The sequence below is a fragment of the Styela clava genome, chromosome 5, assembly GCF_964204865.1.
Source record: "Styela clava chromosome 5, kaStyClav1.hap1.2, whole genome shotgun sequence".
Lineage (NCBI taxonomy): Eukaryota > Metazoa > Chordata > Ascidiacea > Stolidobranchia > Styelidae > Styela > Styela clava.
Genome location: NC_135254.1, coordinates 21684559 through 21756647, shown reverse-complemented (window position 1 = coordinate 21756647; position 72089 = coordinate 21684559). Strand labels below are relative to the sequence as shown.

The window sequence follows — 72089 nt, the reverse complement described above, 5'->3', positions numbered from 1 at the left end:
GAGTGAGGACGGTGTTGTGTCCTGCGACTCGTAGTTATGGACCATAACTTTGACAAAAGTCCTTCCTTTTGGTGGTGGATGGAAGGGGGTGCTACCAATCGTCGATGTTGTTTTTAAACGTGGTAACTGCTGGTTTTTCATCCGCGGCGGCGAGGTTCTTATAGGACTGACGTTGTCAATTTCAGAACATTCTGACCAATCATTGGATTGTTTTGACAAGTCAGTAGAGAGTTGCGTGGTTGAGATTTCATAAATGTCTACGTTTAATTTGTTTTGATTGCCTTTATCTAATTGGTCCGTTTTTTCCGCATGATTGATTTTTTCTTTGTTTCCTTCTATTTTTGTATTTTCGGGAACTGTGGATGTGTTTACAGCTTCTTTAGTTACTTCAGCAGCAGTTTGAGATTTTTGTTTGTTGGTGTCGCTCTCTGAAGTTTTCTTCTGAGCAAAAATCTCCCCTGGTTTTTCTGGATTATGTACTGGCTGCTGTCCGTTAAATGGGGGTGGGTTTCCAGCAGGGTTTGGGACAATTAGTTGTTGTGTCTGTACTCCTCTCCACTGTTTTGGTAAGGCCCATCCATTTCCCGAGTTGATTAGGGCAGGATACTCTTTTGCCCGCAAGGTACAGTTATTTTGAACGTGTCCAGATTTTTTACAATGCCTACAAACGGCTTCATTTTCGCATTGTGCAAAGGTGTGCCCCGTTTGTAGGCATCGACCGCACGTTGGTACGTACAGTTCTCGGGGAAGATATGTTTTACACATAATTCCGTCGATTTTAATATAGTCCGGCATGCTTTCTTTTCTGAAGTTTTCCATAAGAAAGGATGTGTAACCATTATACACTTGAGTTCCCCTGTAGTAGTTTCGAACCGCATTCCTGATTTTTCCAAAACCGATGCTGTTGATTTTAGAAGCGGCTTTGGGGTATGGCGTCTCAGGCGGAATATCTCGTATAGATATTCTGATAGGTGCTTTACTTGGAAGAGTCACATCTATCTCTATATCCCTAGATTTAATTTTGCCGCCAGTGTCTCTGAGGAATTCCTCGCGACAGCTGGTATCATTGTTGTCGGTGGCAGCAAAGGTTAAAATCCAGGTCCCCTTCTTGCTTTCGAAGAGTGCCCTTATTTGATCACAATAACCACTTGTAGCCGGGTTATTGTATAATAAGTCCATTAATCCCGTGAAGTCAAAATTGTTATTAGTTTTCAGGAATAGAGTCCGTGGTCTTGTTGTGTTTTGATTTGACTGTTGTTCTGTTGCGGCTGCTGCGGCAGAGTAATCCATAATCCAAGTAAGTGCGTAATCCAATTATAACTCCAGATAGCTGATAAGTCCAAGAAAAATTCCTTTCCTAGCTCAAGTATACAATACTTTCTGCTATACTTTCAACGCTGGTGGAGAGGCCCGTACAAAATCGCGACGGGAAGGGCCTCTCCCAATACCGGTACTTAATCAAATAGCGAACACACACGTAGGTGTATGACGACAGCGACAGGACTGGACTTCTTATTCCACAGTACAGTAACAACATAAATTTGCTCTGCACATAACAAAGATTTTATCATACTAAATCTACATGCGTCAGTCAGCAGACATATACAGACATAAGGTTCGTTCGTGGCAGGAGCTGCCATGAAGTGGTAAGAACTGCGCCTCGAAAATTTTGCAATGGTAAAGTATAGGAAGAATTTTTCGGGGGTCAAAGTTCGGGGAAAAGTCAATTGCGGTTAGAATATTGTACGTTTTTTCGTGGAATTTCTCGAGTTTTTTTTTCGCATGCCAGAAATAAATATCGGTATGTGAATGATAATTAGGTGGGACCACTAACAGGTTATGGGGTCTTTGAGGTATCGTGAAGAATATTCGAGATTTGAAAAACCATGGCAACTTGTTTTTGGAGACTTTGTTGGTAACACTCGGAATAATAATATTAAGCTCGACTATTCTATAGTAAATACCGACATAAAAATCACCCATAAATTGGATTCTCAAAATTAAAGTCGCCAATTAACAATCAGTATTGAATTTGTGAAACGGCAGGGCCCAATTGTAGTGGAATTAGCAGAACAGTGCGGTTAGTCAAATAGTTATATTGGTAACAGGAAAGAAGAGCTGCACTCAGTTTCAGGATGAGGTCGTGTTTAATTATACCATTTCGCCTTTTTGACTCATTCAAGACAACTCTGACCGAAGAAAAGTTTTCTCAACTGTTAGGATTGTCTAAACTCTAAGCCAGGAGTCGGCAACCTTTTGTCGCTCGCGGGCCAAATTTAAGGGTTGCAAGTCATTGGCGGGCCGCACATATTTTTAGAAAGTAGAAAACCAACGGATGATACTTTTTATAATGAAAATAAAGCAGTGATCCTACATCTCTCGTATAGAGTATAGATTTATTTCCTCATTGCAATGCCTCCATCTGAATATTTTCGGCACCATTGAACGCTTTGCACTTGCATCAACTTTTCCGCGTTTTGATGCCATTTGTCTAATTATAAGTAAATTATAGGCTCATTAAACGAGTAATTGTGAATTTTATACTTGTTAGATTATAATATAATTTAGTCTACACTTGTCTCACACTAAATTCTGTTACGTAAAGAATCAAAACAACTATTTTGTAAGTATATTTCAGTGAAGCGTCGCGGGCCGGATTATATTACTTCGCGGGCGGGATCCGGCCCGCGGGTCGTAGGTTGCCGACCCCTGCTTTAAGCATATGTTTAAAAACTGTTTTCAAGCCATCCAAATTTAGAGCGGAGTGCTTTCAGTGTGTTAGATTATTTGGCATAATTTCCAGTGCGGGCACAATAGTATTTTAATAATCAAGAGCAATGTGAGTAGGCGATTCAGAGCCCTCAGTGAAGATGATGTTTAATATTTTGACTTTCTGAATGCGTGTTTGGTTAAGTTACAGTCAATTTTGTATTTTTGTAAAAATAGGATGCTGAATGCTTGTTATTTCAGAATTGACGCTACGTTTACTGCTTTGAAAATCAGATGTGCTGCTGATGTGAAAGGGTAGGCCTACGTGTCCGGATTCATTTAAAAAATTGAGGTATGGTGAAAAGTTTTCAAACTTTTTCAATGAAGATATAAACATATTGATAATGTCTTATTTCTATTATAATAACATTGTAGGCTGCGACCTAGTCATATTTGTGATATATAACCTTGATTTACTTCTAGTTACAATTTTATACGAAGTCTGTGCTACCTGTTACCACCGAGTAGCACACTGTGCATCCAGGGGGCGGTCGCTGCGCTACCCGCGAGGGGAAAAGTCAGGAAAAGATTTTAGTAAAGTAAAAAAGCGAACGTTAGTTCAGGGTTCGATGGATGCACAAATGGCGTCATTCGTCCGTCGCATCACCCCCGACCTCTTTAGTCCATTAAGTAGTTTAAATTCATAATGTATTACTTCTATTATAATAAGATCATTGTAGGCTGCGACCTATACCTTTTATTTGTGATATATATATATATATCCCTCATTTCACAATTTTATAATTGGAAATGGGGAGTCCATAATAAACTCAAGCATTCCAAACAATTGTGTGTTTACCCACAAACAAACAGTCGCTGGTCGGTTACGTCTTCCTCACAATCAAGTTCATGCATCTGAAATAAATACTTACTACTCCCATGCCCGACATGCACTGGTAACCGGGCGAGTGGCCGTGGTTCGCCATGTGATTAAGCCATATTATTATCGGCATTCTTCTCTCCCCGGGATAAATATATTAAATTATATCCTATCTTAATAACAACTTTTATTCACACGTCTTTTCCTATATTTTAGTCGTTCGTAAAATGCTGAAGTGAACTTCACTATCACAAAATACACAAAACAAAAGTGGTCTTTATGTAATAGATTAGAACGCATTCACTTTATAAAGTAATGTTGGCAGTATAAACAAGGCCGTAATCGAATTCAGTTGAAAAGCTTTGAGGGGTAGGTGTGAGGATAGGACAGCACGGAGGATGGCGGTTTTGATGATGACTCTTTTTTGCTGTCGCTGTTTCTGCCAATGGGATTCCAGAATATTGTGGGGAAAAGAGGGACGTGTTATGGAATTTATTTACAATAAAACTGCGTCGTGTCGTGAATAATTCATCACAAAAATCTTGTGTAATCGATTCTTTGAAATTATAGTTATTCGAACTAACTCTAGACCCGAGTCCTTTCGAAAATGAATAGGTTGAATTTCAATCATATAATTGGTGACTTCGATTATGCTCTTCTCAATGAACCTAATCAGCTTCGTTCGTATTAATCACAGCTTGACCTGTTAATCTCTGATAAACTGTTCTACCAGAATGACTCCAAGATATTCTAACAGTAGATAGATCACATATATATGGACAAATGTATACTACAAAAAATATACAGTGCTGTTTTAGTAGAATGTATTTATGATCATCAGCAAATTGTACAATGCTTTTAGGAAAGCAATTTGAAAATAAAATCGAAACACTTCATCGCCAGTTTAACTCATCCTACGTAAATATTTTATGGATAAATTAAATTTCATTGATATCGATGCCTACATCAGCATCCAGGATCCCAGCACATGCTTTGAAAATTTCTTAACCGCTTGAACCCGGCAAGCCGGTTTACCGGCTTGTTTGAGTACGCTCTGTGCCCCGGCAAGCCGGTTTACCGGCTTGTTTTTCGTGTCGGAGGGAATCAACTTTATGATCTCGTATCTCAAGAACCACAATGAGTATTTAAATAAATTTTATATTGCATGAAAGCTTGTTATTGGGACTAATTATATTGTGATGATCGGTGCTCTAATATACGATGTTTCAGTAAAATTGGCAATTTGAAAGTGCGTATGAAATTATTGTATGATAACAAATATTTAATATAAAGAATTTCGATTTCTTGCCTAAATAGCCACATATTCAATCGACAATATATGTGGAGAATTTGAATAGCTTTTTATATACGTATCCAAAACGATTTTACGATGAGCCATTCAAATTTTATGACCAAATATATTAGATTATCTGTAGATTTAACAGCGACGCTGCGTCAAATTGATGTTCTCATTGAAGAGAGGCAACGTCTCGTCACGCACAACTTTACGCATATTACGCAAATGCAACTAAACGTGACGATATCCGCAATAACGTTACGTCGAGATGTTATTATTTAAATGTCCGCAGGAAGTAATTAATTAACCCGATGCTACGCATTCAAAATTCGCACTACGATTTGACTTTGACTACCGCTCAAGCCCCATTAAGTTGTGGTTACGTATACGCAATATGAACAAGATTGTGATTTTATTAGCGGATAACGGAACAATAAAGACCATGAAAAATGTATGTACATAAAAGACTGCTTGCTAAAAATTTTAAATTGAATATTGCACTTCGTTGTGCCCGGAACAATGAAGAACATGAAAATATTAGGCAGACTAAATCCAATATTGCACTTTGTTGTGCCAGTTATACCAATGGTTGTTGGTTTCGTTACCTATACATAGGTACTCATTACAATATTTGTACTTATATACTGTCTCGCATCGTTTCAGCAACGCTTTGTCTTTAGCAGCTGGATTGGTTTTTTGGCAATAATGTAAATTTTGCTGCATACGACGCATCTATTATTAGAACTGGCGTTTTGCGGTAGGGTATCTAGTTCTGGCGACGCATATGATCTTGTTGGAATAAGAGTTGCTCTTTCTGCATTATTAGTTCTCTCAGATATTGATCCATCCACTTGCTTCGCCTAACATTCGTAAAATCAGATATTTTGATCTGCAGAGCAGGCAAGTACTTATTTTGGTTGATATTTGAACAAATACTCATGGGCGAATAAAACATTTTCCACGTGAAATTTTATATGACGATATTAACTTCACTTCGCTATTACTGCACGCAGTACTCGACGTCGCTACTTCAATCCATACAGGGTTAATATCATATCGAAACTCGGCGACCGATGTTCCGCTGAGAACGTCGTCGTGAAAGTTATCTTGCGCATTTTGCCACGCAATACGTTTCGAACGTACTTATCAACATCTTCATGACGGTAGTCACGTGATCGGCTTTTGCGTAGCTGCGTAATCAGTGCGTCATGGCCGCTTATCGATGTTGTTCACCCGACACAATGATACACAATTAAATATTTAAATATAAAATTGGTTATATGGCAGCCACAATAGTAATTCGAATATCAACAAAAAGCTTATAAAAAACTCTTTATGAACATCAAATATTGGCAGTATATTTTGTACCAAACTAACAAAATTTAAAGCCAAAACTCACATACATGCAGAAAAATGACTGTTAGATTAGGGTCAATTTTATTAATTTTGACAAAATGTATTTCAAAATGGAAAATACATTCTGAATGCACGATAAAATTTCCTTTCGATTGAAATGTCTCACAACGTGCTACCTATAATTGGTAAAAAGTTACAAGCGTGCCAAATAGCCAGTATTTAGACTTATTTTATTGTTCTACAAATACGGCGCCGCGAACCTTCAGGGTGAGCGAGTAACTTCGCTCAGAGCCGTCAGAGTTCAAAGAGTTAACAAGTTTTCTGCCGCCTACCCTCAATCTATTCCGTACAGCAGCGTTCCCCAAACATTTTGTACTTGTGGCGCCAAATTATCAGAAAAAATACTCACGGCGCACTTGCACGAAAAATTTGCTGTATTTTTTATAAATGAAACTCAGTTTTGTGACGGTTATTGTGTATTTCATGCTTATTAAGGTTAGATAAAATAAACTGCACCTCGCGAAATTGCAGCAAGTAGTGTTTACCTATATTGTTACATAACATTTACGTAATAATAGAAGCATAGATTACGCAACAGAAAGTAAACTACATAAAAAAAAGTAAAATGAATTTATTGAGTCATATACATAGCATTTAAAAATAGAAAAATAAAACATTTACAATAAATAGAAGATATAAAATATTCAATCATATGTTAGTCATGCCGTTTAATACAATTCAGTTAATTTGGGGGTAACTGACTCGTTGATAACCGAAAGAAACCGAAACAAAAACTATATAAGCAACTAATGAACAATAAAAAAAATGACAAGCATAAATCACAGTTTTATTAAAGCAGGAACATCGATCTTCGACTACTCCAATAAAAAAGCAAAATATTCTATGTCTAAATTTATATCTCAAACGCAACATCAGAGCAGTATGGAAATTAAATTAAAAAATTAATGGACTAATTGGTGAAAATAAGGCCACTTCTTGTCCTTTGACTGCACTCTAATGCAATAATATAAAAATTGGAAATCTTTTTAATAACCACTTTCTCAAGTGACATAAAGCTTGTTTGGCAATATGCCACAGGCCACAACCAGCAACTTGTGACAAAAACCACTTTTCACATATTGGGAAGCAAACATTCTCATCCATGTTTTTAAGCCCACTATATATCATTAGGAAGTAAAACATTGTACGCGAATTGAAGCCAAAATCGTGATTTGGAATGGATAGGATTCGAAACATGCTTCGGAATATACGGTTGATATCTTTGCATATACACCAAACCTCTCACTATCTCTATAAGAATGTTTATCGAAAGCTTTATGTTCATCAAAGTCTGCTACCGTCGTTTTTCAAAATTCTTGAAAAAATAATGTTTTGCAAGATGTCAAACTATTTTGAGAACAATAATACCTCTACTCGCATCAGTTCGGTTTCCACAAGCGAAACTCCACTGATATTACTGCTCATATTTTTGGTACATAATATAACCAAGGTATTTGAAGGTGAGAAACCTGCTATTGCTATAAATAGGTTAAATCCTATGCTATCTTTATATCACTTTCAATTCACACGTCTTGTCCTATACTTCAGCCGTCCCTAAAATACTTGAGTGAACTTCACTATCACAAAGTACGCAATACCAATAAGACCTAATTTTTGTTATTTCATCTAAGCAAAAATAAAAATGCGACTTTCTCAAAACCTTTGCTGCTCAGGGGCAAAAAAAAATGAAAGAGGAAGAGGAAGGGAAATAAATTTTCAGGAGTTATCTTCCATGAAAATAATTCCTCGAAATTGGAAATTACGCATGTTATTAGTAAACTAAATAGAAACTTTGTTGTTGCTTTCAAAATTTCTCATTGTGTCAATCAATGAGCTCATATACTTATTTTTTTCATGAATGCTTCAGTTTTATAAACCAATATCAAAACATTCGAGTTTTCTTCCTGCAAAATAATTTTCTAATATAGCTGATAAATAACAAAGTTTACACATCTAGTTACTTTCTGACAGAAATTGAATTACTTCATCCTTTCACTCGATCAGTCTTTCAAAGCTCTTCCTCCTGACAACTATCTCACTTCTGTATGGAACAAATGGGATCTAAACTCTGGGAGTCCATTTTTTTACATAACTTGGAAACAAGACGGCTGTTGAGAGCACGCTTTTAATGTGGTCTAATTAATAATTTTTACAACATCTCGAAATAGTACACTTGTTGTTCTTGTTTTTCTTCTCCTTCATCATGATAAAATCGATAAACTGATTTTTTTGCCAGAAGGCTATTACTAGATTTACTAGACTATTACTTTTACTTATTTCAAAAATTTCTGTGGCTTCAAGAGATTCGTTTTTTATGTGTCAGAATAAAATATAGCGACACCTTGTGAAGTTTCCTTATATTTGAGCATAGCTCTCTTGTTTTCTCTGTTATCATTTTTATCGGTGCCGCTGCTCAATAACCAGTATTGGTTTTCCGCGTTTCCCTTCAGCCTGAAACCTGTTTTTTATATATAATTTATTGTAATTTGTATGTCTAGTGTGTATTTTCAACATGATGAAAAGGTAAACCACAATACTGATCAATGATCACGAAAGATTCCTGTACTTCCGTATTCGATTCTCTGACCTGCAAATGAGACCCGACTTTTGTCTTCAAATTTTAGAGTCATTCCCATCCCAACGCATAGCAATTGATAGGACTTAAACTTACGCCATTCGATGTGGTGATCACGAATAGTATTATGTTGGAAAAGGGGTATTCGTCGTGTCAATTTCAGTTTTTGCTACAGTAAGAAACGTTCTAACATTATTTGTGCCATTAACATTATTTTATCCCTTTTATGTACTTTAGTTCTGATTTTTTAATTAGCTTGTATATTCACGGTTTGTTTCATTATTGTATAAGTGAACGCCCTGATTGCTGGGTTACTAATCTGAGTTTTAATCTTTTTGTTTGGGCTTTGGCCGTGGTCTTTCACTTTTTAGTTTTGTTGTTTTACAGGTATTTGGGTAAACTTTTTTGGAACAAAATGAACTTATATATCGTCACGCTAATAACCGAATTGCGTAGGTCATTTTTAGCAGTTTTGAGAAAAACGTAAAAAACTTCCTAATGATATTGTTATGCCATTGAGAGTCAACAATTTGCCATGGTTAAATTTTTTGATCGTAGCCGGATTTAAGTTAATTTGTATGACGCAGATAAGTGGCGTCATAATGGCGCACTGTGACTTAGGCAGAAATATGTCTATGACTTGGGGACATACGCAATTTCGCAACTTTACTATATGCACCAGTCCTGGAAACTAAACATTCCAAAAACGAATGTAATTATCCGTATCTACAATGTCTCAGTGGCGGCGCGTCAATAGGGCCAACCGGGGCAATGCCCCGGTTGTTTTTTCGGTATAATAAAAAATATTCGAAAAATACCTCAATATCGGTTGCACAGACTGTCTACACTAGCCATATTCTCCCGACATGGTTCATTTTTTGCTCGCAAAGCCTTCGCCGAACGTCGACGGGGCGACGCCGATTTTGCCCCGGTTGCTCATTGTATATCGTATTCTCTCTTTTATCTTCCACTCGCCGCGTTTGTCTCGTTTGTTTTCTGTTTCTTTTACTAAATCATCGGGGCTAGCCCCGAAATTATGACGACACAATGCCGACGTTTCTTACAACAACGTGTTGACATATACACGCATTCCTTCTCGTTCGTTGGTTGCTTGAAGAGTTGATAGTTTCCTCGCCTTCGTTTTTGTCGCTTGTTTCGCTATTTGAATCAGTTAGAGTGTCGTTTTTGCCGATTGGTTGTTACCGATGGAATGGTTTTTATACTCATAAAATGATGGGAGAACTTACAGCGCTCATCCTGTCCCCGTAGATGGGGGTGACTTGGTCCCGCAGTAGCTTGCCCCGGTTGTCAAAATGACCACGCGCCGCCATTACAATGTCTAATCCCCAAAATAGCTAATCAGTTTCAATTACATTATTTTTTATGTTTTAAAATATACATTCATCAATATAACACGTTCTGCACACCCACCGAAATAAGACTAAGATTAAATATAAAGAATAAAACAGCAATGCATCCCATTTAAAAGCCAACCACGGTGAATTGGACTCGGACAGTAAATATCACAAGTGCACGCTTTCCTATACTGTAGTATAAATTCGAATTAATACGCGCTAAGCTTGAATCCGAGATACAAAAACTCGAAAATACTTCGCCGAGGTTATTTTGCTTTTGTGACGTCACAATAGCCCTTCGTAACAATGATAATTATTATGACGAACAATTGCACAAATGTGCATGTCATACTACATCTCCATTTTTAAGGGTTTCGGAATTCTTAAAATAAAATTTGAGTTAACAGACAGGTGCGCAGCATTACACAAATATCTATTTCATAAAAAACTCAAAATCGCCAAAAATGACTTACGCAATTCGGTTATTAGCGTGACGATATGCAAATTATAAAAGGTATCTCTGAACCCGATCTTCAATGTTGACCGGTTGAAGAATCTTGATTCGTCGAGTAATTAAGGATACATAATATCCCTTTCCTTACACTCAGCATAATTGCATCCTATTTTTACCGATCACGGTCTCGAATCTTCTGGTACCTTCACTATAATTTAATCCCGAAAATGATGGAATAAGCATGATGAGAATCATTGACATGGGAAAGATATAGTTTTGAAATGTTATGCAATAATTTTCATACCCCGTCGATGTGGGCTTAACCGCTTGAACCCGGCAAGCCGGTTTACCGGCTTGTTTGAGTACGCTCTGTGCCCCGGCAAGCCGGTTTACCGGCTTGTTTTTCGTGTCGGAGGGAATCAACTTTATGATCTCTTATCTCAAGAACCACAAAGAGTATTTAAATAAATTTTATATTGCATGAAAGCTTGTTATTGGGACTAATTATGTTGTAAATATCGGTGCTCTAATATACGATGTTTCAGTAAAATTGGCAATTTGAAAGTGCGTATGAAGTTATTGTATGATAACAAATATTTAATATAAAGAATTTCGACTTCTTGCCTAAATAGCCACATATTCAATCGGCAATATATGTGGAGAATTTGAATAGCTTTTTATATACGTATCCAAAACCATTTTACGATGATCCATTCAAATTTTATGGCCAAATATATTAGATTATCTGTAGATTTAACAGCGACGCTGCGTCAAATTGATGTTCTCATTGAAGAGAGGCAACGTCTCGTCACGCACAACTTTACGTATATTACGCAAATGCAACTAAACGTGACGATATCCGCAATAACGTTACGTCAAGATGTTATTATTTAAATGTCCACAGGAAGTAATTAATTAACCCGATGCTACGCATTCAAAATTCGCACTACGCTTTGACTTTGACTGCCCGCGCAAGCCCCATTAAGTTGTGGTTACGTATACGCAATATGAACAATATTGTGATTTTATTAGCAAATAACGGAACAATAAAGACCATGAAAAATGTATGTACATAAAAGACTGCTTGCTAAAATTTTTAAATTGAATATTGCACTTTGTTGTGCCCGGAACAATGAAGAACATGAAAATATTATGCAGACTAAATCCAATATTGCACTTTGTTGTGCCAGTTATACCAATGGTTGTTGGTTTCGTTACCTATACATAGGTACTCATTACAGTATTTATACTTATATACTGTCTCGCATCGTTTCAGCAACGCTTTGTCTTTAGCAGCTGGATTGGTTTTTTGGCAATAATGTAAATTTTGCTGCATACGACGCATCTATTATTAGAACTGGCGTTTTGCGGTGGGGTATCTAGTTCTGGCGACGCATATGATCTTGTTAGAATAAGAGTTGCTCTTTCTGCATTATTAGTGCTTTCAGATATTGATCCATCCACTTGCTTCGCCTAACATTCGTACAATCAGATATTTTGATCTGCAGAGCAGGCAAGTACTTATTTTGGTTGATATTTGAACAAATACTTATGGGCGAATAAAACATTTTCCACGTGAAATTTTATATGACGATATTAACTTCCCTTCACTTCGCTATTACTGCACGCATTACTCGACTTCGGTACTTCAATCCATACAGGGTTAATATCATATCGAAACTCGGCGACCGATGTCTCGCTGAGAACGTCGTCGTGAAAGTTATCTTGCGCATTTTGCCACGCAATATGTTTCGAACGTACTTATCAACATCTTCATGACGGTAGTCACGTGATCGGCTTTTGCGTAGCTGCGTAATCAGTGCGTCATGGCCGCTTATCGAAGTTGTTCACCCGACACAATGATACACAATTAAATATTTAAATATAAAATTGGTTATATGGCAGCCACAATAGTAATTCGAATATCAACAAAAAGCTTATAAAAAACTCTTTATGAACATCAAATATTGGCAGTATATTTTGCACCAAACTAACAAAATTTCAAGCCAAAACTCACATACATGCAGAAAAATGACTGTTAGATTAGAGTCAATTTTATTAATTTTGACAAAATGTATTTCAATATGGAAATTACATTCTGAATGCACGATAAAATTTCCTTTCGATTGAAATGTCACACAACGTGCCACCTATAATTGGTAAAAAGTTATAAGCGTGCCAAATAGCCAGTATTTAGACTTATTTTATTGTTCTACCAATACCGCGCCGCGAACCTTCAGGGTGAGCGAGTAACTTCGCTCAGAGCCGTCAGAGTTCAAAGAGTTAATGAATCGAAACGACGCTGAAAGACCAAAACGCTATGATGTGTTTGCGAAGAGATTGGCATATGATTGCAAAGGAAATGCATATATTCATTGACGTAATTGACTAAGTGCGATAAGCTTGTGTGTTTATCGTCGCTATGAATAATGCATTTTAGTCCGTGTACACTCCTATTCTCACAGTAAACGACTACGAAAACTGAGGTACACAGAGTTCAGTCGATTATTTGCAAACAACTGGCTTTTCGCTACGGTATAGTGATTTAGCTACTCTAATGCTTCTCTTCGTCAAATGAAAGATTATTATTTTATCAACATTGGACAAACTTAGATTTCGAAACGAATTTTGATTAATGCATCTTAGTTACGTAGTTAAACGAAAGAAGCCCGAGGGAATAATATCTGCTTGTCTTAAAAACGTTTGAACGACGCGTGATTCGGGTAAGTTGATAATATATAATAACAACTCTTGTTCGGGAATACTCATATTGTTGTGGCACGATGAAGTTATCAATATGCCGTTAGGTAGTTATATGAATCCGAATTTTGTTCGAAATGAGTTGCACGTTTATTTAATTACATTCGTTTGCACAGGGTTTTATCTGTGTAACGAGCAAGCGTGGCTAGATGTCAACTGAACTTGTAATAGCAGCTGGATTTTATGCGATATATCAACTGTTATTCAGAGCAATCTCTCCGGGTTTTTGCCGTCGTTTCGTGAATGGGTACGAACATTTTTCTAAAGAACAAAAAATCAAAATTGATTCTGGGTGAGTTGACCGCTGTAGAACTTTTTTATAGCGTATTATTAAAGATTTTTGCGAATAAATATTGTCTTAAAAATATATAGCTTATAACGGTTATCAGATTTGAATTAGTAGGCGTAATCTTAAACGCAATATTTCTTTAAAACTTTTGGTGTATTACTACCCAAATTAGTTGTGATATGAATTCTGGTGATTGACATCCTTATTACCCCTGTTTAATACGGAGATATATATTTTTTTTCTTTGGGGCTCTGCTCATTATGTATTTATTCTTTTTCGAAGCAGTACGTTCATTTATGCCGTTTGGCGGTGAAAGCTTTGGATCAAAATACCCAGCCAACCACCAAAAGCAACCAACTTGCTTTTCAAATAGCCGTTGTCACTAATCAAACGTCCATTATAATATATGGACAAATCCAAACAAGATATATTAGTCTGAATTTAGAGAGAATATGAACTCCAGTGAAAAGTATTTCATTATACTTAACGTAAAAGACACCGCAAAACGAAAATGGAGCACGTTATGTCGTGTACAAATTTTTAAGCCATGATATTTTAGGCTTTTTGCATCAATACAATGAAAATTACTCCACAATAATCGTCATTGCTATTATTTTTTATGCAGAAATTCTTCTTTGTGTAATACAGTAGTAGTTTACATACTCAGTTTTGTCATTGTGTTTGGAAGTTCATCTGTACAACAGTGGCAATGGTAAGATAACAAATTATTTTATCTTGTGTAATTTAGTTTATATTCATCTATTTACTTATTTTACATTTTATTTCACAGGGGTGATCTAACTCTCACGAGCATTTATATTTGTAACTCAATCTCTTACTTCATCTCAGGTTATTGATAAGTATAATACGAATACATCTATTTCTCAAATGATTGGTATACATTTTTTGTTAAAGTTCTCAGGTTTTATTAAGAGGTTTGATTCTGGATAAGACAGCTAAGAATAGTTTTATTTTTTCTTAGATTTGCACGTAATGACTGAATATCGAAAAGAAATTAACACATTACCCAGTGTGTATGTTCATCACATGATCTGCATTATTGCATGTTATTATGTTTTGGTAAGTTTTTAAAGTTGCTTTTTATTATGTTTTCACCTAAATTTAAGTGGACCAAACTTTGCTTTAGAAAATCTAGAGATATTAGTAAAAACAAAACTTAACTTATAATAGAATTTTCATTTCAGAGACACGAAATATTTTTATATTACTTGATATTTCGCAACTTGTCGGAAATAGTTCAACCATTTTTCCATGTAAGGTAAGTCAGTATAATAAATCCAATTCATCACATTTCATTGTCTCGATGTGCGGACCATAATAACAGATATTCAAATATACTTCATACAGCCTACTCGATTATAAGACATGAGGTGTACATATGGATTGTTTTGCTAAGTTTTTATGGTTGTTGGGTGTTAAAAAAAAACGCTTTTCTTCGCAGCCAACAAACCAATTTCAAATTTAATCAATTTTACATTTTTAGTACTTGAAGACGGAGTAAGTTGCTGGACGTATTCGGTCACGCTTCTCCGCTCATCATTTTAGCGAACTGAATGCTCAGCCAGTAACTCACTGTTATCGTTGTACGATCTTCTTAGTCATGTATTTGAGCATTTCTCCCTAGTAATTTTGACATTTAAACATATCGAAGCGTCAAGTTATTCAAATAGTAAATGATGATGGGTGGTTCACAACTTCACTAAAAATACCTGCAATTTTACAGATATTATTTTCGTTGCCTTGAACTCAGCAACACGAAAGTTGACCAGCTCGCTGGCGTTGGATTAACAATATCTTTCTTCATCAGTCGAATAATTCTGGTGCCGTTGTTCTGGATTCAGTTTACATCAGATGAAAACGTTGATGAATTTTATAAGTAAGTTTTTACGGCGACAAAATTTTCTTCTTTTGTATACGCATGGACTCGTTCGATGCCATGTGAAATAAAATGGGCCGAATAACACAGAGATTAAGTCTTCATTGAGAGGTTCTTTGTTTCGTATTCATCTTCTATTTCCATAAACTATGAATACTAACCATAAGCTAAAACGTTATGAAAACACGGGGTACTAACAAACGATTTTGTTATTATGGTAGTGAGCACCGCCTCAGATAAACAGGTGAGGAACTTACTCATATTCTTTTTCAGCAACAACAGTAAATTGGGACCGGTTCTTCTTAGCGTTAGTTGCATCGGGCTCGACTTGTTGAACGTGTATTGGTTCGGAAGAATAGCTGCGGCCTGGCTAAGATTTTTTCGATTGTCAAAATTCGATTGAATTAAACTATGTTTAGAACATTTTTTACTCAATTTTATTTACAAATATTTATTGATTGTTTTTAATCTGCATAATGATCCATAATTCTTTGATTTCACAACACCCAATTAATCATCAGGCTTCAGCGCAATTTCACTGCTTTAAAATACTGCCGTGTTTACTACGACGGGTGGCAATGGCAATGCATACCCAGAAGTGCATCTCAAATATTGCTGTGCATCAGATTATTCCATTGGCGTGATTATTTAAGATAAAATGTCGTTTAAATTTTGTAATTGCAATTGTCTTTATTGTAACAAAGTTATCCAATAATTATTTATCGTGCTTATATAACTAATTTGTAATGTATTTCAATCATCTTTGAAAAATTTTCATAGTTACTTCATAAAAAATACTACTAGTTTCAGGCAACTGTATTGATTATATTTTTCTATCCTGTTCCACTTCTCCAAGCACACTAGATTTAATCTATTTAATTTACTAAAATGGAGTTATCCATTACAAATTTATGCAGTTATCCATATACATTTTACAATAAAAGCATATAAACCACATTTTGTTTTGCAATATAGGGGGTGGGTAACTCAAAAGATACGTTATATTGACCTTTGCAGGTCGTATTGTCAGTTGAACGTTATATCTCTTAATTTTATTTTGTATTTTGTGTTGTCTGAAAATAAGCTTTCATGCAGATAAGATTGGTGTTTCCCTCAAGTATTATGAGGGGAACACATTTGATGAGCGCAGTCGTAACCAATCTGTTTCATATTCAGTTTATCTATAAATAAACTACAAATATATATATTTGACTATAAATGTATATTATCGTACCATAAAATAAGCCAAAATCAAGAAAACGTTTTAATTCAGTTCAATATTTCGATTGGCGCCTGAATGATTAAACTTTACATGACTTCAACTAACCATATTTGTCATTTTTAATTAAACTATGAGGAATTTCGATAGATTCGCACCGGCCCAAGTATGACACCAGTCAAAAGCGAGTCAGTGACTTAATTATTTTCGTATGTATACCTAGAATAAGCTTTCCATGGTATTGTAATTTATTTGAAATTGAAGTTTTACATTAGGGTTGTTTGACTTTGTTACTGTACATATCGCATTCCACGCAATTTTTGTATATCAAATCATAATGTGAGTAAAAAAGTAATAACTGCGATCCCTTTTTGTTTATTAGGCACGAAGTGTACCTATAGGTATAGATGGCCTTCGTATCCATATATTTGAGCATTGCTCTCTTGTTATAAAATAATAGGACCAGACCCTTTCATTGAGTAACAATAACGAGATTGTGAATGCGAATATCAGTCAACACCGTGTTAGTGGAGCCTGAGTTATAAATAAACTTGAATACAAGAAATAAGTGGACAATCCATTTCAAATAAGTGAATCTCATCTGTATTAGGTTTAAGTTAAAAATAAAACTGAAACTTAATAATAATATATCACACAATCAATCCTTTGTTTTTTTATTCTCCCACTTTGTACGATAATCGTTCACTGGTTTCGTATGTCGATTATGATGAACAATTTCCCATCTATGCATCCAGGGGCCAATTACTGTAGGACTCAGTTTATCTTCTTCCTGTACCAATGGCAATTGTTAATAAATTTCATGAATATGATGAGGTCAGAGTAAAACGAAAAATTTCCTCCAATTCCCGATTTTGCCACATCGAGAATACCATTTTGACAAAAACTTAGAGAAATTTGTTTGAGTTTAAAATATTTTATTTTTATTAATTTCGATGATTATAAACATTTTATCCCAATATGCGCATATATGGTTCTAAATGTTGCCCATTAGTAATGGGTAAAGGAAATTGATTAGTTACAGATAATCATGCTATATAATATATTTTACATTATTTTACTCACGGCCTCGTCTGGCTGCCACTTGTATGCAGCTGGCGCATCCATGTTCTCCCAGTTAATTTTGTGGTTCGGATCTTTATCAGTTCTCATAAGCACGTTTTCCCTCATTCCATAAAAACCATTAGGAAGGTCCGGTCTTTGCCAGCGTAAATCCAGACTATATCTGATTTTGTCAGAGTGATTCTGCAAACTGAATATGTATTGATTCCAATTAGAGTAAGGACGATATAGTTTTATATCCTTTAATATGTTCCAAAGTCACGGTTCGTGACATATTAAATGAGTAAATTATTGCGGATATTTCCCTATATGGAGAAGAGCTAGAACTTCTCGCCGAGCACATTAAATTTAATCTCGTATTTATTTGAGATTGCCATATATGAATGATTGATTACTTGTCCCATCACCCAACTGCAATTAGGCAATAATTTCAAATAAAAAACAAACACCAATACTCGAAACTCGACAACCAACTAAAAGCGGAAACCGTTAAGGCGTGATGACGATGGGCATATGTCGCAGGCTCATAGCAAACAGGGCAATCAATTAATATCGAAGGAGGAAATTTTTATGCATTTGATCTTTCACTTACTTTAATCAATCAATCAATCATTTATTCGTCGTCACAAAAACATCGAATGCACAAAAAATTGGTACAATAAATAAATATAATAATAATGATATTTGTGCGACAGGAGTCGCGAGGGACCATATTAGGTCTTCAAGCAGCGACACCTAAAGCGCTGTTACTGGTTCAGTGTAAAAAAATAACTACATTTGCTACAAACATTGACTATGCAATAGTCGTTATGATGAACATATTTTGAATCATTGAAAAAATTCGCAGCAAACGCAACTTTACTAAAATCATATAATAGAGAAAAAAAAAGAAAAACAACTCAACTATAAATTTATAAAAAAGGCATATTTGAATAAATGTATATAAGTTACATAAAAGACAAACGACAAGCGAGGGGAAAATGGTTAGACCAAAGACAAAATTGTAAGTGATTAATTGAATAGAAGTTGGTAAGCTCTAATAAATCATAAAACGTTGATATGTATATATATATATATATATACAATACGCTCCACAGTAAGTGGGCATAAAATTTACGAAAGAATGGTAGGCATATGCTTGCTCAATAAATTAAAATATAACAAATTTTGGCATTTTAGTGTAGAGGTTGCACCAAGGTTGGTAAAGTTAAAGTACCGGGTACTTTAGAAATAGACTCCTTGCACCTATAGTTCCTCCGGCTTTTTGGGCAGCCATAGCGACCAAAGCCCATATATACCATGATGGCGACAGTCTACAAATGCGACTACTGGGCTATGGACAGCAGATGGCGAATCATACTGAATACTCCAATCAATGGCTGATGGAAGAGAGATAATAACTAATATATTTACTTTTTAGATATAATTTGAAACCGTAATAGCCTAAAGATTTAATGGTACTTGGTAAGGCATTCCACAGTTTCACACCCGTGTATTTTATGGATTTCTGTGTCCTGCTTGATGAATATCTTGGGACATAATATGAACTTGACGAAGCTGATCTAGTAGAGTATGAATGGATATTACTCTGCATTCTGAGAATTCCCGCGAATGCCATGGGAAGCTTGTTATCGAAGTACCGGTACTGGTGCATGAGTTTCAGTATCTCAAATTCATGGATATGACCAAGCTTAATAATTCGACACCTGTGGTACAAAGGATCTAGTCTAGATCGGAAAGGTGCACTACATATGGCTCTAATTGCTTTGTTTTGCAAAACTTCTAATCTGTGGAGTAGAGTCGATGACGCACTACCGGTACCCCAAGTTATAATGCCATACTGCAGATACGACTGGAAAAGAGAAAAATAAACCAATCGGAGAGCTGGCATGGTGAGGAATTTTCTTAGTTTCAATAATAAACCTGTTGCACTTGACAACTTTCCAGCAATGTAATTAATGTGTGATGTCCATTTCAATTGGTCATCAATGTGGATACCTAGGTATTTGTATGAGTTGACATTTTCAAGTGGAACCTTGTCAATATTAATTTGAAGTCGAATTTTATTTTTTTCATTTATCCTGGGACTAATTAATAAGCATTTTGATTTTTCAATATTTATGGTGAGTGTATTTATGGTCATCCAGGTTGCAATTTTTTGCATTTCAGAATTCATCCGCAATTCCAAGTCGTTTGGCGAAGCTGAACTTCCAAACAAACCGGTATCGTCAGCGAAGAGTTTGACAAGTAATTTAGTGGCATGAGGAAGGTCATTGACAAATAGAATAAACATTATCGGTCCAATGATCGATCCTTGTGGAATTCCGCATTGTACAGTAGAGAGTTTGGAGCAATTCGAACCAAATTTAACACATTGCTGACGTGAACTCAAATAGCTCCTGAAAAAGTCAACGCGTGACCGCGAATACCATAGTGGCTCATCTTTCTTATTAGAATGTTATGGTCGACAGTGTCGAACGCCTTTTTGAGGTCAAGGAAAATAGCACTAATGTATTCCTTTCTCTCTATCTTGTCATAAATATGAGTCACCATATCAAGCATTGCATGGTTAGTAGAATGCTTTTTTTGAAATCCAAACTGTGATTTGTTTATGATGCTATGTTGGTCTATAAATTGGATTAGCCTACTATGTATAATTTTTTCAAAAACTATAGTCATCGTAGAAAGAACCGATATTGGGCGATAATTCGATGCACATTCTTTATCTCCTGTCTTGTACACAGGTGAGACTTTGGCAATTTTTAAACAATTTGGGAATATACCATAGTCTATGGAAGCATTAAATAGTTTACACATCATGGGAGAAACTATATCAGCAGCATATTTTAAGAATTTTGCTGGTATGTTATCATAACCAACTGCTTTATTATCAGATAAGCTCGCTATAGTGGTATATATTTCATTAACAGTTGTCGGTCTAAGAAAACGAGATTTTTTTTATAGGGTTCTTAAGATTACTCAAAAAAGATCCCTCAATGTGGGGGATTTTTTCAAAGAGATTCGGGCCTATAGAAGTGAAGTAATCATTAAAATAGTTGGCGATTAATAATGGATCATTTACCCTCGATCCATTATCAGTTATTATTGTTTTTATCGCAGTCAGTGGCGTTCTCTCTTTTTTGATGTTAACTATTCGACCAATTAGGTCCCAAGTGGATCTAATATCACCACTGACCTGTTTAATTCTATTGAAGTAGTACATTTTTTTGGCCTTGTTTATGAGAACTGCCAGTAAATTGCTATAAGTTTTATACGTTCTATATTGCGTGTTAGTACCATTTTTGAAGTGAGTTTTATACATTTTATGTTTCCTTTTAACTGAAACACGAATTCCCTTGGTTATCCAAGGTTTGGCTAGAAGTCTAGTTTTATGCCGACTCAATGGTTTTATTGGTGCGTGAGCATCAATGCTCGATTTAATAATTGCTACAAATGAGTCAAATAAAATATTTAAATTATCACATGTAATTTGGCAATTTGATATTGGGAGGATAGATGATTCTATGTCAGATCTATACAAATCAATTGAGAAATTTCTCATATCACGCCTGAAAATTTGATTTTGTCTTCTTGTAAATATCGAAGTAGAGACGGTGCAAAATTGTGGGTAATGGTCACTTATATCAGTTAAAATAACAAAGCTCGATAAATCATAGTTTATGGCGTTGGTGAAAATATTATCGATTAGTGTGCTGGAGGTGCGAGTCACTCTTGTTGGTTTTGTAATTAAGGGCAATGACAAATTGGCAAGATGCGTATCTATATATTTCATAGTGGCCAAATCTGTCGATTGTCCCAATAAATCAATGTTCCAGTCTCCTAGCAAAATGAATAATCTTTTGTCCCGGTTCAACCTATCTAATACATTAGAAATGGTACTTGTAAATTGAATAATATCTTTTCTTGGGTGCTTATAAATTACTCCTATTATGAATGAGATATTGAGATTAATTTTCAAGTTTATCCATAAATCTTCACAGTCGGGGTGCTCTAGGTCATATTCATGGATTTGACAAAAAAATAGGTCCCGACTAACATATAAGCCAACCCCTCCAGCAATTGTTATGGAAGGTTTATGAATGAAATCATAATTATTTAAGGATATATTTGAATTAGGGGTCACGCCCAGCCATGTTTCAGAAATAGCAATGAGATGTGGGGGGGTAGCAAATTCAGACAATAAGTTAACAAGCTCGTCATAATTCTTTTGGAGAGATCCAGTGTTCAAGTGGAAAGCAATAAAACAGTTTTTTGACATGGACCTACTAATAATATTCAAATCTGACACTTCTATGTTTTGGCATCGACATCTACTCAGTTCATTAAGCACTTTAAAATTATTAGCAAAAGCACCATGAAACTTTTGATACGATCGAGTTTCCTTTAGACATGCTTGGCAAAAATAAGGCTGAGCTAGTGGTGCATCTGAGGGTGCGAAAATAAGAGCACATTCGAGGTGTAATTGTTTGCCACATATTTCACAATTTAATTTTGTTTGGCCTAATATTATTGATCTGTTACATAAGTAACATGTTAAAAAATCACTACTAGTCATTTTAGAATAAATAAGAAATTACACTCACATAAATAGTTATTTGATTTTAGAAAGATCTTCTTCACATCTAATATATAGAGAATTCTTGACATCACTGTTCTTTTTCACAAATACCTTTCCATTTGAAGTCCAAGTATATCTGTATCCGCAATTATTTTTTGCTGATCTAGCTCTGAAGTATAGGTCTTTATTTATGGCAGTTAGATTTTCAGCGATGAATATTTTTGATGGATGTTTGAAGTCGGTGCTCGATTTTACTGAACGCAAGAGTTTCCTTTTTTCAAAAATCTTGATTTTGTTTTTGCGATGGACAAATTTGGCAGTAATAGCAGGGGTTCTAGTTTTTTCTATCCCTGTTGGCATTCTATGTGATGTCGAGATATCGCTTGCTTGGATTTCAACACCAACCATCTTTGCGATGTTGCAGACTATTTGGTCAGTGTTCTCATTTTCAGAAATAGGGACACCATGGGACTCCAGGTTCTCTAGCCGCCCTCGTCTTTCTTGGTCTTCTACTTTTTCGGATACATAAAATAAATCTTCTTCTAGATCATGTATTCGATCAAGGAGACTTTCAATAGTTTTCTTATTATCAGATGCTTGCTTTTCCAAAAATTTATTCTTTTTCGCAAGATCATCATACAATCTAGTATGAAACGCTCGACTTTCTTTTATTTCAGTCAATTCAGATCTAATATCTCGCATAGATTGATTTAAGTCATTGAGTATTTCCCCAATGTTTGGTGTTAACTGGGTCAAAATGTCTGAGTTGTCTGATAGGTCGTAGTTGTCAGTAAGACACTGGCCTATCATGGCAGGGAGTTGCAGGGTTATGCCATTTATTATGTTCCTCGTTATTAGAGGAAGGATTCCGCTAACTAACTCACTGTGCTGCGACAAGTCAGACGTGGTTGAAACGTTGAGTAGCTCCATTGCTTCCGTTTCTCCAGCTTGTAGTTTTTCCTCATTGGTAGTACTTTTTGTTGTCTTTATAAACACCTTTTTGATCTTGGAAGGTGTTTTTTCTCTCGGAGGTGGTCTTGGAGGATTCATGTTAGATTAGTTTTATTTTAAATTACACTAAACCTTAATTATACAGCGAATAACATTCCAATTAAGGGTCAGTATAAAAATACATAAAATAAATTTATACCTTTTATGTGGAATGGCGTTGTTTAGAAATAGTACGCCACCATATGGAACTTCACATACAATTAAATCTTTCTTCATGTCGATGCATAATTTATCGGTCAATTCTACTTCGGGGATTTCTACGTACCAAGTTCCACCGGAACAGCACTTATGTGTCGCAGTAGTGCCTGGTTTGTGGCCACCAGATGCCATCTAGTACATAATTGATTAACATTATAAAGCCAATAACAGGAAAACAAGCTAGATTATATAGAAAAGATGGAAATTTAGTTATGAAAACTAACATAATCTTTCAAAGGTATTCATAACCATTTGGGAAGATGCATAGGTTACGTCAGATGCTCTTACTGAATTTCAAACAAATAAATAAAACTTAAAAAAATATAAGCAATGACATATTGAAATGGATTTCAGGAAAAAAAAACATTAACTTACCACCATACATCCATTTTTTTCATTGGCATCGAGTAATGGGATCCATGCCGTTGCTTGCAAAACTTCTAAGCTACACGGCTCCAGATAGGCATTATCTTAAATAACCAAAATATGGCTTAGTAATAGGAAATAGCCATAAATATTGTAAACATAAACCAGTATCGCATTTGGATGACAGATTTCATTGCATTTAACAGGCATTCGCGAAATACCATGACTTGTAGGGATATAAAGATGTTCTAAAATATTACTAAAGATATATCATTACGTACCCTGATGCCACGGAACTGTTAGCTCTTCATTTTCAGGAATCTATGTATAAAATTATTTCATTAAAATATTAACTGATTTTAGTTTTATTGTATTATTACAAGCTATTTTTGCGTTTCCTTACTTTTGTTCTGAGATTCCATAGTGGATGACCAGCTATCTCTGGTCCAATGAGTTGTTCAACAACGTTTAGTAACACATCGCAAGACCACAAATCCTTGAACTCTTTCGGTAAAACTCCACCTTTGAGCAATACAATAGCTGCGCCTGGAAATTCCTTGTCAAGATATGTCAATCTTTCGAAAAATCCTTTATCTTCATGTTTATCTTAAAATATGTAATCTTTATTATATGATATCATAAATTGCATTTACTTCATAAATGAAGCTACAAATAGATACTTTTTATTTTTCCCGCGTCGAAAAGTCTGTTTGCCAAATCATCCACTAATCTGTTAACAGCCTCTCTCGCTTTGTCCAGCAGCGACGTGTCTAGTAAGTTGTTTACCACCACAAATCCCTAGAAACATAAATTAGAAATAAAATCGATGAGGGAAACATTTTCTGGCCGGCGAAAATGTATGCCTGCAATATTCCACCGTCTGCCCAGCATTTAAGCATACGGAACTCTGTTGAATACAAGAATAACGTTTTACCTAATTCGGTATTTTGATACACAGTACGATTAGAACAACATGATATTCCGACACAGTGATAGATTTTCTTGGTGGGTCAACATAATGCTACCAGACCAATTTTTCTGGTTTATTACCGTCTAAGCTGGTTCCCCAATGTCACTCTAATAGTTAAAGTGTCTGAACCAACTCCCATCGTAGCTGTATAATTGTACTTATATACCCTTTCAAAATATTGTTCCAGTTCCCCTTCATTCAATTGGCCAGGCTTTTTCTCTTTCGGCTGAGGTGGAATTTTAGTATATACGTCGGGACGCGGGTCCTGTTTGATCTTTAGATATGCATATCTATCTTTTGCTTCATCCTCGACTTTACGAATTTTTGAAGGATTCCTGCCGCTTTCCCTACCCATTATTTACGTCTAAAAACAGAATTTGTAATAATTAGCCAGCTATGATAACACGGAAATAGTGGTAATATGTGAGGTTATCAGCGAGGAAAGTGGTATTTGACACATAAAATAACATCATCAACCTGCCTATATTTTAAACCTATAATTTTTCTATATCTGCATAAAGCACACGTTTATACACACGTATTGATATCGCAGGCATATACAAGTATAGTGACTCCTCTTTATGTTAATTTTGTTGACTAGCCAGTCACTGTGCATGATGTGTTACCGTATAAATGTTGGCGTTGCAGAAAATAATTAACCTTCTTCCAAACAACAACGACAACCGTAAAGTATACCATCGTGTTGTCTGTTGACTAATATTTACATTTATATTCACCGTGTTCTGCGCCGCGTGCTGAACATATTTCTTTTCGTGTGAAGTCTGCAATTATTCTAAATCTGATGTGGCAAAATATTTTTAGTTAACAAATAGATTGTATACTGAATAATCCACATTTCGACTTTGGGGAACATTTAGTCTACCTGTTATCATTGCCCTTCGAAATTGCGGTACGATAACATTAACGTGAATATACAACACTTTATTAAGTGAGAGGAACGAATGTTGTAATTCCAGAAAATATAAGCCATGACGCCTTCGTGAAGATTATAAGTGCATTATGAAATGTTAGCATAGGCTGTCAACTGTGTGTGTGTGCATTAACGATTACCCAAATTTGAAAGCAAAAGCAAGTTCACAGGGCTGACTCAGAAATGAGAAAGAGTGATCTCAGAGCGAACTTACAAATGACCAGTTAAGTGTCAAGAGATATGGTGGTGCATTGCGTGATAGTAAATAACGATTGGCGTGTTGCTTGAAACAATATAACACCAAAAAAACATTTCCAAAAGGCTTTTTGTTGAATATGCGTAACTCGTGGATGAAAAATATAGCCAATGTATCAGTCAAAAGCGAACATTCACGACCACAGAACATTATCCAATCGGAACGACCCCCCCCCCTCCCATTTCTATGTATTTGGCCATATTCTCTATATTTTGCGTGGCGATCTCAATATCCTCGCTTGGCCTGGCTCTGTAGTACCCGAGCTATATATATACATATAAATAAATAGCACTAGAGTGCGCTCCAATCTCGATTTGCGGGATCACCTAAAAATCCCGTTGGACTTTGGTAAACATCTCTACCGCGAAGATTATCGCGTTTTTATAAGATCAGTCGAAAACAATTGTTCTCACTTATATCCATCGTGTAATCGCCTAAATAACCACATTTTTGAAGCACAAGATACACACCAAGCCGGTTTCAACTGTCTATGAACTAGTTTTATCATACTCGCAGTGGCTTGACTTATATATATATCTGGCAAGTAAACCTGTTTTCGTTTTTCACAATTTCACTCGAACATTACTTCTGCCTAGCGAAGCCTCCCCAGTGTCAAATACATAAAAAATTTGGTACGGGATACAAATAGTTCTATCGCCAATAGCAAAATATTTATCACCCCCTAAATTTGAAGACACATCCCTGAAATGAAGTAGCCCCCGACGTAAATTTGGCAATAACCAAGCAGGGCAATGCATTGGGTCATCAAATGCATGTAAAAAATGTTAAAACAATGATGCTAATTGCTAATATTTGCTCTATTCGAAATGTGATTGAAGCTAAGATATTGTAATTTCCCAAATAAAGCTGTTTTCAATTTAGGATATATTCTATATTTAAAATTATATTTTCAGAACAAATTTTTAATAGTCAGGTATTCGGTTTTGGCCATCCCGTAAAAAATACAATAAACGTACGAAGACTTGGATGATGGAAAAATTTCACTTCAAAATTACATTTCATTGAAAAACTATCACCATTTAGCTGAGTCAAATCAGAAGCAATTTTGTAAATCCCGGCTCATCTGGAAGCTTTCGGTACTATTTTCTTCTAAAACTTGGGTGTAATAGGGCTGTAGATTCAAGACTTTGCACACATATTGATGCGCGTTATTTAAATAAAACTATAAAGTCAAGTTTTTCTGCTCAGGGACACTCTAAAAATTTCAAGTTTGGAACTATGAACTCCAAGTGACATGACTTTTTGTCACTCTGGTTACAAGGTATTCATACTTATTGAGCCTTGTGGATTCACATACTGCACTGCGTACCGTACCGTTACAAGTCACCGAGACAGTGCTATAGCATAGAAAATGTCAGCATTGTAGACTACATAAAACAAAATCTAAACAGCCGAAATCCATTTCATTTTTGCTCACTTTCATTATGATCATCATCTCTTTCGCTATTACTTCGACAGCCCTTCCCTTTGTATCGTTTCCTACATCCATATGCGGGGCACTGAGTACAAACATACAAGAAAAACAGGCAAAACAGTGAGCAGTACAAAAGAAGCTTGGAAGCATAAAGGCCAACATGGTGGCGATCAACTGATCCCGCACTGAGAGAACGCAAAACGAGGGAGAAGATCATTCCATATATATTTCTATAGTTCAGTGTGACTACCCCACACGAAGTCATCCAACGTTGGGTGTAGTTGGGTACCACACGTATAAATATTCATTATTTTATGTCCAGCGATAGGTCATGTATTGTACATTACTTTATTAATGAGGAGTTATACGATTTCACTGTAAGGCTTTATACAGGCAGAAACGGACATAGGTCTAATAAATTTACGTTCAGGCAATGGGCGTAGTTGGGTACCACGCATATAAAGATGTATGGTTTTATGTTGAGCGATAGGTCATGTATTGTGGACGTCTGACAGGAGAGACGGAAGAAATTTAATAAAAATGGCTCAGCCGTTTGTCTCATACTTTAGATATTTTCATGAGGGTCAAGCGTAACGAGATGATTCGCCTGGGTTTCACATTTTAACAGCCGTCCAGTAACATTTTTCACGTGGACAGATTTTCAAACATTAGTTGTAAGTCTAGCTCTCATTATTTTTAATAAGATTTCCCGGTTGTTAGTTATGTGTCGTAATTAACAACCATTTTGTCTTCGAAAAGTATTTTATATTTGAGGTAACCGAAAACGCTGGAGCTTGAATTAAATCTATATTACGAGGCTTTAATTGGCTCCCAGTACTTTCTTGTGCCAATTGCTTGAATATTTTAAAACAAAATTTCGACTTAAAGATACTTTTTAAGGGCTTTCTTAACCCTCTAAAAGAATCTCAAAATTAGCATCAAAAGTATATGGAGAATTTTATGACAAATGTTCTGACGAACATCCGTTGCCTTTAAAAAAAAAATAGCAAAATACAAGACCACGATTTTGCTATACTGACAAATATATTCTAGCTACTCTATAGATTTAGCCTCGAATATTCCCTGCGGTATTTAACAGTTCGCGTCATCTAATGTATATTCGTGAATCCCCCGTGAATCGCATGCAAGACTTTTATAGACGTTCCTCCATGATAAATTAGAGCCAGTATTCTTTCCATAAATTAATAGAGTCATAAATTATACTACATTAGTGCGTTACCATTACATAAATTTCATATTTTTCCGCATTTGCTTTGCTATTTTATCCGCGATTGCGTTGAGTTGCGATGTTACCTCAAGCCTATAGTAAGAAGAAACTTTCTCAAACCGTAGAACTTGATCCCAATTGGAGAATAATAGTGAATCGAATTTTTCTAATCAGCGTTTGAAGCATTTATTAAAGATTACAGTCTAATGGAGAATTACATTTTCATATGAATTCAATTAGTAAGCCCATATCGGTTTGTCCATATATATATACTTCATATGGTGATTTTTTCTCGACGCGCCTTATGAAGGTTTGGTCTTCGTCCATAACAACCAACTTCTCGCCTATCTTTCAATCAGCCATAACAATTTGGATGGGAATATTGAAATACCTGCATTATTTTATAATTACCGATTTCACATTTCTAAGTTATTAGACTTATGTTTAATGAGAAGCTTACTTGAATAAATTGCAGAGTGTAGATCTTCTTCATCTTACAGTCCAGCTGGTGTGTCTGGTCGACATCTCCCGTGAACCATTGTATCCCAATTATAAATTTATTTGCGGAAAATTAAGACATCGTAACCGCAAAAAAGTTCATGTAATGCTCATTCAAACGAAATTTCCCCACCGACGTCATCTTCTGCGATTGAAAAAAAGCAAACCGTGTCTCATGTAATTTTCTGCGCTGACAGAAATGAAAAGCTAAAAACGATAAAGACCTATTACAATTGACCAACGAAATCTTGTTTTAATACTAGTTACTTCCGAAAAGCATAAACTGCTTGTGAATAAGGGATCTAAACATAAAATTGATAATAATAAATTTGATATAAAATATTGATAATAAAATTTAAAGAGGTATATATGCCAATGTTTTTGTACTAAATGGGTACTTCAAAAATATACTCCGTATCCGTGACTGCGTGACATTATTTTTCCTCTATTGGTGAACTGATTTTAAGGGACACGTATCACTACACCCAAAATGAGTCGTTGCATCCGAACTATCATTCTATTCACGAAGGGTGATGCGGAGAAAAAATGCTGTTACGCCTTAATCTTTGTACGATAAGTCACACCATATACTCGGGCCCTTGCGGGAGAGTATTTAAGTTCTGGAACTAGGCCAATACTCGACACAGGCCTGTGGGTCATGCACTATTTTATTGCGAATCTTGCAACTCACCCTTTACTTCCCTCTCTCTATAGTCTATGCCTATGGCATAGGCACGCTTGTTCTGATCAATTTTTCTTTGTTTGGTGAAGATTTCGACGTTTAGATTGTGTAACGTATTCGTTGTCATCGCAGTAGTTGCTGAATTTATAGGCTTGTTAGAAGATGCAACTGATTCTGCTCTGAGCAAACCTGGAGAAATTGCAAAGATGTAGATATTCGGATTTGAGCTTATTGCTGTAGAAGGGCGTTGTTCAAAGTGATTATATGTTTCATCCAGACGTCACGACAGATAAAAGAGAGATGCATCTATAATATAATAGTCACCTATTAAACTCATGATTAGGACCAGTGGTGTGATTCAGCCGGTTCGCACCCGTTCTATAGAACCGTCTCACTGAATTTTATAAGATCAGCAAACCGGTTAGCATTACTGGTTTATTTGCTAAAAAATATGACTTTTTGTTACAGAACTGGCTGAAAAATATGACTTTTGTGATGGAACCGGCTGGCAAAAAATTTGAATCCCACCACTGATTAGGACCGACGGCTTGATTGTCGATTTTAGTAAAGCCGTATATTGTGCGTATCGGCAACTGAGAACTCTCATCTTCTTCAAAAACACGACTAAAAATATTTAACATCGCTGATTTTCTGGACTACAAATTTTCTGGACTGGTGGTGGTACCCAACTACACCCATCTTTGCACGTCAAATAATAGGTTGCTTTCTGGTTGTTCGAAACCTTGGTTTGCGTGAAAACGGTTAACGCCTCATTAATAATGTGTGGCACAAGGACACAACCCATGATCTATCGTTAGATAGATCGTTTATTCGAATACTCCATAATATACACAAATTTAAAATGGAGAATTTTGGCGGGCGAGCAAAACCTTTAAAAAAGTTTAAGACATGGTAAATATATATCATGTGAACGCCCACCAGCGCACAGACAAAAATAAATTACAAAAAACACTAACCTAGTTAAAACAAGGCTTGGGCCAGGAATAATCAAACAAAAGATACTTGAATGTATAGGAACTTCCGGTGACCGTACATTTGAACCCACGTACATTTGAACCCATGTGTATATCCGCGGGTTCAATCCATGTGCGGGTGCTAAAACACATGGGTTAGGGTTAGTATGGGTTCAAATATTCGTAAAACAAAAAAAAATTCATGGGTGCAATAGTATGCAAGTGCAATTGTCATGGGTTCAAATGTACGTGGGTTCAAATGTAATGGAACCGAACTTCCGAACATAAAATATTGAGTTCTTATATACTGTATATGTGGTACCCAACTACACCCAAACGGATAACGCCTTATTGGACACGTTTAGTGGACATAACGATCGTTTCAAAATTTTGTTGTTATTGTTATTTGTATTTGTCTCCATCATTTTTAAAAAATCGCTTTTCTCTTCGAATACTGGACCAATTGCTTTGAAATTTTCAGTGGTTAAAGATAAAATTTTTCTCCAGGAGGCTATTACTTTTATTTATTTCTAAATTTCGCATGAAAGCTGATATTTCGTCTAAAGTCTCGCTGTATTATTTTATCCATAGGAACACTGGCTGTCCGGTTTGATTCTGTAAATTATTTCTACGCGAAACTCGGAATTTTTTGTGGGTACCGGTGGCGTCAAAGGTAAATACTGCTTCGCTCTGGTTAACGTGTCCATATATTTGACCACAGCTCTCTTGTTAATAATAAAGTGTGGCACAATACATGACATATCGTTGGACACAAATTAATAGGTTTATACGTGTGGTACCGATATTTACGGTGGTACCCAACTTCACCCATTGCATGAGCGTAAATTTAATGTTATATGTTAATCGTTGATGTTCACCCACGAATTCGCGGAGTTACTCTGATGAAGCTGCCATGAACGTTTGTTGGTGGAAATTGGCGACTCGCTTAATTTCCATATCCATATTGGGCTCAGCGAAACGATCGCGATAAGAGAGGGGTCGCCGGGGTTAGCGAGTTTGTTAACATACCGGTACGGTACCGGTACCAGATTACGAGTGACCTTACTATATCTGTATATATATACCCTGGCAAGGTATATTTCTTGGAATGCGGTTCCTTTAATTACCGGAACGGACCCTAAATTACCGGAACGGGGTGGAAAACTTGCATAAACCTACCGGAACCATACCGGTACCCAGGGATGGCCATTTCCGAATACTAAACTATTCCGAATACATTCTAAAATAATGTTTTCGAATCTGGAATTCCGAATACATTCTAAAATCGAAAATAACACATTTTTGTTTTAGTTCATTAAAACCCAGTAAATTAGGAAATAAGCTTCAAAAGAAATATCAGAATGAAGCCACAAACCAACAGTATATGTACACAAAGTAATTGATAGTTTATAGCTATCAATAAAAAATAATAGCAACTTGTGACACAGTCAGTTTATTAAAATTATTCACTTTGTACAAATGACCATATGAAAAGATAGCCAAGGAGTTGGGGTGACGCTTTCTATTATTGGTACCATGATATTACGATAATAGTCAAGTCTATTGACAAAAATACTACTTGTATTCAGATAATTGTGTATATTTTCTGTGAGTAATCAAATTTATTGGCAATACAGGCAACTGAAACAAGCTACAACAATCGAAAATCCATTATGCCTTTAAAAATTCTAATATTTAAGCTTAGAGTATTCTGTTATATATTATGTTGAGCTTACTATCATAGCTTGTTTACTACTCTATCTGCTTGTGTGCTATATTGTTACGTCACAATGCTGTCTAGTGCCGTAAGTTGTTTTTCCTCTGTTTAGAGGTCTTTTGTTCTGAACTAAGTTGACGGACGGATGTCCAAATAAATCGCGTGCAGTTTTGTAATGAGTCTGTATTCATTACTTGTTATAAAGATATAACAAATTGGCGACGAGGATTAAAAAGCCTTTTTGTGCCGTTTTGTAGCCATTTCTTGGGGAAGGAAGGAAAATATATCGAAGTTACAGCTTAATTTCGAGGATAGATAAGAGAACAGTCGCTGGACTGCGACGGAGTTAGAACTGATTATTGCAGCATAATCAGTGACTTTGGATATTCATAGTGAACAGCATTCACTGGACTGGGAACCCAAGGCCTGTTATTATATTGAATTAAACGGCAGTAAATTATTTGAGCATCGTTGAAGCACGATTGCAACTGTTAACAGAATAAGACGTCAGCATCGTTGGAAGTTGCGCAATTCAACATTAATCGCCCAGACGAATGGCAACAATGGCTGCGACGATTTGAAAACATGTGCCTCGCCATGTCGGTTGACAACGCAGAGAGAAAGAAAGCGTTATTATTACATTTTGCGGGACCTGAAGTTTTTGACCTGTATGACAATTTGCCCGCACCGCCGAATGCAGATGAAAATGATAATGTTTATGCCAACACCGTTAAGAAATTGGATAATTATTTCGTGCCAAAGATAAACATTGATTTTGAATGTGATGTTTTCAGGAATGCAAAACAGAAATTTGGCGAAAATATTGATACTTATGTGGCACGTTTGCGTAAATTAGCTGTTACCTGTGATTTTACGGATGCTGATCGTGAAATAAAACAGCAAGTTATTTCTGGTGGATGTGATTCTAGAGTTAGGGAAAAAGCTCTACAGCAGCGTATGTCTCTTCGAGAACTTCTGGATTATGCAAAAAGTATAGAACAAGCAAAGCAACAAACAAAACAAATTGAACAACGTCACACGAGACCAGAGAAATTATATGAAATTGATGTGCAGCGTGAAAAGAATTCCGATAGCAAATTTAAGCCTAGAGCACCACAGCTTTCTTCGGCTAGAGGGGGTAAGTCTCTTAGATGTTTTCGCTGCGATAGTTCTAAGCACTTCGCCCGTGAATGTCCATTTAAAGATGCCAAGTGTTTTTGTTGTGGTAAAAAGGGCCATACCAAGAGTGTGTGTCGATTCAAGAAATCAAGTCAGTATAGACACGGCCAGAGAAGTAAGCAATGTAATTCTCAATGTTGTATCGCTGGTGATAAGAATACGCCGGGCGAAAGTGAAACGAATGAAAACTCTGGTTCATCATACGAATTCCATCATACAGTGTCGTCCGTGCAAAATAACAATGTGGGTGTGAAATGCAATCCAATCTATCTTGATCTTGACATCGATGGCAAAAACATTTCTTGGGAAGTAGATACAGGGGCTACACTATCTGTCATGTCTTTAGTGCAATATAAAAAGTTGTGGCCAAAAGCAGAATTGAACCACACCGATGTTAAACTGTCTACATACACGGGGGAGTCTATTCCAGTAGAGGGAGAAAGGGATGTTACTGTAACGTATCAAAATGATAACCCAATGGTATTGCCAATCACTGTGGTAAGAAATAGTAACCGCTGTAAACCATTGCTGGGGAGAAATTGGTTGAAACATATCAAACTTGATTGGAATTCAATTTTCAAAATTAACTATTCTGATGTTAAAATCAGTACACTGCTTGATAAGTATCCTGAATTGTCTTCACCTGGATTAGGTTGTGCAAAAACTGAAGCTAAATTGGAGATTGATGACAGCGTTAAGCCTAAATTTTATAAACCACGACCTGTACCTCTTGCACTCAAAGAATTGGTCGAAGCTGAACTTGATAGACAAGTTGAAATCGGTGTTTTGAAGCCATGTAAAACATCCGATTGGGCTGCACCTATGGTTACCGTATTAAAAGCTGATCAGAAGTCAGTTCGGCTCTGTGGAAGTTATGACTTGACTGTAAATAAAGCAAGTCGTCTTGAGCAGTATCCATTGCCAAAGGTGGATGAATTATTGACTAAATTTGCTGGTGGGGAAAAATTCTCTGTTATTGATCTGAAAGAGGCATATCTGCAGATACCATTGGCAGAAGAGAGTCAAAAGTACACAGTAGTTAATACACATAAGGGATTATTCACGACAAATCGTCTTGTTTATGGAATATCAAGTGCCCCAGCTATATTCCAGAGATATCTTGAAACACTGCTGGGTGACATAGCAGGTGTAGGTGTTTTCCAAGACGATATTGGAGTAACCGGTTCTTCTGATAAAGAACACATAGCCAGATTGGAAGAAGTTTTCAAGCGTCTTACAAATGAAGGTCTAAAAATTAATCCAAACAAATGTAAATGGATGGTTTCAGAAATTACTTATCTTGGATATCGTATAAATAAACTTGGAGTTCAACCAACTGAAGATAATCTGAGAGCTGTTCTGGATGCCCCAGAACCACAAAATATACATCAGTTGCGCTCATATCTGGGGATGCTTAATTATTATGGTAAATTCATTAAAAATTTATCAACTGTTGCTGCTCCTTTGTATGAACTTCTTCGTTCGAATGTTCGATGGCACTGGAATAAAAGGCAAGTGGAAGCTTTTAAGAAAACGAAATCGCTATTGTGTAATGCTCCATGCCTTGCTCATTTTGACGGAAATGCCGCCGTCATTGTTTCTGCAGATGCCAGTCCTTATGGAATCGGAGCAGTTTTATCTGTAATAACGCAGGAAGGAGAACGTCCTGTGGCTTTTGCATCCAGATCTTTGTCAAAACCAGAGCGTAATTATAGCCAATTGGACAGAGAGGGATTAGCTCTAGTATTCGCTGTTACAAAGTTCCATTCATTTTTATATGGAAGACCGTTTGTTTTGGAAACTGATCACAAGCCACTTCTCGGTTTACTTGGGAAGAATAAGCCACTTCCTGATGCAGCTCCACCTAGAATGATCCGTTGGAAAGTATTACTTGATGGATATCAATACGAATTAGTGTATGTTCCAGGTAAAAACCAAGCCAATAGCGATGCACTAAATCGTTTGCCTTTGCCTGATAAACCGGATTATATACCGCCTTGTGGTGATGTAGTGAATCTTCTTGAAGCAGTCGATTCTACCCTTGTTAAAGTTGATGCAATTCAGTCTTGGACGAGAAGAGATCCTGTACTGTCCGCAGTTATGCATCATACTCAAATAGGCTGGCCAAAATCTTCTGACATAGACCCAGAATTACAAATTTATAGAAGCAAAGAGACGGAACTAAGTGTCCATGAAAATTGTTTATTTTGGGGTTGTCGAGTAATTATTCCGCCACAAGGAAGACAGAAAGTGTTGCAATTACTTCACGATGGTCATCCTGGTATTTGTTCTATGAAAAGAATTGCTCGTAATCATGTATGGTGGCCTGGGGTTGATGCTGATATTGAAGAGAAATCTTGCAGTTTGTGTCAACAGTTACGTCCCAGTGCACCTCAAGTTCCTGCTAGCCCATGGTCTTATCCTAATGGTCCATGGCAAAGAATACATATGGACTATGCCGGTCCAGTTGATGGGAAAATGCTTCTTGTTATTGTTGATGCGTTTAGCAAATGGCCAGATGTGTGGATTACATCGTCAGTTTCTGCTCATGAAACTATTGAAAAAGTCAGACTTTCATTTGCTACACATGGATTGCCACTAGTTGTAGTCACTGACAACGCTGGTTGTTTTGCAGGAGACGAATTTGCAACATTTCTAAAGGCAAATGGAGTGAAGCACTTGTTTTCACCACCGAGACATCCGGCTTCTAATGGCCAAGCTGAATCAATGGTAAAACAAGTTAAACTTGGATTGAAGAAACAAGCACCAGCATCTTTGTCAGTCAGACTTGTTCGGTGGTTATTTAAATACCGAACTACACCACATACAACGACTGGTCAGACTCCGTCGGAATTACTTTTTCGTCGTAAGATTAGAACGCATCTTGATCTAATCGCACCTTCATCACGTTTGAAGAAGTCAGCAGAGAATGTTCCAAGTGGAATAATAAGAACTTTTCACATTGATGACCCAGTTTTTATTACAGAAGTCGTTGGATCTCGTTTCAAATGGTTACCTGCCACAGTAACTGAAGTTATGGGTCAAATGTGTCGTGTTCGTTTGAACGATGGAAGAATTTTTAGACGTCATCTTGATCATATTCGACATCGATTTTCTGCTGATGATGTAATGGTACGTGAAGGAAATCAAGATTTTAGAATGAGTGAGAGAATACCAGCTGCAATTCCAACAGGAATACCTGATGTTGATGTGGGAGATAGAAATTCAACTCCTACCTCTACTGCTACTGAAGAGACTGATGAATCTCAAAATGACAGAGACAATGTAGACCCAGTTCCTAATTTTCCAGAATCGTCCAGTAATTCAAACATACCTTATAAAACAAGATCTGGCAGAATATCAAAACCGCCAGAAAAACTATCTCTATAAGAAGTTTTATAATTTTGTACTGGACAGAATTATAGTTGTAAAAGTTTCTTTGAATTTCTTTTATTTTCTTTGTGAAATTCTGTGCGTTGCTTGTATATTTGTTTTTGCAATATTTTATACCATTTGATTGGGAATGTTGGAATTCGGGTAATTGTGTTGTACATTTATTTTTAATATTTGGTTCTTGAATTTGTACAATATTTCCAAAAAGGGGGGAAGGAGTGTTATATATTATGTTGAGCTTACTATCATAGCTTGTTTACTACTCTATCTGCTTGTGTGCTATATTGTTACGTCACAATGCTGTCTAGTGCCGTAAGTTGTTTTTCCTCTGTTTAGAGGTCTTTTGTTCTGAACTAAGTTGACGGACGGATGTCCAAATAAATCGCGTGCAGTTTTGTAATGAGTCTGTATTCATTACTTGTTATAAAGATATAACATATTCTACTACCTACCAGTATATTTGTATATTAATTTATGTTAACCATACTGTTAATATGTGTAACATATTGTTGTGTTTGAAATTAGAAATAAATTAACAGAGAATAGATGACCACCACTGCCAGCCGCGCAGCCAGGATTTTCGAAAGCGGAAATTCCCATTGCCGCCTGTAACACCCACCGCGATTCCGCGCTCGTTAAAAGAGCCGTCTTTTCAGCGTATAATGATCATCCTGTTACATAAAATATTCAATCCATGACAACTACGATATTCTAAAATATATTTATATATTAATTTAATGTGTTCAACGTAACTCGCGGTTGCTTCTTCTTACGTCAAAAAAAAAATATTATTCGGTCCACAGCGATCTGTGACCTAAAAGTACGAGATAAACCGCCTGATATTTTTAATACGTATTTTTGCAAACTTGCCAACTCGGTATCGCCGTTAGAAAAATCTCAAATATTGATATAAAATCCTGTTAAGTGTAGTGTATAATTCATTTCATACAATGAATATACATACAAAGTTGAGCAGTAAATTAAAAATACATATTTATTGCCGCGATTATGCCACCTGTTAAAAGAGTCGTTTTTAAAACAAATAATATAACAACGAATATATATTTTTCTGTTGTGCAAAGTGATGAATTCGTGACCGATACGGGCCTATTTAAAATGTCTTGCTTTATTAATTTAATTGTCTTCAATTTAACCTTCGGTTGCGTCGACAAAATAAAATCCTCACCACTCTTATATACCATTGCAATCCGCGATCATAAGAATAAAAACGTGTGGTAAACTGCCCGATTAAATAATGTTCAGATCCGTATTTTGCGAATTCGGCAAATATTTAGATGTAGGCCTACTTGTTAACAGTGACTCCACTCCGCTCAATCGAAATGCTGACACTCTGGTTATTTTTAGATAAAACCGTTCGAAAAATCCATAAATCTGCTGTAACATATCTCAGAGTAAAATTTATTTCATCACAATAAAATTGATTGAATATACTTTAGATTAATTATATTGAATACATCCTCACAACCCGGGAAAAAGTCGCGTTTCAAATATTCGACGGCAATTCAAAGTAATGAATAATCAGGCAAATCCCGCCCTCAATTCGTGACGATATGTTTCTAAACGCCCGACCAAACATAATGTGTACGGTAGGCCCACGAAATTTTGCGATTTTCACTGCCTAGAAAAGCGTTTTATAAATTTTCACGGGTTTCAATAAAACTTATATTGTTTGCTGTTTTATTTTCAGTATTTTAAATTGCCGCTTTTCAATCAAAAAGTTGCGTTGTCTTTAGAAACTCGCCGCCGATGATTGTATTTACCAGATTCACAATTCTGTGCGCGTACGTTATCGTGGAACAAATTTGTGGAAAATTTTCGTTTTAGAGAAAATAACACAAACGTAAAAGCGTTTACGGCCCAAATAACACGTTACGCTGATGAGTGATGAAAACAATCACGCGCAAGATTCTATCGAGAATTTTTCATTCAACGGAAACGTCTTGGAAGCGGCGTCGAAAATGTGTGACGTCACACAAATATTCGATATTCTTATGAACGCTAATTCCGATATTCGAATGACGAGATATTCGAATACTTTATTCGAATTGGCCATCCCTGCCGGTACCAAATAGTGTTGTTTGTGTAATCTTGACAAAACAGAGAGTGTCATCCTTACCTGCTTACCGTACCGGTACCGAAATCCAATACTGCAACACACTGATACAGCGCGGCGGTGTGGCTCAACGGGCTAAGCGTTAGGAATACGCTCGCCACCGCACCTCTAATTACTCTGCGTGGGTTCGCAGGTTCGAATCCCATGCAGGGATGGTTATTGGGTGGTTCACGTAACCGCTGGTCGATTACGGCTTCCTCCACCACCAAGTCCATGCCTCCGTAAACAAACAATATAACTAATCCCATACCGTACCCGACTTGGAATGGTAACCGGACGAGAGGCCGTGGTTCGCCATATGGATAAGCCGTCTTATCGACTTTCCTCTCCCCCGGGATAAATATGTAAATCCTATCCTACAGCAATAAGAGTTCCATTCATTCCAATGAAAACAGTACCGATACTGTTATAGGCCTATTTATGTATATGTCATTCTGTTACTTTTATATTTAGTTTAGTCGAATTGTAGTTTGCAGCATTGTTATTCCATATCAATTGTTTCTGGCCTATCAAGAAAGGTTGTAATTGTTGCATACCAGTCTGCCAGTAGAGACAGAAGTGAAATATGGCGACAATGCTTCTAGTGTAGCCTAGTATTGTGTGCAAATGACACCCTAATTTGCAGTTAAACCAGCTTTTTGATTGTCCACTAATGTAATACAGTAATAACCTTGGTTTCTGTTGCAATGTAGGCTGTAAGCGTAAATGAACATTCAGTCATTTGCATTCTGGCATTTCAATTTTGCAATTAAAATTGGACATGTTTGATCGAAAGGGTAGTCTAATCAAAATAAACTTAACCTATTTCTGTATTCAGACTTTATATCATCAGCATAAGACTGGCATAGAATGTTTTGAGGGTAAATGGATAGTTCAAATTTTTTCAACCAAATGCAGAAATGAGGAAAATAGACAAAAGCATACAGTACTTTAGACCAAAAATAAATATTTTAGATACAGTATCGGGTACATGGTGAATTGTCAGATTGTTTTTCACCCCAAATTTTTTTTTGAATCTCGAGTCAAGCCTCTGGTAGATAGACAAGTACTGAAGTAAAGTCTGTTTGCTGAAATTACTCGAGTCTCTCCAATACTGGATATAAATAAATGGTTTTGTGTCAGTTCGTTGAAGTTTAGACATAGGTCTAGTAAAAATTCTATATTTCACCACAGGAAAATCCAAATATGTGAACTGAATATTCAAACACACTAGAAATTGAAGATATTTTTATAACAAGTCTTCAATTTTAGGAATAATGCAGAATATTTGGACATAATATATATGGGATTTGTCATTTTACTGTTTTAAGCAATTGACATCTGATGGTCAGACAATGAAATGATTCTTTTAACTTCTGACTGGAAAAAATATAAAACAATGTTTATTTCAACTAACTTTTAAATTAAATTTCAATTAATTTATATTGATTTCTGCGTATTTTTTTTGAAAATATAACCAAATTTGTTAAACTTCGGACATTTCGTATGCATTTAAAAATATTTAGTCAGAATGCAGGAATACGTTTATGATATATCATTAGTCATTAGTACAGTTTGGACACCCATCTCCAGCCACTGTTGATAATTTTATAAACGAATTGAAATTTTGTGTTGTTCTTTGTCTCATTATTGTTTTGTTAGAGAGTAGTAGTGCAAGATCTAGTGTTGAGCAAAATGAAGGTGGGACCAAACAATGAGTCGCCTGGATTCATTGCTTCTATCAAATCCAATTCGTTGGTTCATGTACTTCTTGCTTTTGTATTCGTTGTAAGCGGACTAATTGTTAACATTCTTCAAGCAATGACAATGATAGTATGGTGGATTGGGAATAAGGATTTATATCGGACATTGAATATAAGATTGGCTTATTTACATTGGGCATGTGAGCATACTTTTCTCGTTTTTTATACTTATAAAATCATAATTTCAAGCACATTATATAAGTTATAGTAGAGTGATTATTGTTGGTTTAAAACTATGCTAAACAACATTAATTATTTTATAAAATAAATCATTTTATTTTTTCGAAGTGATTCCATTTTTGTCTGAATGGTGGGCCGGTGTTAAAGTTACCTTGTATATGAAGCCTGATGATTTTCGAAAAGTGAACAAAGAGAGTGGAATTGTTGTATTGAATCATAAATATGATATGGACTGGGTCGTAGGATGGGTAGTTGGAGACAGAGTCAAGATATTAGGGGTAAGATAATTAAATGATTAAGTATTTTGTCATTTTTCACAGTTCACAGTTTCACACTTTATAGTTTGACACCCTGATTGATAATTGCCTCAAATAATTTTATTTCAATTTATTATGAATGTATAGAATGCTAAATGCATGGCAAAGAAAGCTCTATCATACGTTCCACTTCTTGGATGGTCTTGGAGATTTTGTGAATATATTTTTGTGAAAAGAAATTTGGAAAATGATACGAAGACTATATTGACGGCCATGGAAACACTTAAGGAGTTCAAACACTATTACTGGGTATATAAATTATTTGTGATTTCATGACGGCACTCTTGCTTGAGAAAAAATTCCAGAATGCTAGGATGTGTAAAAATCTAACAGCATTACCATTTTTATAATTTCAATTCAAGCAAATTATATTATTTAAACTACAACGAAGATGAATGACACCTGTTGTTGCAAAGAATACAATTTTTGACCTCCGTATTATGGAAGGTTGTGTGAATGGTTCGATTATGACTATGACACCTATATTACTCATATATGCATCGATGACTTTACTCACGTGCAGTAATGGCCGACTATCACTTTTGGCACTTCATTTTCTGTAATATCTCAAACTGTTTTACTCTGTAAACATAACACCATTTTTGAATTACATTTTCATTGGTTATTGTTGAGAAAAAAGTAATTTTGATACATAAAATTTAAAAGTTTTATTAATAAATTTATACTATATGTTTTATGGATAAAATTTAACTAAATTTGGATAGTAACTCCAAGTAAATCTCTGTGTATTCACGCTTTATATTTCTATGATTCAGTGTGAACATTTTCTATTTGTCTCTCTTTCAGATGTTGATATTCTGTGAAGGAACGCGTTATACAGAAAAGAAATATAAATTAAGTATGGAAATTGCAGAAAAGAAAGGCTTGAAACCATTGAAACACCATTTGTTACCAAGAACAAGGGGTTTCAGAATGATGACGCAGGGATTGAGAAGCAGTGGTAGGTGAAAATTGTTTCTAACGTTGTACCTGGCTGAAATTGACTGGCTTAACTATTCTTTACAGTTTGATTAAGCATAACTTGAAATGAGAATCCCAAGGTCTCAATGTTCAATATAATTTGAACTCTTCCCAAAATCTATCCATAAATGAACAGTGAAGGTCACACATGGAGTGATTCTGTTGGAGCAGCGCAATAATATGTTGTAAATTCCAATTCATCAAGGAGGGTTCCGACTTTGTTTCATCAGTTCAATATGCATGCAATAGCGGGCGGTGTGGCTCAACGGGCTAAGCGTTAGGAATACGCTCGCCACCGCACCTCTAATTACTCTGCGTGGGTTCGCAGGTTTGAATCCCATGCAGGGATGGTTATGTGCGAGAGGATTGCTGGACTCCTCGCCGTCGTTGGGTGGTTCACGTAACCGCTGGTCGGTTACGGCTTCCTCCACCACCAAGTCCATGCTTCCGAAAAACAAACAATACAGTAAAAACTAATCCCATACCCGACTTGGAATGGTAACCGGACGAGAGGCCGTGGTTCGCCATATGGATAAGCCGTCTTATCGGCTTTCCTCTCCCCCGGGATAAATATGTAAATCCTATCCAATCCTATCCTATCCTATTTAGGTCCTGAAATATTAACACTTTCTGTGATTCTGTCATTCATACTCATTCCTGTGTTTAGATTTTGGCTGAAGGAATTGGCCTGCGAAAAGCTATTAAACTATTGAATGAAAATCTTTGTTCTCAATGTTTTTGTCAAATACATTGAATCATTCTTATCATAGCACCTTTTCATAGTGATTCATAGTGAACCATTGTGCTATTGAAAGTCATTGACACGATTTGTTTATCATAAAATGCATTTTTCTTCTGAACAAAGTCTATTATTGGAACATCTATTATTGGAATATCTGGATAGATTAAAATCCTGATGTGTAATGCAACAGTAGAACATTTCCCTTATTAACAGACTACTGTTTTTCACAGCTTTATTGAGGTCAAATTTTACAATTCTCATTATGTGCATATCTGTTCTCCTACTGCAATTATATTTTGTATAGACTTTCAGAGTGGTAATAACCATTGCCATAAAGCACCAGCCTAAACTGCATTATGAAAACAATGTTCAGAAATATGATATGATTTATGACACAGATGAAGCCATCATGTAATGTACCTATGCTATAAAACATAATCCATCATAAACTAAATTGATTACCGTGCAGTTTTGGTTCAAAGTCCATCTTTGTGTCAAACAATGTTGACAGTTCTGATAAAGTGGTAACTTGTAACAATAAAATAAATAATTCCTAATGCTGTTAATAATTTCATAAATTTGCACTGAATGAATTTCAGTGAGCATAGCAAGAGTGATGTTATTCATAAAGAGTTTGATATAAGACTAATTAGAGTAGAATAATTAGATAGTATTAAATAAATGCATAGATTCCAAAATGGTTATTTAACGTTTTTTGCCTAACATATTTGTCTACATCCACTGGTATATAAGTTTATATGAAAGGTTGATAGTGAAAAGGGGTTCTTGTAGTCTGAGTTATCAGTCCATATAATTATAGCTGTTCAATTTACTAATCAATAAAAATCTTTTGTATTTATAGCATCATGTGTGTATGACTCTACAATATACGTGAAAGACAATAAAACACCAACGCTTATTGACTTGCTTCATGGGAAATCTTTTGATATTGACTTCTTGGTCATGTAAGGTTTGATAGTTTTAAACTAAAGTTTAACATTGTTGTGAATTAGTATCTTTTTTTAAATATACAGCAAACCTGCCTCTTAGTCTTCTGCCTTTCACATGAACCAATATTGGAGGTTGGAGCAATTATCAATATTATATATCTCATAACGGATTTGAACCAGTGATGCTGTGGAAAGCATCTCGACATTACTTCATTAATTAAATTCTTGGTAGTAGTCACAGAAGGCTTCTCTGCTAATTAGATTAAAACAAATGTCTTTTGCTGAAATAAATAAAACACACTTCATACTAATATCTCACACAGTACCTCACACCTCAAACTGTTGTTAATTAGGTTTTCTATAACAGACGTGTTCCCCTTGAAGAAGTACCTGATGATGACGAAGGATGTGCAGCTTATTTGCATGAGATGTACTATAAAAAGGTTTGATGTAGACCTAGATTATTTTAGCTCCGAAAAAAGATTAAATAAAAAAAAATATCTTGGAATTAGAAGAGGTTTAAAATGTAGCGAGCCCAATGAACATGCACTGGGAGGCACAAAAAGTAAAAGAACAGCAGCATTAAATCAGGAACGATTATTCAAAATCATTTGGGCATTTTAACTTGTGATGTTTCCCAATGTTACTCTTCTATGAATTTTGACAATTAATTCTGATGCAGAACCAGCAACTGGTAATTGTTGCCATGACTTTATTATGGCATTGAGTTCCCAAAATCTTTTCAAATTCCAGTTCTTGTTATTTTCAATTATTAATTCCCCCCTCAACAAATTTCTGGGTATGGCAATGAGCTTATTTTAGTATATATGACCCATTTATCTATTTTTAGGACTGTGACTTTGATCACTGTACAAAATTCAATGGATTTCCCATTACTGATGGAGGGGAAGGAAACAGATTGCAAGGGTATTAACTTTTTATCTTATTCAGATTGATAAATGCTACAGTATGCACAGTTTTGTAATTCCTTCAAATGCAATGTTTGTTAGTTCAGTCATTCAACGTAAAATGATTTATTCCGGAGTGAGTAGAGAAATCTGAATGTGTACAACGAAAATAATAACAAATTGTACCAGTAGATTCAATCATGAAGAAAAGTATATACTGAAAACTGCTCCTATTTTAAGCAAATTGCAATCTTGTTGCCTGGTGCTTGAGTGGGTTTTTGATGAAATTTTCATGAGTGCCCTTAGTTGAAAATGGTCATCTGTTTGAATTTTTACATTAATTGATCTTAACAGAATTGCATTTTTGTTTAGGTTTACCGCTTGTGACTGTCCAAGAAGGGCTGAATGCTTATGGATTGCTATATCATGGATGGTCCTTGTTCTCTCTCCACTTTTCTATTACATTTGGACACTTCTTATTAATGGTGCTTTATTTCAAGTTGCAGCCATAGGTGTAGTGCTATTAATAGGTAAGTGATGTTGTGAAATAAAATGTGTGGAGAGTTAACTCAGAATTAGCGTGTCAAAACGCCATCCACCCTGCTATCTCAATTTCCCTATCAAAATTGATTGCATTATGTGTTGTAGGAGCAAATAAATGAAAAAATGAGAATGGAATATGTTTCATTTGATTCATGTAGTACTTTGAGATGGAGGTGTTTGACTGATTGGTTCTTCTCTTTCGGTGCCAATTTCTGGTTTTGAATCTTCTGCATTTGTGTTACCGATGCCACCTTAACTTATGTCAAAACATCCAGCTCTTCTGTTATTCCACTTATTCGATTTTAGAATTGTAGGACATGTTTTGCACGTAATTTACATTACGGAATTACGTAATTATTTGGAGTTACGGAAGGGAAGTTACGAATTACGTAAAGTCGTAATTATTGCATTGAAAAGAGCTTTCTTCAAAGCAGTCAATTTCGTCGATTGCGCAAAATGAAAGCTCCACAAGTAGAAGAAGTTAGAGTTCCGGTATTCGCAGCCGTTTATTTCTCTTTTCTCTCTCTTGTTACGTAGGTGAAGGAAGGCATGACGCGTTGCCATTTACTAACCTATTATCAAATTATCTGGCATGGCCAATGTAAATTATTAACGTAGTTAAGGGGGAAGAACTTGAGTAGGGCCGTTTGACGCCAACACACCTGGTTTTAACTTCTCTCGCATCTCATCTAGCTTGACCATGGCCAATGTACATAATAACCGTAGATAGGGGGAAGAATTGTGTTAAGACCGATGGACGCTAACACGCCCGGTTTCAACTTCTTCGGGTGAAATGACTAATGAACGCAGGAGATCAATCTATCAAACATTTGTATCCATTTTACTTTTATTTTTTATTTACTTGTTCCAGTTTTCCGTTACTTATGGTATATATGTTCCGTTTCTATTTTATTCTATTTTATAGTCACGCGGGGAATAGTGGGAAATTCCCCACAAAGTGTGGATTAGCAATGCTTAACCATTCTTTATTGTTAATATCAACACTTGATATATGAACATGGAATATCATACTGTTTTATTTCAGACTTGGGGTATAAACAGGAAAATATCCATAACCTTTCATCACGACGATCTTGTGAAATTTAACGAAGAGCTTTCGCGACGAATTGGAACCAAATAAACAAAAAGAGCGAATGATCACTCGCGCCAATACCTCGCCGTGATAATCAATGTCGCGCTTATCAAATAGCAATATGACGACAAAAGAGAGATTGCGTAATGAACCAACGCAACTTCGTCTTCTCGGCATCGGTAAAGCGATTGAGACGGCAGAGAAACAACAAAACGACGAATTCCTCGCGGACCGCTAAAATTTCAACTGCTATCATATATAATCAAATATGAGCCAGTGTGTTTATTCTGTGCGAGATCCATTTTCTATTACAAAAAATTGATGTTCTGTTGAAGGTTTTATTGTTATATATCAGTCCGGACTTGGCCTTGCTCATGATGTTTTTCACAATTCCTCTCAGTATTTCGGCCATATATGATTAACTGTCTTACCAAATGCGGCAACTTATTTTGATTTATCGTCGACTTGAATACCACCGGCACTCGACCAAACTTGTGTCAATCTTGGCCGATAGGATCGCCGACTTGAGTTAGCAAATAAATGTCGTGAGTGTAAAATAAATGTCACAAAATGCATTGTTTTGCGATATAACTTTGTATTTTCGGAGAAGGCATATCATATAAGTTCGGTATTTATAATAATAATAATATAATATATAATAATAATATTATAGTAATAAATAATATTTGATCTAAATTTATCGCAAATAATGTTATAAACATTCAGTCCGCGAAATGATTAAATGTAGAATGAAGCATGGTAATCGGAATATCGTCAATAAGTCGACATCAATAATTATCATTATAAAATGCTAACAAGGCAGTAATGTCGGATAATGCAGAAGACGCTGCAAAAACAAGTCTTCGTCGCGAGGAAATCGCAAGTATAATCAAACGAGAGAATACGCTCGTGTTGGTTAATAAATTAGAAACCCGTAATTTTTATTCAGTACTAAGGTGGTTTTAAAAAACTATCGTTTCCATAAATATCCGTATACCAGTGTCGGTAATGATAAAATAAAATTGATCGCATAAAAATGGGACGGTTAATTTGCGAAGGTGATAAAGGAAAACCAAAGCTAACACAAAAGATAAAAATCAGAATAAAATTAATTTAAATTCACTCCTTGATATCTGTCTTTAACATCTGCCGCCGGCGTGTAGTACTGCCAAGAATATGAAAACCCAACTTCAATGTCCCATTCGGAAAAGAAGTGGATTCAATTGGTTGTTACGATAGGTTTAAATGCGTGAAAAAATATCGCAATTACGGGGTCATTACGTAATTGATTTTGCTGTAATTACGGAATTGATTTTTGTCAATTACGTGCAAGCCTATGTCATGTTCTGAAAAAAAAGGTGGCTTGCTTGGTAACTTTCCTCATGAGTCATACAGCCTCTTGTTAACTAGTTTGAACTCTTGTCTCATAGAATGCTGGCTGCAGGTCTATGATGTGTGGTATATTTTAAATTATAAGGCAAACCTGACAAAGTCATGTTAAAGCCTGTCAAAAAATCCAGTCTAGTTTCATTAGACATAATTGTTTGCGTCTTTCTCCACCTTTAAGTGTTCAATTCTCCACAACTTTCATGTTATTTTTCGTGTTATTGCTGACTCCATATAAATTTGTAATGATGTAGCCCATGAAAATTTTGTTGGAAATCCTGAATTTCATAAACTTCCCAAATGCCGGCAACTTATTCGTTTTTTGAAATTGTATGACCTTCTTTTCAGTATCATTTATCTTCAAAAAAATCATGGCTCAAGGTGCTGTGTCGAGTTCTTCATCAAGTTATGGAGCAGAGAAGAAAGTGAACTAGACTGAATTAACTGTTCAAGTTGTTGGTAATTTACAAGATCGGAATGTTTTTTTACATCATTAGATTGTAATTCAATTACAAAATCGCACACCTGATTCAAAAATAGGTCGAAAGTGATTAAAAAATTTTTAAAAATAAAAGAAAGCATCATTTGATCATGCCTCAGAATACAACATAGTTGAAGAAATTTGTACAACTCATGTATGGATTTAGTAATTACACGGACTCTTAGGACTGAGCAGCAAACAAAATGCCAGAGATATGTTACTGTAAAAGTGATACATCTTGTATATACATATTATTATTATCTTATCCAATCTATGCCTTCAGTTTTTTTTTACTAGTGATTTGAAAAATTTCAATATGGCAATTTTATTTTATTTGTGTGCATATTATACTGAAGATAATTTTAAGAGCAAAACTATTTCTGCAGGTTTTATTGTTTTTTTTAACAAAATTTATATTTCTGTGTAATTAGTTATATATGTCGATCTTGTCGGATTTTATATTTGTTTTCTGATAATTTTGAGAACAAAAAAATTTATGCATGTCATTTTGAGTCATTTGACAAGGAAGGAAGGTTTGTTTACCCATCATACGCAAACCGAAGTCTTTTCATCAATAACAGGGTCGGTATCTCGGCTTGTCTGCGATGTACAATCTGCACCACCTTGTTTTCGCAAACATCACATCAGGTAGCCACAGCTGGGTGCAACATCACTGTGTTAAAAGATTGATCCGTAATTATCTCTTTTCCTGAATGAAAAAGACTGCGACGAATTTACGTTTGGATAGGACGTGTTTATCCCGGGGGAGAAAAAAGACTGGTTAGTTATATGGAAAACCACGGCCTATCGTCCCGTCACCAGTTTATGTCGGGTATGGGAGATGGTTAGCCAGGTATTTTGTTTTCAAATGCATGGACTTGGATGGTGGAGGAAACCATAACTCACCAGCGCTTACATATACCACCGTACGGCGGCGAGGAGTCGCAATCCTCTCGCACTTAATTATCTCCCCACAAAGGGTAATCAAATACGCGGTGGCAAGCGTATTCCTAACGCTTGGCACGGTGCGCCACACCGCCGGGCGCCGAGTTTGAATAAATACTTACCCTCGCAAAAATGTGTTGAAGGCCGGCATCATTTGCAAAGCATAAACACTATTGGATCATGTTCGACTGTTATGGTTATTTGGTACCGCACTCGTTTATATACATCGAAAAATCGCGACATTCTCGGAATAGGATGGGATTTACATATTTATCCCGGGGGAGGGAGAAGCCGATAAGACGGCTTAATCATATGGCGAACCACGGCCTCTCGTCCGGTTACCAGGTCAGGTATGGGATTAGTTAGCCAGTTATTTGTTTTCGGAAGCATGGACTTGATGGTGGAGGAAGCCGTACCGACCAGCGGTTACGTGAACCACCCTACGGCGGCGAGGAGTCCAGCAATCCTCTCGCACATAATCATCCCCGCATAAGATTCGAATCTGCGATCCCACAAAGCGTAATCAGAGATGCGGTGGCGAGCGTATTCCTAACGCTTAGCACGATGCGCCACACCGCCGAGCCTTGTACTCAGTGGTGGGATTCAACCGGTTCTATAAACCATCTCACGGAATTTTATGAGATCAGCGAACCGGTTAGCATTACTGGTTACTGTCAATATTCTGTTTGTAACAGAACCGGCTAAAAAATATGCAAATATAATCATTCTCTTTACATGTCGCTCTTGAACAAAACTAAAAACGATCTGAAAAAGTCGTTCATGGCTAACAATGAATACGCTGATTGGTTGACGCAAATCTTAGGTGTTATTCTTTGTATGGAATCAGGAAACGTGTGATGTTTAGGGCTGGAAATTTCAAGGAACACACTTCAACCGTTAACCGAATAAAATTAACCAGTTAAACGCGGCGTCACGTTTTACGTAATAATTTATAATTTTAGCCTGTTGCGTCACAATGGCTACAATAAAACTTTGCTGGATCTTATCCCGGTATCGCTCAAAATTATGCACGAATCGAGATAGTTTCATGATCGCTCTGCTGCAAGAAAGAGATATGCAGCGTAGTTCGACCATATGGTAGTATTTTAGTAAAACCCGATTCCGTTATTAAATGTCAATTAAACAAATTTTCAGTGTTCCATGTGCAAATTATACTTTGAGATATCATAAAGAAAAAAAAATCAACTGCGTATTTGTTGGGTGACATTGAATATACGATTTTGCAATAAAATCGTGAACAATATATTTCGACCGCAAACTGATTCCGAATTTATCATTGTCAAATTTTGTATAATCAGCAATCTTGGTACTTCAATTATATATTTACAGTTAGTGATATTCTTTTGAATTAAACGACACAGAAGACAATTTGTGATGACGTAATCATTTTTGGAAGGAATTGTACATTATTAAGGTGATTTGTACCTGAGATGTCAGTTAACGGTTGATATAAATCGTAACCGTTAACCATCTAAAATCGGTTAACCGGTCAACCATTCCCAGCCTCAATGATGTTGTGTTTATACCGGTAGCTAATCATTTCAATGAACATTGCTCCACGATGAGAATGGTGGAGGAATTCATAAATGTTAACAACGGTAATTTTCAGGAATATGAGCAAATCCATTAGCTCACCAATGTTTACCTCCATCAGCAACTCCCACTATTATTCGAGCTTTCATACCTAAAACTAGTTGTGGGCTCAATGGAATACCAAACAAGGATACGAGAGCAATGCCATGGAACTGCATGTTGATGTTTTAATTCTACTTTGCAATCAGGCCAATTTATTGATAAATCAACTAAACTAGTTCCGCGGGCGAAGTCATGAAAAACGTTAAAACTGTAGACCGATTAGCTTACTCCCATCTTTTTCGAATATTTCAGAAATGTCTTGTACAATAGACTATAGTTAACTAATTTTACAGTCCAAGTGCATCCAAAGAGTTCCGAATTCGTTTGCTAGGTGGTTTACTCGATGTCAAATTGTCACGGAAATATCATGCACAATTGGTATTATCGAAAACAATGACAGCATTTTGAGGTATTTCAAAAATTCATAAAAACCTTAATGTGTTTTGCCTGTTACCATTACCAATCATTAATAGAAAGTTGCAGGCGATATTGTATACATACTTGCAAAGTATTACTGCACAAATTCCATGTGTCTGTAGGCTACTCAGTTTTTGATGCCATTCTATAGGAATCGGAGAGGTAATGTCGCTGATTTAGTACCATATATTGAAGACTTACTGCAGCTTGTGATTTGTACTAATGGCTTTATCTTATCTTGGCCAACAACCTGGTCGCCTTGTTGTGGTATTTACAATTTAGATTAACCGAATTATTGTTCCGTATGATCATCTTCTTGGGTTTAAATCAGGAAATTCCCATCCTTACGAATGAATGACCATTTGGGCTTTAAAGGTAAATTAATATAAAATTCGTTTCTTTATAATTCTTGAATCAATTAAAGCTATTTTCAAATATATATATATATATATAACATGCGATTACTATTATATATAATGCTTTTTCTGATTAATTCCACTCTTCACGGTTTTCAATATATATATTGGTTACCAATGCACCTTATTCTTTGGGCATCGGTATCTAGATATTGTCTAACGAGCTTTGGCCGAGAAGCACCACTCAGAGAGTTTTTTTTGCCTGACTGCAAAAAAAAATGCAACATGGATGCAATGCAAAATCGAATTTGCGGCATTTTGCTGGAGTCATCATCTTTAACTCTGTCAGAATTTATCGCAAGAAAAACAATTACTGCAAACGTTTTGGTTAATTAAGGATTTAATCATCTCTTTCGCTTCCGTCATCGTCAATATCACCGTTACAGCGCCATTAACCACGGGAATCTACTTATCAATAATATAAAACATGAAGTCAGAACGCACAAAAATGTATGCGGAGAAGGCACTAGAAGTAAAAATCTAATTTCCCCTAGATTATTGGTACGTGACATTTTCTGATGAAGACCGAACATGAAGAAGGAGATTCATATTTGACCGTAGCCCAGTGAGGACACGTGAAAACTGATATGAGGCAGCCGGAAGACAAAACACAGTCATTTGACAAGTCTATTTTTGAAATTACAGGATAACACAAAAATATCGAAAAACATAGTCTACATTGTAGTCCAATGTATCATATATGACACACCGAAAATAAATTGCATAGTACTCTAGCAAAAAAATGTTACTGGCAATTTTTCTGATTCCTAATTAAAACAGGATAAATTCTATTTGAAGGTGGATTACCACGCAAACAATTTTGTGGCAAATTTGATACTATATAATTTTTTATACGATTTTTGGCGTTTACCGTTTGCATAAAGTGGACTCCGTTTGCGAGAGTCTAATTTTTAATGGTCAACCCTGCAGAAATCGAACGCAAATTAGTATGTCCCGTTGATGACGTACTGAGAAGTTGTGAACTCGTCGGCGTAATTTTGCATTAGGTCAACGGAAATTATAGCGTTCTGTGTACTCATTTTGAACCGATGCTAGTTCTATTGGGCGATGCCAGTGGCGGCGCGTGGTCATTTTGACAACCGGGGCAAGCTACTGCGGGACCAAGTCACCCCCATCTACGGGGACAGGATGAGCGCTGTAAGTTCTCCCATCATTTTATGAGTATAAAAACCATTCCATCGGTAACAACCAATCGGCAAAAGCGACAATTTTTAACGATAAGAAAGTGTCTTTAAAACCGGTCCAAGTCAAGGGATTAATAAGTATAGACATAGTTTATTTTGAAACCTCTTTCAAAAGGAAAGGCAATATTTACCCAGATAAATACAATGACATATTAACAGAAACTTCGGGAAAGCAGACAAAACCTAAAATAAGGTTTAAAACGTTACTATGAAGAAAGGAAAGCTAATGCAAAGATAAGGACATGCGTCGCTCACTCATAGATATATATGCTGCTAGACTTCTACTGCTTGAACATATATTAGGCCGCGAGCAGAGGCCCTGAAAAACGCCTAGAAAGTGAGTTTCGTAGCGCACATCAGGTAACTACCTGAAAATGATTTTAAAATGTTCCTTAAAAATTTAGTAACAAATATTGCCTTGTTCCCACTTCCAAAAGTTGCACGTTTTACGGAAAAGACGCTTTTACTACAAGAAATATGTGCTACGATCTGTCCTATATTCTCTACATTTTCGGCATGGAACAATGACTTCTGCATGACGTAACAATTGAATTAAACCAGCTGTTAGCGAGCGGATGAATATTAGTTATTACTGCTCGACCTTGCGCTGAGTTGGGCAGGCTTTCCATAGCCCTGTTTAGTTATTATTAGTTAAGTTATGCTAAGACGTTGTTGAAAAATGTATAAGTAAGTTATTAAACACTTGTAGATCCTTACCACGGATATGGGCCGTGAGACGAAGCCATGAAAACGCCCAGAAAATGAGTTTCGTAGCGCACATCTGGTACCGTAACTAAATAAATTCTTCAGTTTTGTGTGAAAACGAACATAATGAACGCATTACAGCTTGTTCCACAATCCTGGTGCGAAATTGAATATAAGAGGTTCCCGGAAATTCAATAACCATAAGTTTACAACACATACATAAGAACTATGCAATTCGAGAGCCCTACAGCACACTAACACAAATGTATTCCTGTAATGTTTTGCCTGACCAAAATCGGACTTCCTCAGTCAATCATAATTTATTAGGTAGATTACGAAAAATATGGCAAACATGTAACCAACAACAAAAAATACTTTAATTGTGTGACAGGAGTTGGGAGTGAGCTCGAAAGCAGCGACACCAACAACGCTGATTCACATTTGCGAATAAATTTTATGTAATAACCACAAGCAGTTTACAACAAGAACAGCATAAAAAGCTACATCCATTTTATAGAGGCTATCAAACGTATTTATTTTTAAGCAATGAAGTCACAAATTAACATCGTGAGCACGAAAACACAAATAAATCAGTTATTTCTCACTTAGAAATTTACAGCAAAAGTCAAGAAAATTAAATGAATGTACAATATGTACATAAAATAGTGAACAGAAATATTACAATTAATCTTTTTTTAGTTTATGTGGTTATGTATTTGAACAAAGGCAATAATATTTCTAGAAACAGGACTACGACACTAACAAATGTCCGAAAAAACAACAAATAAATGATACTTATTAAATCAACTGTAATATCTAATTCACTTTCTTCTGAATTGTTTTCGAAATCCACTATCTCAAAAATCGACTTTTCCTCTATAAGTGTACTGTGATTTTTGCAGTCAATACAAAAACAAAAATCTGTGCAATTTAAGTTGATTTTGGCACACTTTCATAAATTATTTTGACTATTTTTCTTACACTTGCAGTTTGCCAACTCAAGAACTGATTTGAGGGCCACATGCTTCTTCAGTGAATCATTGTTGGGTGGAGAGTATAATCCTTATGTTTGACAGTGTTAAATAGACGTGCCCTGGTATCATTTACATTCTTCATATCCTCTTCAAATTCCTCAGCTTTATTTATTAATGCCTCTTTAACCTCAAAAGATCTTCATAGTCGAGGGAAAAAAATGAATTGAAAATCTCAATGAAGTCTCCAACATGAATTTGATGGGCAGTTCCAATTGCAGAAAAGTGCTAAAGTATTTCAATATGAATAGCCCATCTAAGCTGTTTGCAACTATTATGATTCTCATATACCTTTAAGCTTCAAGACTTCTTGTTTAATCCATTTTATAGCACTGATAGCAGCAGGGATCAGAGCCTGCGTTAGGTCGAATTGGTGGAACATTGCCGTTTTCTTTTGTAGTACAGTATCTAAAATGAGGAAGAAAATAATATTTGGAGCAGCATGAGTTTAAAAATACCCCTAAACACTAACTAATACCTTGAATACATAATGCATTTTATCTGATGTACTAAATGAGCGTATATATGCTCATTGCATGTACTACAGTCCAGCAGTGTTTGCATACCATTACTAGACTATATCTACACTAAATTTTGATATATCACAGTCTGAAATGTCCTATGACAGTATGAGTATGGACTATAGCAGGGGTGGCCAACCTATGGCGCATGCGCCAAACGTGGCGCATTGCATGATCAGGGGTGGCGCATTACATCTTTAACAGGAAAATAAATGAAGTTTAAATATTGATACTAGAGGCCTGTTGTCACAATATTACGCCTAAATTTACTTCTTAATCGTACCTTTTCCTCTTCGTTGTTAAAAACAGCTTTATTGCGTAATGCTTAAAGTTTTATTTATTATACTTTCTTGCTTAATTTCTATTCATGTGAAGTTGTAAATTGTAAAAACTACATATACGTGTGTATATATGTGTGTGTATTATAAATTTATATAATTGCAACAAGAAAAGGACATTAGGCGTGGGAATACAAGAGATTTACGGCGCATCTGAAACATTATGTTTAAAACGTGGCGCGTGGTATGTGAAAGGTTGGCCACCCCTGGACTATAGACTATATTTTAAAACATCAACTGTTTGTCTACAACTTGATTTCTCACCTCTCAATCGTTTCCAATGCTACCTTTCTTTCCACTCCGGCATAACTTATCATTGCTTCCCAGGTTCTTGTCGACTCTATGAATTTAGATTTAGACCAACCGACATTAGTAAAATTGAATAATTTCTTCTCTTTCACACAATCGTGCATTACAGAAACAGCCATTCATTTATATTTCCAAATATTCTGTGGCCTATATAGTAGTATAAGTCTGCTGAATAGTCAAGAAGAGTCATTAAATTAATCATAAACATTTCATGCAAGCCAGAAAATATCGTTGTTTGTGACATATTATTCTAGGTCTAGCCTTCCTTGGAGTTACCGCTCCGTACCTATTTAACAACGTCTTATGAGCTAGTGCTCAACTAATATTGCTATTTATGGTAAGGATATACAAGTGTTTAATATCTTACCCATACTTTTCAACACCTCCTTAGAATAACTGAACTAATATTACCGGTAACTGAAAAAAACTACGGAAAGGCTACTCAACGCAAAAGCGAGCAGTTGTAGTACATCTGATATTCATCCGAACACTGGGAATCCACCTACAGCTGACTAACTTGACTGTTACGTCGTGCAGAAGTCTGCGTTCATTGGCCCATGATACCGGAAAAGCAGAGAAAATAGGACAGATGGTAACACATTTTTATTGTAGTAAAAGCGTCTTTTCTGTAAAACGTGCAACTTTTGGAAGTGGGAACAAGGCAATATTTGTTACTAAATTTCTAAGGAACATTTTAAAATCATTTTCAGGTAGTTACCTGATGTGCGCTACGAAACTGAAAGATAAATGTCCTCGGCTCGCGGCCTATATGCAACACGCCGCGGTTTCTTGGAAGCAAAATGCTCAATAACGCGCTGATTAAAGTCATGCATCCCAGAAATAACGTCTCTGTGAATGGATAAAACAGCCAAGGAATTTAATCTATCTTGCTTCATTGTGTTTCTGAGATACGTTTTAATACGCTTCAGCGTGCTGAATGTTCGCTCTGCGTCGGCGGAAGAAATAGGCGTCGTCAAAATGATGTCCAGAAATTTTGCAGACGCCCCAAAGGTAGTTACTAGAGTGTTATCTATGAGAAACCCATAGAGCGCGCAAGTTGATGTGATGTCCAAAAAAGTTTGATTGGTGTATATACATCGCAATTCATTTTCCAATTTACCCACGTTTATCATGGGGTAAAATTTGGAGACAGTAGCCAACAAATGGATGGGAAATTGACGTGCAAATTTTGAAAAATTTTTGGGGTTCATCAAAGAGAACGCGGCAAGGTGTTCAGTGCGCAGACGATCGCCTATTTGATTCACCAGAATGTCACAGTATTCCTTTGCAGACAAAATCAAACGCTGCGTTGTTTGCCCGCGGCCAAAAGAAGCACTCCATGTGTCGTCGTATTTTATTGTTTCCCGAATACGAGATACAGCATCGCAGAAGTCTGAAATACACGACTGCACAGACGCTCCATCCATTAGCCTTGACTGCAATGCGCCGTATAATACATCCACGTGATAGAATATTGTGGAGAAAAAAGCGAGAAAAAATGAAAACTCACCATCTTCTAGCAGACGCTTTAGACCTGCCGCCTCCCTCACAGAGCGTTCGTCCCAAACCGGAGAGCTCTGAATGCCATTGAAACACTCAATGAGCTCAGACCTAATTTCGGACACGCCCTGCACCACGCTTGATTGGAAGTTCCAACGTGTTGGTGCACAAGCTGGGAGACGGCGGCTACATATCTGGCGAAGGAGGTCAGAGCGCTTCGGCGAAACGGAAAAAAATGAAGAAAACCCCGAAACATTTGCAAAAAATATACGGACGAGAGGGGTATCAAGACACATATTTTTAATAACGAGGTTAAATTGGTGTGCATAACAATGTAAAAAATGCGCATGAGGAAAATCTTCTTTTATATAAACTTGAACACCATGTTTCGACCCACTCATGACTGCCGCGCCGTCATAAGTTTGAGCTATCAATTTTGACTTCGCGTTGTAAGGCTGTAACACTTCTTTCAGTACAGCCGATATCCCGCAAGCCGTGCGATCAACGATTGGTACAAAGCTGTGAAATCTCTCGGTAGGTTTACCATCTTTCACAAACCGAAAAATCACAGCCAGTTGGGAAACGCACGTGATGTCAGTTGTCTCGTCAGATGAATCGAAAGGAACTGGCAATTCTCAATTTCCAGAGCCAAATGTTGTAAATAAATTTTATACATTGAGTCGAGCAAATCATTTCTTAGATATCCTTAGATGTCCCTTTCGAAACAGTTGCGGCATCAAGATGATCTCTCAATACTGTATCTAGGGATGCGCTGTATTCCACCATATCCAAAAATACCCCTCTATTAGAAGAGCCAGCCCGTTCATCGTGCCCACGGAGGGACAGCTCCTGACAACCGATGAACTTCAAAACATCTATCAATCGACCGAGAACATGGCGGTTTTTCTCGACGTTTTGGTTGTGCCGACGAATAGAAACCGCGCGTTCTTCATCCAACTGTGCTGCAATATTAACATTTCCGAATGTTCGGTATTTTACTGCATTGTCCAGATGCTCCATAGAAGATTGATGATCCCTGGCACGCTCGGAAAGATGTTTAAGATCTCTAAAACCAAATTTACACCAACGTGAGTCACGGCGGTAGCAAAAAGTAGGCAATAAAAACAAAAAAGTGCATTTTTGTCCTCGCTGTAACACAACCATTCGTGTTTTTTATACCAAGTTTCTGCGCAGAATGTACGCCGACGCTTTCTTCCGTCATGGGATTGTTCCAGTGAACAATTTTTTGGTTGATAAGGCCCAAGACGTTGTACCTCTAATTTTTGTTCCAGCGGCAGCTGCGAAAACGGAGTGCGAAGTAGTGCATCAACCTTATTCATTATGAGGTCTAAGGCTAAGAAATGCGAAGCCGGAAAGAAGTGAGGAGCTCAAAAGAAATGTGGAAAATCGAAAGCAAATGGACTAAAGGTCTCTAACTGATTCAAATAGCGAAACAAGCGACAAAAACGAAGGCGAGGAAACTATCAACTCTTCAAGCAACCAACGAACGAGAAGGAATGCGTGAATATGTCAACACGTTGTAGTAAGAAACGTCGGCATTGTGTCGTCATAATTTCGGGGCTAGCCCCGATGATTTAGTAAAAGAAACAGAAAACAAACGAAACAAACGCGGCGAGTGGAAGATAAAAGAGAGAATACGATATACAATGAGCAACCGGGGCAAAATCGGCGTCGCCCCGTCGACGTTCGGCGAAGGCTTTGCGAGCGAAAAATGAACCATGTCGGGAGAATATGGCTAGTGTAGACAGTCTGTGCAACCGATATTGAGGTATTTTTCGAATATTTTTTATTATACCGAAAAAACAACCGGGGCATTGCCCCGGTTGGCCCTTATTGACGCGCCGCCACTGGGCGATGCATTTGGCAAACGCTGCAGTGGTTTAAATACATACAATAAATATATTTAAATACAATATCTTCAAATAATATCGTCGCATCATTATAAATCACAATAAACTTAACGAATCGAGGTCAATATATACTCGATCTCTGTGCCGGACCTTTTGCTGTAACATTTTCCAGTGAAATAACACATACAAGGCTATTTTTTGTTTCAAACAATCTATATTTTATAATTTATGTGGTTTTTTTCTGATTCTGTAACCAGTCCTTTTGTTATATTGTCGATATATATAGACTATTATAGAATTAGCATATATGTGCTTTCAAACTCAAGCGTAGTGGTTCTTAACTTTTCCGAGCTTGCCGAACCCCTCCGCTATTCTGCAAGCTCCCGTTGAACCTCATCGTACTGAACTGTTGATATTATGAGCATAATCACAACTTTATAAAGTGGAAGCTAACTTTGTGCAAGGTTAGAAAATAGAAAATGAACAATGTGGTGTAAACTTTGAGACCAATACCCCGCGTGGATATATCCATTGTTTTGTCACAATAGTGTCGGCGGCAGGGGAAGAGGTGTTTTTTTTTATGTAAAAATTATGCATTTGAAGCGGCGAAAAACTGATAAAAAAAAAGCAACTTTGAAAACCCCAAAAATGGTAATATCAATATGCCTCAAAAATGCTGGAAGTTCAGGTCTTCTTTTCTTAAACTTCAAACTGGATCGAAATGCGGATAAAAGTGTTTGGCACTTGTTTTATTTTACAGAAATAAAAATAGGATATGACTCAGCGCCATATCGAAGTTGTCAAGAACGGATGGATGATGACAATTTCAAGCAAAGCTATGCAATGAAGTATTCTTTGTCACAAATTCATCACCTATAAATATTCAAACACACTCTGATATTTCATTCATTTATGTACTTATGTACATTCAATGCCAATCTTTGATTTATTGGTAAAACTGAGTTAAATTTCATTGGTACGGTAGAAAATAAATAAGGGTCACGCGAAATCCTAATCTCAATAATTCTTGGTTTGTCATAACAACCTAAGATATTTCAAAACCATAAGTAGAAAGCAACAAAAAGTGCTATCATAGATAAGTACACACATCCGTACGTACGACATCTGTGAATATAGGAGCTTTCAATGGAATGTACTAGAATCTAAGGTGTATAACGCCGACAGGTCGGCTAAACTTATATCTGTGCCAAACTATACGCACAGTCGAGATAAATTATTAGTTGTTGAACGTTTATGTTTAAATATCTGCGATGAACTATAGTTATTTTTGTCTAATTAGTAGGCTATAGATAATAAATAAGTTCCGTAATATACAACTGTTTCAGAGGACCTTCGTCGAACCCCTGGAACAGCTCCACCGAACCCCACGGGTCCGATCTCACCCAGGTTACTGACCACTACTCTAGCGGATGTGTAGTTGGTGGTTTCTGCAGAAATCACAGTGATGGGTCTGTTCCGAAGCATAAAACAAGAAGAAAAATATGAAATCAATTTTCTGTTATGATGTTTCCATGGAACTAAAAGAAGACCTGTGATTTGAAGGATCGTTTCGGCTTTAAAATTATGTTGAAGTCCACGCAAACTCCTGCCTACATCCCGAAACAACAATACCCGACGCGGTTAATCAAATCAATTTTGTATTTATTTTCAACTTTTACTGATCTATGATATTTCAGCAAGCGATCACGAGCTTTCATCATTATGTAATTTATTTATGTCAATAATTTTTTTCCTACGAATTTCCATTAATTGATGCCTCTTGTTATAAATATTGCATTGGCTTTAAAAGTTGTACTTTGTCATTTCAGTCGTTTCATTTCAAACAAGCCCCTGTATAAATATATCCAGTGGTGGGATTCAGCCGGTTCTATAGAATCGTCTCACGGGATTTTATGAGATCAGCGAACCGGTTAACATTGCTGGTTACTGCCAATGTTCTGTTTGTAACAGAGCTGGCTGAAAAATATGACTTTTGTGAAGGAACCGGCTAACAAAAAATTTGAATTACGCCACTGAATATATATATCCAATATTATGCAAGGCCCAACTTTATTTCTGGATGAACCGAAACGTTTTTCTTATTCTGGAAATTATACAGGATTGAAACGGGGGTATCATCTTCTATCTAGTCATACACCAACATCGTTCAACAAATGATCAGCTCAACGTGTTCCTTTGATGACAGCTGGGCCGTCAAGCTGAAGGATGTTATGTCCTGACAAGGCAAGGAGACTACTGTTTGAAGTAACGAAGTATATTACACAATATATACAAAGGAAACGGCGAACAGTATAAGATCAAATAACAAGCAGCCAGCAAGCTTAACAGAAAACACTAGAATGAGTAATAGACAGGGAAATCCCCTGACGTCACAATTTGCTATATACAAGACTATGCGCATGAATATCTACCAACTCCCCTTTTTCGAGGCTGCATTCTAATATTTTTAGATTTGCAATGCAGTCTTCATTAGTTTTCAATAAATCGTTGGGGTCGGCGTCTTTCTCTCGCGCTCCTCCGAGGCGTATCAGGAACGGGTAATGACCCATTTGATGTTGTTCTGGTTCGTGTGTTTCACTCATGTTCAATTCAATGAGACGCCTATTCCTCCACCATATTCGGCCACTCTGCAACTTCACAAGATAATCTCTATTTCTTCCGATTGCCGCAATTGATCCCACTCTAGTTCATTTTTTTGTTGTGGGCACCTGGATTCGAACGCTGGAACCAATTTTCAGAGGAGGAAGTGGTTTGGAACGTTCGTCGTAATATCTTTTGCTATACAGCCGCGCCTTTGCGGCCTTCCGGTCACATTCTTCTGCAAGTGTCTGCCATTTCCTAGCAAAAATTTTTTGATGTGCTGGAACACAGGAGCGTAATGGGTGTCCAAACACAATTTGTGCTGGCGAGCGGTCGTCTACCCTTGGTGTGTTGCGCTATTCTAAAAGTCCTGCTGAAACTCCTCATCATGAATATTTCCGTTAGATGTCGTTTTAGCTACAAGTGACTTCATTGCTTTAACAGTTGCCTCGGCCACTCCATTAGATTGTGGATATGCGGGCGTTGACATCACGTGATTGACGCCCCATCTGTGAAGAAATTTTTTGAAGTTACCTTAAAAAAATTACGGACCACCATCTGTCCTCATCCCTAAATGTTTCCTGATTGAGTGAATTACATGCCTGGAGGATGGCTCAAAATCCCACGATGTTAAAATAGGCCATTCGGAGAGCATATCTGTGTGTGTGTACACTAAATAGCTCCAGCATAGGAAAATAGATCAGCGGCAACCTCCTGAAATATACGCTCAGGCATAGGATCTGATATCATTGGCTCATTCGGCAAACTTGGGGACATTTCTTGACACTTATCACACGATTGGACAACATTTTCTATATCAACACTCATTCCGGGCCAATAAATTATTTGTCTAGCACGTCTTTTCATACGAACAATGCCCTGATGCGCGTCATGAAGTCGATGTAGAGTTTCCTTTCTTAACCCTAGGGGAACTACAATTCTGGCATTGTATAATATTAAGCCGTCGTCCACATTCAAATCATTTCGTATTTTCCAAAAGGGTTGTGCAAAAAACGGAGCTTGTTCACATTTTGACGGAAACGCTTCGATGACCACTCTGATCATCTTTTGGTACTCCTGAAGTCCTGATCCTTTTCAGCAACTTCGCGAAGACATGTTAAATTTGGATCAGAAAAAACACAATTATCACCCTCATCTACGACTTCAAGTGAACGAATTTGCCAGATTTTCTTTACGCAGGTTTTCACATCTTCCTCAGCCTCTAAGTCATCTTTCGTCGGGTCATCAACTGGGGCACGCGAAAGCGCATCCGGAATCGCATGCAGTTTTCCCTTGCGCCAAACTGTAGAAAACACATAGGCCCACATTGAGAGTTTTTCCTTGAGCCGCTGGAGGCGAGGATTTTCGACCATGTCCAACGTCTGGCGATCAAGAATTGGGACTAGCGGTTGGTGGTGTACTATCAATGTGAAATGAGGTAATCCGAGTAGTAAAATTCGACATTTGCGAACGGCCCAGACAACAGCTAATAGTACTGTTTCGACGTCGCTTAAAAATCTTGAACCGCATTGTACGAGTCGCCATTTTTCTCCATGTTGTTGGAGTAGAGCATAGCCCAATCCCTTTCTGCGGGATGCATCAGTTTGTAGGACTGCAGGATCAAAATTCGCCAGTGTTGGAGTTGATGTTAAAGCCTTCTTAACATTTTCAAATGCCTGATCATGGTTAGCAGTCTAATTAAAACTGTTGCGTGTTTATAACAGGCTACGTAAAGGGGCAGCAAAGGTGCTGAGTTCCGTTGTGAAATCTCCTAGTTGGTTCACTAGACCAGGGGTTCTCAAACTTTTGGTCTTGCTGAGCCCGTGAAGAGGTTGACTAATATTCACGGAGCCCCAAAATAAATTTTAAAATTGTTACTTTCCGATCAATATTCCTGAGTAAGTTAAAGATACTTTATGGGGTTAATACAAGCCATAATTAAATCTAAATTTCACAGATAAATTATATATATAAAGGCTGTAAATTTGGCACTTGACAAACGTATTAATAAATCAGGGGTCGAATCTTGTCCCTTTTGATATTTTTAAAAGACTTAAAAGGTCGCTAATAACGCGCGAGATTGCATTTTGTTACAATCACCGATTGTTTTCGTCGGCGTGGCGTGTTTTTTTTGAAAAACCTTAACATCTTTACGTCGGTGTTTATTCTCCCTAAATCAAAAATTCCCTACGGCATATACATGTATTGTTCCACAATGACGATGATAATTGCTCTTTTGTTCTCGTGGGTAATTAGGAGTTCAATCTGAAAGCATCGCTACCATATTATAGTCATTGCTTGATCGGCGACGAGAGGCTAAAATATTTAATAAAGAGGTAAATCCGCAACTCAAATTCTTTGATTAAAAAGCGGCATTGTGAATGATTAAAACTAAAACTTAAAACGGAGGATAACACTACGTTTTGTTTCAACAGACTCACGACAGATAAAAGCTTTCTTAGACATTGTAAATCCTAAAATTTGGTGTTATGTTAGAGTTTCTTTGGTTATTCATCGTAGTAACTGAAATCGAAACACAGTCAATTACGCGCGCGATGTACCTTTTATCCATTCTGAGACTACCGACGGAGACGCGTGCAACAACATAAATTTCAATCGTTCGTATTTTGCCCAGATCTTGTGATTTTTTAAACGGCGACATCTTGGAAAGAATCTGAGTGGCAGACCTGCGCGGTAAGAGTTAGTGTTGCAAGAACGGCTCATATTTGTCGAATTCGCTAAATCTACCACACTGCCACGCAATCAGCCATGATTACGATTATGAATTAATCGGGAAGGGCACAAATATCTTATCAAACTACTGGCACCGGTAGTAGATATGTTTTTTTGTGGGCAACATGACTTTGTTTCTAATATCTTATGATACCAGCGTTGCTCAGGATATACGGTAGTCCACAAGAACTTCGTTCACTTAACTTTGTTTCTCCTTTCATTTCCGCGGATTGCCGTGGTAATTTGAGAAGTAATGATTTATTACATTGAACACAATTAACCCAACGAACAAGTCATTTTAAATATGCCCGCATCGGTCATAGATTGCAAATTGTCCTTTTTGAGTTTTAACGTCAACCTAGGGCTTTTTGTAACGCCGATATCTTGCCTAAAAATAATCTCGAGTGCGAAAAAAACAAATCAAGTTTGACAAATCCAAAGATCGCAAAAATACGATTCCAATTTATTTATTGTTGGCAGTTTATCACGTATTTGATATTATTTTAGAATAGTAATCTTTTATTTTAGTAATCCTGAAAGTATTCTCGAATCAAACGTGAGTAACGATGAGCACAATCAAATTATTATGACAAGACATTTTAAATGTTGCTCGCAATGGTCATGGATTGAATATTTTACGCAACAGAAATCTCGTTATCCACTGAAAATTTTTTTTTCAACCGCGAAGAATGTTGCGCGAAAATTTCCGATTCCAATTTTGAACCCCTCTCCCTTTTAAGAATCCTGGCTTCGCTCCTTCTTGTAAATAATGTCATTTCTGAATTCCGCCTCTTCGCCATATTTCGAGACTATACTGTTGTCAAAATTTATTAAACCTGTTATTGCTTCTTTGAACAATTACAAAATTAGCAAAGTCAGTATTTTGAAAAGTAATCGAATAGCACGCGGAGCACCCAGGTTTCTTCCGCGGAGCCCTGGGGCTCCGTACGGAGCACTTTGAGAACCTATGCACTAGACCAGCGTTTTCCAAACTTTTTCGGCCACGGAACACTTAGACTTTTTATCTCGCCTTGCGGAACACCAAAAAATGGAAAGCTAAAATTGATAAAGAAAAACGGTGCAATGTAGCGGTTCCCAATGGGTTCGCTAGTATTTATTTACGTTTAAACCGTAAATATGTTAAACCGTAAATATATACTACTATGGTTAAACATACCTGAAATATGATTGAATATTTTACATATTGCATTTATTATAAATGTTTTATTGTTTCCTAATTTGAATGCTGTGTATATCAATCAATGAATTCACAAATTCACAATTTTTTACCTGTCTATGTCGTTTATTTTCCATCACGTAGTGTTTGCCTTCAATGTTACCTCTAATGGAGATAAAAGTACTTGCTGCAATTTCGCGAGCTGCAGTTTATTTATCTGCTGAATTGAATTTAGCGAACATGAGTAATTTTTCAGCATTTCATAGTAAAGCCAGGCAGAGACGGAGGAAGAAGAGTTGACCTTTTGTCTTTATTCTTTAGACCCACTTGTTTGCCTATAACAAAACCAAAAGGATTGCTGTACTTAACAGTCAAAAAGCTACGACTACAGTTAACGAAAATGCCACTACTCTACCTTAGTTAGTCCGCTTTAGGCCGACGATGACGCGAAATTGAACGGTCAGTTGGGCGACAACTTCACGATCCCTACATCGCAATGGCGACATTTTTGATTCCTTCTCCACGGAACACTCGGAAGACGCTCGCGGAACACTAGTGTTCCACGGAACACAGTTTGGGAAACGCTGCACTAGACCCATAAAACTACGCATTTCAGTGATATTAGTGGTAGTCGGAAATTTTGAAATAGCGTGAACTTTCTTGGGGTCAGCTGAAATACCGTCTCTTGAAATGATAAACCCCACGAATTTTACCGTGCTTGCTGCGAATACAAATTTTTCAGGGTTCAAAGTGATGTTGTCGTGGCGACATTTATATAAAAATTCCCAAATGGCACGGACATGTTCTGGGAAAGTTTTGCAATACATGAGTACGTCATCGACCACATTTTGCATGTTATGAATTCCATGGAGAGCCTCATCTCCTCGACGACAGTACTGGTCACCCGTGGGTTATAAAAGTTGTCAGATGCTGACTACCTGAGTCTAACGGGATTTGCCAATACCCGTGCTTGGCGTCCATTGTAGAGAAATATATGGACTCACCCGACAATCCAGATATCGCATCTTTCGGGGTCTGTAGTAGATATGATGGCCGAGTAACAAATTCATTAAGCTTTGTTAGGTCCACACAAACACGTACACCACCTTGTGACTTTGGCACAGGATGTTATGTCCTGACAAGGCAAGGAGACTACTGTTTGAAGTAACGAAGTCTATTACACAATATATACAAAGGAAACGGCGAACAGTATAAGATCAAATAACAAGCAGCCAGCAAGCTTAACATTGGAGTATTTGGTTGTATTAAGTTTTTGGAGAACCAGATTAATTACTAGCAACAATAGATTAAATACTAGATAGTTATTGCATTGAGCCCACTGTTACTGATGGGCAGAATTTGCCGGTACCGGTATGTCCGGAGAAGATGAGTCGAGTTGCTTCCAGAGAACAGACTGTAGCTCCTTCCAGGAAGATACGGCTATCCGTCATTGCATCAATAACCACTGTGAAGCTAGCAGCATTTTCAGCCAGAATATTTTTACATATTGAATATAGTTTCCACGCGCATATAATGTTCACTTGAAATACATGAAAAAATCTCTAAACTGAATGAATACAACGAATTTGACTGAAAAATAGTGTTTTAAAAAAGACTAAGTGATTTAAAAATGATTTTTCAGGTATACAAGATTATTATCGTTTTTGGAACGTCGATTTCTCGAAAACGGCCAATAAAGACAGCCCCATGATACATTCGGAGAAAAGCAGATACCTTATAGATTCGACTTCACTATACCAGAACAGTAGCAGAACGTTTTGACTTGGCCATATATAATACCAAACATAGCGTATATTATTCAATTTTATAAACAATGTGGACATCATAAAATGGATTTGTATTTCAACTAAATCAGCTACGGTAAGAAATCTAAAGCAACAATGACGTCAGACGAACATTACAATCCGGAGAAGAGGGAGTTGATTTAGTTATTTTAAATTAAAGATACAGTTGTGAGCAAAGTCAAATGAATTTCAACAAAACCTTGGAATTATGTGAATTATTTGATTGAATTTTGATGATCTGTCGCAAAATTGACGTAACTCGTATTTAGCTATTTTGGTGATTTTCAAAGCCCAGCAGCATGTTGTACCGGTCAAGAGGCGGTTGATTTTATTATTTTAAATTAAAGATATAGTCATATAGATTGTAAGCAAAGTCGAATAAATTTCAACAAAAACTTATAAACGTTCGAATTTTTCGATTGAGTTTCGATAATCTGACGCAAAATTGACGTAACTCGTATTTAGCGACTTTGATGATTTTCAAAGCCCAGCAGCAAGTTGTTTCGGTCAAGAGGCGGTTGATTTTATTATTTTAAATTAAAGATATAGTAATTTAGATTGTAAGCAAAGTCGAATGAAATTCAACAAAAACTTTTGAATTTTTCGATTGAGTTTTGATAATCTGACGCAAAATTGACGAAACTCGTATTTAGCGATTTTGGTGATTTTCAAAGCCCAGCAGCAAGTTGTACCGGTCAAGAAGCGGTTGATTTTATTATTTTAAATTAAAGATATAGTCATATAGATTGTAAGCAAAGTCGAATGAATTTCAACAAAAACTTATAAACTTTTGAATTTTTCGATTGAGTTTTGATAATCTGACGCAAAATTGACGTGACTCGTATTTAGCGATTTTCAAAGCCCATCAGCATGTTGTTCCGGTCAAGAGGCGGTTGATTTTATTATTTTAAATTAAAGATATAGTCATATAGATTGTAAGCAAAGTCGAATAAATTTCAACAAAAACTTATGAACGTTTGAATTTTTCGATTGAGTTTCGATAATCTGACGCAAAATTGACGTAACTCGTATTTAGCGATTTGGATGATTTTCAAAGCCCATCAGCATGTTGTTCCGGTCAAGAGGCGGTTGATTTTATTATTTTAAATTAAAGATATAGTCATATAGATTGTAAGCAAAGTCGAATGAATTTCAACAAAAACTTATAAACTTTTGAATTTTTCGATTGAGTTTTGATAATCTGACGCAAAATTGACGTAACTCGTATTTAGCGATTTTGGTGATTTTCAAAGCCCAGCAGCAAGTTGATCCGGTCAAGGGGCGGTTGATTTTATTATTTTAAATTAAAGATATAGTCAAATAGATTGTAAGCAAAGTCGAATGAATTTCAACAAAAACTTATAAACTTTTGAATTTTTCGATTGAGTTTTGATAATCTGACGCAAAATTGACGTGACTCGTATTTAGCGATTTTCAAATCCCATCAGCATGTTGTTCCGGTCAAGAGGCGGTTGATTTTATTATTTTAAATTAAAGATATAGTCATATAGATTGTAAGCAAAGTCGAATGAATTTCAACAAAAACTTATAAACGTTTGAATTTTTCGATTGAGTTTCGATAATCTGACGCAAAATTGACGTAACTCGTATTTAGCGATTTGGATGATTTTCAAAGCCCATCAGCATGTTGTTCCGGTCAAGAGGCGGTTGATTTTATTATTTTAAATTAAAGATATAGTAATATAGATTGTAAGCAAAGTCGAATGAATTTCAACAAAAACTTATAAATTTTCGAATTTTTTGATTGAGTTTTGATAATCTGACGCAAAATTGACGTAACTCGTATTTAGCGATTTTGGTGATTTTCAAAGCCCAGCAGCAAGTTGTACCGGTCAAGAGGCGGTTAATTTTATTATTTTAAATTAAAGATATAGTCATATAGATTGTAAGCAAAGTCGAATGAATTTCAACAAAAACTTATAAACTTTTGAATTTTTCGATTGAGTTTTATCTATATGACTATATCTTTAATTTAAAATAATAAAATCAACCGCCTCTTGACCGGAACAACACGCTGATGGGCTTTGAAAATCATCCAAATCGCTAAATACGAGTTACGTCAATTTTGCGTCAGATTATCGAAACTCAATCGAAAAATTCAAACGTTTATAAGTTTTTGTTGAAATTCATTCGACTTTGCTTACAATCTATATGACTATATCTTTAATTTAAAAGAATAAAATCAACCGCCTCTTGACCGGAACAACATGCTGATGGGCTTTGAAAATCGCTAAATACCAGTCACGTCAATTTTGCGTCACATTATCAAAACTCAATCGAAAAATTCAAAAGTTTATAAGTTTTTGTTGAAATTCATTCGACTTTGCTTACAATCTATATGACTATATCTTTAATTTAAAATAATAAAATCAACCGCCTCTTGACCGGAACAACATACTGATGGGAGTTGAAAATCGCTAAATACGAGTCACATCAATTTTGCGTCAGATTATCAAAACTCAATCGAAAAATTCAAAAGTTTATAAGTTTTTGTTGAAATTCATTCGACTTTGCTTACAATCTATATGACTATATCTATAATTTAAAATAATAAAATCAACCGCCTCTTGACCGGTACAACATGCTGCTGGGCTTTGAAAATCACCAAAATCGCTAAATACGAGTTTCGTCAATTTTGCGTCAGATTATCAAAACTCAATCGAAAACTTCAAAAGTTTATAAGTTTTTGTTAAAATTCATTCGACTTTGCTTACAATCTATATGACTATTTCTTTGATTTAAAATAATAAAATCAACCGCCTCTTGACCGGTACAACTTGCTGCTGGGCTTTGAAAATCTCCAAAATCGCTAAATACGAGTTACGTCAATTTTGCGTCAGATTATCAAAACTCAATCGAAAACTTCAAAAGTTTATAAGTTTTTGTTGAAATTCATTCGACTTTGCTTACAATCTATATGATTATATCTTTAATTTAATATAATAAAATCAACCGCATCTTGATCGGTACAACATGCTGCTGGGCTTTGAAAATTACCAAAATCGCCATATACCAGTTAAGTCAATTTTGTGTAAGATCATTAAAACTTAATCGAAAAATTTATAGATTCTTGTTGAAATTCATTTGACTTTGCTTACAGTCTATACTCTATATTACTATATCTTTAATTTAAAATAATAAAATCAACCGCCTCTTGACCAGGACAACATGTTGCTGGGCTTTGAAAATCACCAAAATCGTCATATGCGTGTTACGTCAATTTTGCGTCAGAATACCAAAATTCAATTGAAAAATTGACATAATTTTAAGTTTTGGATGGAAATCCATTTATCTTTTATTTGAAATTTTAAAACCGTCACTTCTGCGTTTCTTTGCTTCCTTTAATCCGGCATGTCTTTTTTTTATGCTTGTTTACCATATTTTAACAAGACAAATCATTGGGAACATTCAATTTTACGCGTGGGTATTTTCTGCAATTCTGTCAGTCTCAATTTCGTGTTTTGCTGCTAGCGTCCCAGAGGACCACTGTGAAGTGACTCACATGCCTTCTTCTATTCCTGTGTAGTGGTGCGATGAATCTCTCGCCTGTGTTCAGTGAAGGGAGGCGGTGTGAAACATGGGCGAGTCCTAAATTCAACACGGAGAAAATTCTCTCGAATTTGGGATATGAACTAAATACATCCCGATAAGCGGTAAATTCAAAAACATTTTACGGTAACTTAGGGATAAGAATTTCAAGGAATATACTGTATTTTCCAAATATCTTCCAAAAAAGTATTCACCCGACTAACAAAATAAGATATGAGCAAGTCAGTTAATAAGATTCGTAATCAAAGGAGTTTACTCTCAGAGAATATACCATTAATAAAGCCAGTGCTACTATAACGTGAGAACCACGTATCCATATACGACTTTGAAAATGTTTTAAAACCAGGACATTTTACAGGCCTAAGTCCTATAGCCAGGGCTGCCATCGATATTAACCCCACAATAAGGACAACAGGGAGACATAATCATAAGATAACAAAGAACGAAATGTAATGAACCAAAATGTATTCATGCCAGAGCGACC

The 72089-nt window shown here is 36.3% G+C and overlaps 4 protein-coding genes and 2 long non-coding RNA genes across 11 annotated transcripts; 3 read left to right on the top strand and 3 right to left on the bottom strand.

Moving 5' to 3' along the window:
• Positions 1-2984: 2984 nt before the first annotated feature.
• LOC144422951 (TLC domain-containing protein 4-B-like) lies at positions 2985-17292 on the top strand. Of its 4 annotated transcripts, none has more exons than XM_078113012.1 (8): positions 2985-3061; positions 13563-13738; positions 14361-14447; positions 14526-14584; positions 14718-14815; positions 14941-15014; positions 15480-15632; positions 15906-17292. In XM_078113012.1, the coding sequence occupies exons 2-8, from the start codon at positions 13596-13598 to the stop codon at positions 16033-16035; spliced, it is 744 nt and encodes a 247-aa protein (XP_077969138.1). In that variant the 5' UTR covers positions 2985-3061; positions 13563-13595; the 3' UTR covers positions 16036-17292. The 4 variants fall into 4 exon arrangements, with proteins under 4 accessions (XP_077969138.1, XP_077969135.1, XP_077969136.1 ...); XM_078113009.1 differs by lacking the exon at positions 2985-3061 and adding an exon at positions 13005-13409; XM_078113010.1 differs by lacking the exon at positions 2985-3061 and adding an exon at positions 13429-13493.
• Positions 17293-17438: 146 nt separating this feature from the next.
• On the bottom strand, positions 17439-25418 carry LOC144422950 (phytanoyl-CoA dioxygenase domain-containing protein 1 homolog). Of its 2 annotated transcripts, XM_078113006.1 has the most exons (8): positions 25222-25418; positions 24766-24883; positions 24489-24691; positions 24367-24406; positions 24095-24189; positions 23661-23851; positions 17935-18121; positions 17439-17641 (listed from the first exon to the last, which is right to left on the bottom strand). In XM_078113006.1, exons 1-8 carry the CDS (start codon positions 25408-25410, stop codon positions 17510-17512), a joined length of 1155 nt encoding a protein of 384 aa, XP_077969132.1. In that variant the 5' UTR covers positions 25411-25418; the 3' UTR covers positions 17439-17509. The 2 variants fall into 2 exon arrangements, with proteins under 2 accessions (XP_077969132.1, XP_077969133.1); XM_078113007.1 differs by lacking the exons at positions 17439-17641; positions 23661-23851; positions 24095-24189; ... (2 more) ...; positions 24766-24883; positions 25222-25418 and adding an exon at positions 22536-23634 and having other exon boundaries at positions 18005-18121.
• On the bottom strand, positions 20870-22529 carry LOC144422802 (uncharacterized). Its single transcript, XM_078112642.1, has one exon. It carries the CDS (start codon positions 22505-22507, stop codon positions 20870-20872), a length of 1638 nt encoding a protein of 545 aa, XP_077968768.1. The 5' UTR covers positions 22508-22529.
• A 15689-nt stretch (positions 25419-41107) lies between the features above and the next one.
• LOC120336309 (1-acyl-sn-glycerol-3-phosphate acyltransferase delta-like) lies at positions 41108-49311 on the top strand. 2 transcript variants are annotated; one of them, XM_039403977.2, is made up of 9 exons: positions 41108-41364; positions 41513-41682; positions 41809-41970; positions 42529-42682; positions 44307-44409; positions 44748-44837; positions 45245-45321; positions 45675-45832; positions 48673-49311. In XM_039403977.2, exons 1-8 carry the CDS (start codon positions 41157-41159, stop codon positions 45812-45814), a joined length of 1104 nt encoding a protein of 367 aa, XP_039259911.2. In that variant the 5' UTR covers positions 41108-41156; the 3' UTR covers positions 45815-45832; positions 48673-49311. The 2 variants fall into 2 exon arrangements, with proteins under 2 accessions (XP_039259911.2, XP_039259904.2); XM_039403970.2 differs by having other exon boundaries at positions 41109-41364; positions 44762-44837.
• A 4527-nt stretch (positions 49312-53838) lies between these two features.
• LOC144422888 (uncharacterized) lies at positions 53839-56770 on the bottom strand. Its single transcript, XR_013475423.1, has 2 exons — positions 56304-56770; positions 53839-55588 (listed from the first exon to the last, which is right to left on the bottom strand). It is a non-coding gene; the product is annotated as an uncharacterized LOC144422888 (long non-coding RNA).
• Positions 56771-58720: 1950 nt separating this feature from the next.
• Positions 58721-61261, top strand: LOC144422682 (uncharacterized). Its single transcript, XR_013475314.1, has 3 exons — positions 58721-59637; positions 60480-60567; positions 61066-61261. It is a non-coding gene; the product is annotated as an uncharacterized LOC144422682 (long non-coding RNA).
• Positions 61262-72089: the final 10828 nt, after the last annotated feature.

Coding starts and splice junctions, on each gene's coding strand:
- LOC144422951 (XM_078113012.1), top strand. CDS start 13,596: ATGTCAACTGAACTTGTAATAGCAGCTGGATTTTATGCGATATATCAA. Junction 13,739..14,360: donor AAAATCAAAATTGATTCTGG/GTGAGTTGACCG, acceptor TTTTTTATGCAG/AAATTCTTCTTTGTGTAATA. Junction 14,448..14,525: donor TCTGTACAACAGTGGCAATG/GTAAGATAACAA, acceptor TTTATTTCACAG/GGGTGATCTAACTCTCACGA.
- LOC144422802 (XM_078112642.1), bottom strand. CDS start 22,507: ATGACTAGTAGTGATTTTTTAACATGTTACTTATGTAACAGATCAATA.
- LOC144422950 (XM_078113006.1), bottom strand. CDS start 25,410: ATGGGTAGGGAAAGCGGCAGGAATCCTTCAAAAATTCGTAAAGTCGAG. Junction 24,884..25,221: donor TGGAACAATATTTTGAAAGG/GTATATAAGTAC, acceptor TTATGTTTCTAG/GGATTTGTGGTGGTAAACAA. Junction 24,407..24,488: donor TATGGAATCTCAGAACAAAA/GTAAGGAAACGC, acceptor TTTTATACATAG/ATTCCTGAAAATGAAGAGCT.
- LOC120336309 (XM_039403970.2), top strand. CDS start 41,157: ATGAAGGTGGGACCAAACAATGAGTCGCCTGGATTCATTGCTTCTATC. Junction 42,683..44,306: donor GCAGGGATTGAGAAGCAGTG/GTAGGTGAAAAT, acceptor TTGTATTTATAG/CATCATGTGTGTATGACTCT. Junction 45,322..45,674: donor GAAGGAAACAGATTGCAAGG/GTATTAACTTTT, acceptor ATTTTTGTTTAG/GTTTACCGCTTGTGACTGTC.